Source organism: Ambystoma mexicanum, chromosome 6p (genome assembly GCF_040938575.1).
Source record: "Ambystoma mexicanum isolate Mex_15411 chromosome 6p, UKY_AmexF1_1, whole genome shotgun sequence".
Taxonomy (NCBI): domain Eukaryota; kingdom Metazoa; phylum Chordata; class Amphibia; order Caudata; family Ambystomatidae; genus Ambystoma; species Ambystoma mexicanum.
Window position 1 is genome coordinate 2,147,704 of NC_090935.1, and position 72,089 is coordinate 2,219,792.

At 48.0% G+C, this 72,089-nt stretch overlaps 1 protein-coding gene across 2 annotated transcripts; it reads right to left on the bottom strand.

The window, feature by feature from the left end:
* Nucleotides 1–11,959: 11,959 nt before the first annotated feature.
* LOC138511110 (zinc finger protein 84-like) lies at nucleotides 11,960–41,823 on the bottom strand. 2 transcript variants are annotated; one of them, XM_069626594.1, is made up of 3 exons: nucleotides 41,730–41,823; nucleotides 13,559–15,880; nucleotides 11,960–13,474 (listed from the first exon to the last, which is right to left on the bottom strand). In XM_069626594.1, the coding sequence occupies exon 2, from the start codon at nucleotides 15,204–15,206 to the stop codon at nucleotides 13,569–13,571; it is 1,638 nt and encodes a 545-aa protein (XP_069482695.1). In that variant the 5' UTR covers nucleotides 15,207–15,880; nucleotides 41,730–41,823; the 3' UTR covers nucleotides 11,960–13,474; nucleotides 13,559–13,568. The 2 variants fall into 2 exon arrangements, with proteins under 2 accessions (XP_069482695.1, XP_069482694.1); XM_069626593.1 differs by having other exon boundaries at nucleotides 11,960–15,880.
* Nucleotides 41,824–72,089: the final 30,266 nt, after the last annotated feature.

Sequence of the window (72,089 nt, forward strand, 5' to 3'; positions counted from 1 at the left end):
CCCATTGCCCTTCCCCATTCCCATTTTTGCCCCATATTGCGGTACCGTAATTAGCACCCTGGTCCCTTTGCGGGTTGGTTTTTAACGCCTGCTAAATAGCAGGCGTTAAAGTACCAACCCGCAAAGGGACCTCGTAGTAAGGCGGTAAGGGTTAACGGTCACCGGTACCATTACCGGTGACCATTAACCCTTACCGCCTTCCGTGAAATGAGGCCCTATGTGTGTTATGTTTTGTTGTTGCAATGTAGTGAAGTGCGTGCGGTTTGTAGTGCTTTGGAGGTCTGGTTTTGTGTGGACTGAAAGTTGTATGCAGAGAGGAGAGATTGTTTAGTGAGTGTTAGGGAGAATTCTCTGTTTAGGCTGAATTTCCTAACCTAGTGAGTCCCCCAGCAGCTTTGCTGGATTTCTGGAGTTTGTTTTTTTCTCCTGCCAAGAGTGAGACTCTTTTTCTCCCACTCTTGGACATGATTTGTGGTGTTCCTTTGAATGTTAAAGTGTTTTATGGGCTATGGGGTCTTTTACTCCATAGGGTCTCATATGTTTTTACTAGGTGTGATACACAGCACCCTCAGTGCAGTAACACAGGGGTGTCCTAAGTGACCCCCACCATAGACTCCATACCCTGGGACTGACTACTGTCTCCCAGGGCATGTAAAGTCACCATTGGCTTTACTAGTCCCAAATTACTAACAGAACCAGTACAAACCATCATATTGTGGATGTACTGGTAGGGGCAATTCGATTGCCCCTGGGTCTGTTGTTCGAGGGGGCACTGTCCCATCCTCCCTAGTCAGGTTTTGGCTGGTGGCAGTGGATACTACTCTTTATATTCAACCGCAAATATATCTCTATGGGATTTTCCCATTGTTCGAGGCTAATCCTTTTTAACATAGCCTCTAACATACAGCCGGTTTATTTATTTAATATTAATTCACCGGTTGGTATTTTTTGCCAGAACTCGGTTTTAAAATGGCGTTTGTGTTCACCTCTGTAACTCCAAACCAAAGGTCGAGCCCTTTGTTCCACTTTTGGTGGGCTTCTACACAGAAGCCCTCCAAAGTGGTGCCACTCTGTCTGGGTACCACAGGGGGTGTGGGAGTGGTTTAGGCACCTTGGACTAAGTTGCCTTGCCAACTCAGGTCACACTCTTGCGTGATTGCCCAAGTGGTGAGATGGCCCGCTCACCACTTAGCATGTTTGATTCACAGCTAGGCTGAATGAATGGGGATTTCTTGCATAAAAGCAGGGCTTTGGGGACTGGAACTTCAGAAGTCGCCACAGGACCTGAAAATCCGAAGAGGGAGAAGCTGAGCCGACCTGCTATGACGACACCACCGTGGAGCCTTGCTGAACCGACTCACCACTTCCCAACGACAGAGGAGATCTCCCTGCTGGAGAGTCTTCTTCCATTGACTGGTGGGCACAACCAGTTTACCTTCTTTCTCGCATCCCAGGATGTCTAGTGGTCGAATTGCCCGTGCCAAGCACCCCGGCAACTGGATAGCCACTTACCACTGGACCGCAAATAAAAGGACCGCTCCTTTTAATTGAGAACTCTGTGGCTGGTTTCTTCCCTGGCAGTGCAACGGACTCCTGTTTTCCTCCACGACGAGATCCTCTCTTCCTCCGGACGAAGCACCGACTTGCACCCGTTGCCAGGAACAACTGCCCCCGCTGGAGCGTTCTCACCATTTTAAGGTACCGTGTCCGCCAGGCCTCCATTTCTATAGATTGCTACAAGGTAACAATAACTCCTTAACCTTCTGGAATGGGCTGGCCGCCTTGACCATCTAATTGGTCGCTTTCCTTTGGTCCAACTCTTTCTGAACCTTTTGCGAGACTTTTGTGCACTTTCAACCGTGTGACCTAGGACACATTTTGACCGGAGTCTCTTAAAGTGGGTCCGGCCGTTTGAACTTTGACTTTACGGTTTTATCCTGCCTTCTTCTCTTATTGTGTTCTTCTGAAAGTGTTGGGATCTGTTGCTATCTTTGCTCCGCCTTTTTCTCCTTTTTTAACCAAGTTATTAGAGTGCCATCTTCGTTAAGTGCTCACCGCTGTCTGAAAATAAGTGTTGCTTTACTTAAGGCTTGTCTAATAACCGTTGGAGGGAGTGTATATACTTTAGTAACCGTGTTTTTGAACTGCTTGATATTAGTGCCAGTGGCCCTCATTACGACCCTGGCGGAGTGGGAGTACGCCAGCGGTATTCGCGGCGGACCCGTCCGCCCTACTACGAGTTCCCGTAGCGCCATGGAGCCGTTTTCCGCCTGGTTTTACCAGGCGGAGAAATCCATGGCGCTACGGGACCTTGTTGTTAATTACGCCACCGTATTTTACGGTGGCGTAATTAACTCCTTCCCCACTCCCATTATACCCTATGGGGCAGGAATGGGAATGGGGAAGGGTAAAATGGGGATTGGGGATTTACCGCTCCGCCAAGGTCGGCATGGGGTGGTAAATCCGCCAACCCCCATGGCGGTATCGGCAGCTTTCCGCCGTGCTCCATGGTGCATATTGCACCACGAACTCCGCCAGGGTCGTAATGAGGGCCAGTGTGTTTAACTAGATGTGTTTTTAAATAAATAATTATATCTCTTTGACACCAAGCTCTGGTCAGTGTTTGCTTGTTCTACTGTGTTCTTTTGACCTATTGTGAATACTCTGTATACTGCCTAACTCTTCTTGAGAGAAGTCTGACTGCTCAGCCACAGCTATCAGGTAAATCTGGGTGGTACAGACTGCTACCAATTGGGTTGACTGCCAACCACCTGTAGTCTTAAATCTGTTGCAGTGGTCCCAGAGGGAACTGCACAGGTTTCTGCCTAACAGTGAGGTTGGTTAGTGGCATCGCTATTTAGAGGCGACGCATGCTCTTCTTCAGAATTCTGTCTAGATGTGGCGCAATGCTAATCTTTGCAATTCTTTCTAGATGTGACGCGAGCTAATATTACAAACCTGTCTAGATGTGATGCTATGCTAATCTTTAAAATTCTGTCTAGATGTGATTCAGACTAATCTTCACAATTCTGTCTCGATATGATGCAAACAAGTATTACAATTCTGTCTAGATGTGATGTAGGGCTAATCTTGACAATTCTCTCTTGATGTGTGAAGCAGTGCTAATCTTGACAGTTCTATCTAGAGGTGACGCACTGCTAATCTTCACAATTGTGTCCAGCTGTGACGCAATGCTGTTCTTCACAATTCTTTCTAGAAGTGACGCAATGCTGATCTTCACAATTCTGTCTAGATGTGATGTGAGCTATTATTACAATTTTCTTTCGATGTGACGGAGGCTAATCATTCTGTCTGGGTTTGAATAAGGCTACTATTACAGTTCTGTCTAGATATGACGCAATGCTAATCTTTGTAATTCTGTCTAGATGCGGTGCAAGCTGAGATTCCCCAGTCTGTCTAGCTGCAGCGCCAGCTAGTATTTACAATCCTATCTAGTTGTGGTGCAAGCTGACATTCACAAATCTGTCTAGGTTTGATGCAAGCTGGTATTTTAGTTTGTCTAGATATGATGCTAGTTAATCTTCACAATTCTATCTAGAATTGACGCCCGCTAGTATTGCGGTTTTTTCTACATATGACGCAAGCTAAGCATCACAATTCAGACTAGATACAAGATAATGCTAATCTTCAAAATTTGTTCGAATTGTGACGCTGGCACATATCTGCAATTTTATGTGGACTAGCTAGCACAGAGTAAAGTCTGCCTAGTTGTGAGATATTGCTCGCTGATATCTTGATGTGAGTGATCTGGCATAATTAGTCTATCTGGCACAAACAGGGTAAATGTGAAATGCTGCTGTCTGGCGCAATCAGGCTAAATGTGTAGTGCTGCCTTATGGCACAATACAGCTAGATGTGAAATCCCGCTATCTGGTACAATCAGGCTAAATCAGGCTGACTCTGAAATGCTATCTGGCACAATCAGGCTAGCTGGCACAATCTGGCTAAATGTGAAATGGTGCTAACTTGCACAATCAGGCTATCTGGTACAGTAAGCCTATCTGGCATAATCAGGCTCAATTTTATGTTATGTTTTAGGATATTTATACTGTGCACTATCAAAATCGGAGTGGTTGCCTGGTCCTCTGGTGGATCTGAAAGTTAAGAGGGTAGGATCAGTTGGTGGGTGTAGCAGGATAAAGGTAGAGCGAGATTAGTGGTGTACTGTTGACAGCTTCAGTTCGGTTAGCGCCATTCGCAGAGCATAGGTGCGGTTTTCGGATCAGTGGGCTCCTATGTGCCGTTCTGCGGTATGTGTGGTTTGTTTTTTTGCAGTTCTGTGAAGTGCTTGCGGTTTGGGGTGCAGGAGAGTGGTTGTGTTTGTTTAGCGTTTGAGAGCTGTGTGCCAAGAGTTGAGGTTTTAGCAGTCGGGTTAGTGGGTTATCTCATCCTTCCGGGCATCTGTCTTGTGTTTCTTTCTATGGTTTTGCTGTCAGTTGGAGCATTCCCCTGTGTTTCATTAGCCCGGCTCTGTGCAAGGCAGCAGCCTATTTCTTAGACTTTCTAGTACTCCATGGGTGGTACAGGAGGTGGGGGTCTCCCCCACCCAGGTTTGAGATTGCTACGGTTATCAGTTATTTCTTGGTCATGAGAGTGCTCTGTACAGCATTGTCTCCCTTTGTTCCTAGGGGGTTGTCCCCTCCCTATGAGTTCTAAGTGCTCCCTTTCCTGTTGGGTGTTAGTATTTAATCCTTCTTCATCTCTAGCAGCAGTCCCATCCCGTGGATTTAGCCTGGCGAGGCGGTTTGGAGGTACCAGATTCATTTTGGTTCTGTGGCGAAGAGCCACGTTTTGAGTAGTTTCCTGAATTTTAGGTGGTTCTTTGTATTTTGGATGTTTTTTGGGAGGGTGTACCAGGTTTTTGCTGCCAGGTGAGAAAAGGAGGATTCCCCTAGCTTTTTCTTTGTGTAAGGTTTTGGTTCAAGGCAGATATCGTTGCATGATATGAGTGTTCTGGTTGGTTGGTAAATTGTTATTTTCTTTTGTAGGAATTCTGCTCCTTGGCCACGGATTGCTCTGTGCACATGGTGTTGAATGTGATTGGTTGTTTGATTGAAAGCCAATGTAACATTTTTAGTGCTGGGGTGATGTGTTCTCTTCGTGATAGTTTGAGGAGTTTGGCCGCTGCCTTTTGGATACGTTGCAGGTCCAAGGTAGAGGCTGTTGGTGTAGTCAATTCTTGACATGATGAAGGCAATGATTGTCAGTGGCCCTCATTACGACCCTGGCGGAGTTCGTGGTGCAATATGCACCATGGAGCACGGCGGAAAGCTGCCGATACCGCCATGGGGGTTGGCGGATTTACCGCCCCATGCCGACCTTGGCGGGGCGGTAAATCCCCAATCCCCATTTTGCCCTTCCCCATTCCCATTTTTGCCCCATAGGGTATAATGGGAGTGGGGAAGGCGTTAATTACGCCACCGTAAAATACGGTGGCGTAATTAACAACAAGGTCCCGTAGCGCCATGGATTTCTCCGCCTGGTAAAACCAGGCGGAAAACGGCTCCATGGCGCTACGGGAACTCGTAGTAGGGCGGACGGGTCCGCCGCGAATACCGCTGGCGTAGACCCACTCCGCCAGGGTCGTAATGAGGGCCAGTGTCTTATGGGTGAAAGACAGGGATGGTAGGATTCTTTTTACCGAGTGTAGGAGGAAAAAAACATTTCTTGGTTATTGCATTTACTTGTGGTTCTAATGTTCGCGCGTTGTCCATTAGGATTCCCAGGTTGTTGACTATTTTCGATGGTGTGGGTGCTATTCCTAGTTTTGTGGGCCATGGGACATAGGTGTTATTTTCAGGTTTTTGAATACAATCATGATTTCTTGCCTGGGTTGAGTGTTAGGCTGTTTGTGTACATCCATTCGTACAGTTCTTTGAGATATTCTCCCAGCGTTGTGTTCTCTTCTTGTGTATCTTCTATTTTATAGATGGTTTGTGTGTCGTCGGCGTAGTTCTTGCACGTACGGTTGTGTTTTTTAATTATCTTAATTAGCGGAGCCAGGTAGATGTTGAAGAACCGTGGGCACAGGGATGATCCTTGTGGTACTCCACAGTCAGTGGGCCTCATTACGACCCTGGCATTATGGGGTTAACGGCGCCAGTAGAGTTGCCTGTGCCGTTAACCCCATAACACCTCATTACGGCGAGCAGCCCAGCATGCTAATAACGGGCCCGTTGTTAGCATGCTTCCCTTTCCCAGTGAGCCCTATGGGGGTTCGAATGGGGATGGACGGGGTCCGGGTTACCTGAATGGGGAAATACTGGGCCCCTCAAGGTCGGAATGGCCCAGTATTTCCCCAGGGAACACGGACCCGAGTTTGGAGGCAGCCATTCCCTTACTAAGGGCATGGCTGCCTCCAAACTCGTAATGAGGCCCAGTGTCTTTTCGCAATTTGTTTTGACCACTGATCTCTTATCAGTGTGGTATAACTTGTAGGTAGCACCCGCTTTTTTTCTAAACTGGGCATTCATAATAATGTCTAATGAACTCATGGACAAACATGCGTCAACATTAGCATTTGAGGCAGAATAAGACAAACAGATCTTGTGACTGATCAAAAATACTGAGAAATCCTTACAGAGTAAGGAAAGCCCAGACCGTCTGATATTCCAACTAGGAAAGTTAATCAGGAAAGAAAAATCGCACAGAAACTGCATGCAAGTACTCTAGTGGAATACTTCAAATCCAAAAAGATTCTGTGGGGATTAAGAGTCTGGGCCTCATCACGAGTTGGGCGGTAACGCCAGCGCTATTAGTGCCGGCGCTAATAGCCCTACCGCCAAACCCCTGGCGCTATTAGCGCCGGATCACGGGTTTGGTGGGAAGGGTTATTTCCCATTCCCCATTGGGCCCATTCGTGAATTCCTCATTCCCCATTGGGCCCAATGGGGAAAATTTGCGCTATTACCGACGTTGGATTTCCCGCCGGCGGTAATAGCGCCGAAAATCAGCAATTTTGCTGCAGATTTCCCCCCAGCTCAGAGCTGGAGAGAAATCCGCCAAAGCCATGATCTAGTGGACCCTTAAATGCGGCGATAATAGCGCTACCGCCACATTTAAAGGTTATTGCCAGACTCGTGATGAGGCCCAAGACCAACACTATGCAGTGAGAGCAAGTCTTTTGTGGAAAGATGGGATCGTATACTGAATAAGTGTTCTTTAGATTTTATTCTTTTGACAATAGAAGAATTATCTAAATCCCTAACCTTAATAGACACACAGATCATTACCCACAAAACACAACTGAGTAAATTCAAATCATCTGAAGAATAAACACAATTACTGTCAGACATCAATGAAAAACTTGTAACATACAAGTCAGACATTGAACAAAGGAAACTCAGAAAATTCAAAAGAGACACTTTTGATTATCAGAATGATATTGTATATAGCTGCCAAGAATATTGTTACCATTGTAACTTAAATAAAACAAAACTGAGAAATCCAGATTCTTCAAACTCAGGCAACGACAGCAGCGCAAGCAGTGTAGGAGACACAATACAACCAGGACCCTTAGGCCCGACCACTGACACAGATAGAAGAGCACCGGTAAAAGAAGAACTGCGACCAACAAATCTCACAGAAACCAGATCACCCTCTACATCACCTAGACCAAATAGTACCAGTGCTTTTTAGGACTCAGAGACAAACAAAGAGAAAACCGAGGCGAGGGAAAGGCAGCACAAAAAAGAAAGAACAAATTAGTGAGAACTTGGTCGTCAATATTTCTAAAAAGATCCTCACGAGTGGCCAACTAGAAATGCTGAAGCGTGGATTGTCCTTTGTCCCCAGCAACAACACAACACTGTTTGATGAGAAAATCTGCCTGCATAGACTACTAAGAAAACTCAGGTTAAAAATCTTATTTGAATCTGCAGATCTTGAAACCTTACACTCCAATGGTGAAATGCTAGAAATTCGACCAAGAAGTAACTTTGATCCAAATGTACGGTACCCTAACCTCAATCTCTTTGAGAGAAATGCATTGGCGGATTTAAAGAGAATTAATTACCAGATTACTACACCATTCAATGTGAAGAAATGGCAACTGGACCAGATCGAGGCACTAGTGAAAGATGAAGACCTTACCATCAAACCAGCGGACAAAGCAGAGGCCATCGTCGTTATGGATACAGAGAACTACACAAGAAAATGTCTGGAATTACTCAATGAAATAGACACATATATCAAACTGGATGGGGATCCAATCATGAGGAGAAGAGCACTCATTGAAAAGACAGTAGATGAAGCATTTGAAAACAAATGGATCAGCAGTAAAACGTGTGAATTCCTAATTAATCAACATCCCATTACGCCAGTATTTTATGGCTTGCATAAAATACAGAAGAACCAAATGGACCCACCACTAAGACCCATAGTGGCCGGCACTGACAGTGTATTTGATCCCTTGTCAATATACATTGACCGCCTACTACAACCAGTGGTTCAGAACATCCCGACGTACCTCAAAGACACTACTGATTTCCTCAATTGTATTCAGGAAATTACAGCATTAAGCTCAGAATGTATATTATTCAGCATGGATGTCTATAGCTTGTACACATCCATTCCACATGAGGAAGGAATTCAAGCAGTAGAATGGCTTTTACTTCACCAGCAACCAGAGGAGATCCACAGTCCATTATGAAACTCTTGATTTTATACTGAACAACACTTACCTAAAATTCCAGGAAAATTTCTACCTCCAGGCGACAGGAACTTCAATGGATTCATCAATGGCTGTGTTGTACGCGAACAACTTTATGTACAGGTTTGAGCACATATATGTACTAGAGAATCCAGAATGGTCAAACAAGATACTCCTATGGAAGTGATTCATATATGACATTTTCGGTATCTGGTGTGGAACAATGGAAGAATTGACCACCTTTTTTAATTATCTGAACTCAGTGCATCAGAGCATTAAATTCACTATGGAAATTGGAACACCATCCCTGAACCTCCTCAATGTCTCCCTAGATATCAAAAATAACCAGATCAGGACCAACGTCTACCACAAACCCACAGATGTGAACAATCTCCTGCATTTCACAAGCTTCCACCCTAAATGCATGCTGGGGAGCCTACCATACAGTCACATCTTGAGACTCTAGAGGATCATTTCAGATCCAGCTGGACTTGATGTTGAATGCACAAAATTATTGGACAAATTTGGTAGGAGAGGTTATCCACTTTCGGTCCTAGAGGAGGCCAAAGATAGCTCAACAAGTGTTAGTCAAGAACATCTGCTCACTTCTAGAGTAAAGGACAAAGAGACTCCACTGCTCTACATATCCAAATATTCAAGACAGAGTTTCCAAGTGGGGAAAACTATCAAGAAACATTGGGGTATTCTACAGAGTCATCTACTCCTCCATAAACTTTTTCCAAAGTCACCAATGATGGCTCTCAAGAGAGGCTGCAATTTAAGGGAAAAATTATTCAGAGTGGAGAAACCTCCAAAGGAGAAACAATTTCTGCTAAAGACACGAAAGAAGGGCACTTATCCCTGTCTAGGGTGTAAGCATTGCAATAATGTAGTGAAAGGAGAAACCATTGCACATCCCCAAACAGGGAAGACATTCAAATTGAGAGACTTTGATACATGCATCTCAACAGGCGTCATCTATGTGATAAAATGCCCGTGTGGTAAACTATATGTGGGCCAGACTACAGGATCAGTAAAGGACAGGATCACTGAACACAAATCGAACATCAGATGCAAAAACATAAAATCTCCATTAACTAGACACTTCACTGAAAATCATCATACAGTAGCCCAGGTTAAATTCCAAGTTTTGGAAGTTGTCAAGAGACCCTACAGAGGTGGAGACTACCAATCCATCCTTTCACGTAGGAAGACGTTCTGGATACACCTCCTAGACACCTTAAACCCAAAGGGACTCAATGAAGAGTTTTCCCTCAAATGCTTCATTTGATGATGACTTCAACCATGACATATAGACAGCAAAAAGGGGCACAGTCTAGGGGATAATTCCGAATAAGAAGATCGATGAACTAGGAGCACTGTACATGATATATAACTATATACAAGGGTGGAACACCTGTTAAATTAGCGCCAGTCCGGATAATGTTCACCCGCCCACCTGAAATGTTAAACTGAATGTATTGTCCATCACAAGAGCATAGATGAAAAACATTGATTTAGAATTCTGATTATTGTTTACATTGGAATGCCCTAGAGGTAATAGCACACTTAGGATTGAATAACACCGATGTAATATTAGCCAGTGTTCATTGCTCATCACTATCATTTTCTTATCATCTTCTTTTTTTAGCATATTTTATTATGATCAGTATTTCAAATGTGTAAAATATTTTCTTTTCTCTGCTCATCACTTGGATCAGATGTCCAGTATGTGGGTTATAGTCATGGTTGTTGTAGCATCAAGAATGAGCTGCACTTAAGCTCTGGAATAAAATATACGGGGACTAAGTTATAATATAAATACACCCATTAGGACACATAGATGACGCCCAGGAAATACTCAGCATGACCGTGTCACAAGCCGTAGACATCATGACGTAGATTCAGTTGAGTCCCTCTTCACTTTCCGTGACTGAGACTCAGCATATGGGGGACAGAAACACACACCGTTTACTAGCGTCCAGAGGGGTTTCCGTGACTACATAGTAAACCCACCAGGGAGCGTGCGAGGTTCACGGCTCCCTATCATTAGAGCATGCGCATCACTGCCACAGCGCGATAGTAGGAAACAGTGAACTCCGGACGCTGCATCATCCAGGAAAGGCATCCAGCTGCATAGGTAAGAACAGAGGAGACGTGGACATAGACTCCGAAAATGAGATTGTTCATTAAACAGTATGAGATTTAGTGACCATGTACTGGTAAAACATTTCTTTTTAGACTGCACCTGTACACATGGGCTGTGCCAGCACCCAAGACGGGAAAACAACATAAAGACTAGTAATAAGAAGGGCGTTTTAGCGCAGTGGAATTTATTTCAACTCTCCCAATTGAAACAGAGGTGAGCCCATGTTTTATACATTATCGCTAAATTGCCTGAAGGTCTTGACGCACCTCATAGTGCATCTCGATGAATTATGTGCGTAAGGAGACATGGTAAGATACATCATTATTATTTCCAACAGATCAAGGAGGCACTGCATCTGTTGCCAGTAGGGAGACCTAGGAACTGGGATGAAGGCCATAGCCATAAGCAGCCTTGAATAAAGGCATTCCTGGAAATAGAACATTGCACATTTTTGGAACCGGTGAGACCTTTTTCGTTAATCCCAGATGCAGGAAGGATCACTATATACAATAGCTTCCTTTTTTACATACTCAATGTTGTTTCACCCATAGGGTGTTCCGTCTTCCAAGACAGGATAGTTGTCCAGTCTGACGAAGCTTAGCACCTAGAATACAAGATTTGAACACTCCCACAAGAAGATTCACAGGCACTCACATTAAGGTATGCCTTAATCATAGTGAAATATTTTACCATGGATGTTTAGATATAGGGTAACAGCATAACACTGAGACAAGTGAAATTAGAATCTGAGTACTGAGATACTAGTACCTCCAAGGGGAGTACACTTACCCACATTAGATGTAAATAGACTAGACAGATGGTACCCTGCATAATCAAGCATTCTTGATACTATAATAATCACGATGCTACATAATACTTAAAACCATTGCACCCCTCCCATCGATCCTATGTAATATTTGTGTCAAATATGCTACACTTCCTTGAATGTGTTTCACCTGTATCACCAGAGACTTGATTGTGCCTTCTGAAGGAAATTGTTGATTATTTACTGATGGTCAGGCAAAACGCGTATAGACTTTTTCTCTATATTGTCACCTTACAGTTCAACTTTAGCTCAAGAAGAAGAATTGATAAACTCGAAACGCGTTAGCCGTATAACTTGAACTTTACACATGCAATGTGGGAATGGCTCACACAAGCCGTTTATTTGGGACTTTGTATATGCACTACAAAGGAGAACAACTTTTGTTTAAATTAACTATCACGCTTTATGAAATAAATCTTCAGTGTAGTGTTTGACATTGACAATTGTTGAAATTTGAAATAGATACCATTGTTTGAAGTATAAAAGTATTGATAACCGTCTGATGGTGGTATAACGATAGCGTGCAGGGGACGGGAGGGTTCCCGTTTTGGATCCTCTTTTCTTGTTTGCTTATATGTACTAGTGGGCTTGTGCCAGGTCCACTTTTCCTCCCCTGCACCTTAAACTGGTAATCAAAGATAGAAGCTAAGACTGAAAACGTTTACACATAAACCTTGGAGTGCTCGAGCAATCTCTTTTCACATCTCCACAGTCAGTGTCCCATGGAGCGGATTTGAAGGGTTTCATCCAGACCGTTTCCCTTCTATTTGCTAGGAATGATTTAATCCAGAGTAGGGCTAAGTCTGTTATTCTTATTTCTTCTATTCTCTTGAGGAGGATGTCATGGTAGACTGAGTCAAAAGCTGCAAAGAGGTCTTGTAGAATAAGGGCAGAGTGTGTGCCAGTGTCTGCATTTGTCTTTAGGTCATCCCAGATGCTGGTCTTGCTCCCCTCGTGGGTCTAAAGCCAACTTGCGGCTGGTCCAGCAGCAGGTGTTTTTCTGTGTTCTTGTGTTACTTTGTAGACGTAGGTGTCTACTAGTTTTGCTGGGTAGGAAATGTTTGAAATCGGTCTGTAGTTGGAGAGGTCTTACACGCCTCCTCCCGTGTCCTTGAGTAGTGGTTTGATGGGCACCAATTTGAATGATCGCGGTACTTTCCCTGTTGCGAGTGACAGGTTAAAAAGTATTTAATAGTATTTTGCACAATGTAATATACCCCCCCCCCCCGAGTATATACGTGAAGTGTGAAACCTACGCACATGTAGGCTTGCTTCTGTTTTAGTCTTTCATGAATTGTGTGTAATAACTGGAAGTTTGATCTTACAGTGAGATAATATGATCTGCTTAAAACACTATCTCTTAATTGTATACATAAATAATACTTCACAAAGTGCCTGTTTGATAATATGGTTTAGTAACTTTTTTCTCCAAAAACAGCAGGGCCCAAGAGACTGTGTAAGTAGTGGATGTTTTCGGCATCCGAGTAGTCCATTTCAACACCTTTTATGAATTTCCGATGTCGCCACAGGACACGGATTTCCTTGAGCGTCTTCATTTAGAACATGTATGTGCCCCCCGTGTGATTTCTTGTGATGTAGGAATAGGTCAGGCTTCGCTACAAACCCATAGTGTAATTTCTCTGATGTATCACAGGTTTCTCATTACGCTTGTAAGCTTCATCACAGTGAGAACATGTAAGTGTGATTTCTCTGGTGCAGCCCTAGTTTCCCTTATTGCTTGAAAGACATTGCATTCAGAACATGTTTACGGTTTGTCATCAGTGTGATTTCTTTGATACATCACAAAGTGATTATTTCGCTTCAAAGCCTTATCACATTCAGAACATGTGTATGGTTTCCCCCCAGTGTGAATTCTCTGCTGACTCAATAGTTCACTCTTTCACTTGAAAGCCTTATCACATTCAGAACATGTATATAGTTTCTCCCCCAGTGTGAATTTTCTGATGACTCAACAGATGACCCCTTTGCTTGAAAGCCTTATCACATTCAGAACATGCATATGGTTTCTCCCCAGTGTGATTTCTCTGATGAATCAATAGATGATCCCTTTGCTTGAAAGCCTTATCACATTCAGAACATGCATATGGTTTCACCCCAGTGTGATTTCTCTGATGAATCAATAGTTCACTCTTTAGCTTGAAAGCCATACCACATTCAGAGCACACATATGGTTTCACCCATGTGTGATTTATCTGGTGTGTCAATAGATGACCCCTTTGCCTGAAAGACTTATCACATTCAGAACATGTATATGGTTTCTCCCCAGTGTAATTTCTCTGGTGTCTCAATAGATTACTCTTGTCTGTGAAGGCCTTATCACATTCAGGACATGCATATGGTTTCTCCCCAGTGTGATTTCTCTGGTGTCTCACTAGTTCACTCTTTTGCTTGAAAGACTTATCACATTCAGAACATGCATATGGTTTCACCCCTGTGTGATTTCTCTGATGACTCAATAAATGAACACTTTGCTTGAAAGCCTTATCACATTCAGAGCATGTGTATGGTTTCACACCAGTGTGATTTCTCTGGTGTCTCACTAGTTCACTCTTTTGCTTGAAAGACTTATCACATTCAGAACATGCATATGGTTTCACCCCTGTGTGATTTCTCTGATGAATCAATAGATGAACACTTTGCTTGAAAGCCTTATCACATTCAGAGCATGTGTATGGTTTCTCCCCAGTGTGATTTCTCTGGTGAATCAATAGTTTACTCTTGTTCGTGAAAGCCTTATCACATTCAGGACATGCATATGGTTTCACACCAGTGTGATTTCTCTGGTGTCTCACTAGTTCACTCTTTTGCTTGAAAGACTTATCACATTCAGAACATGCATATGGTTTTAATCCTGTGTGATATCTCTGATGATTCAATAGATGACCACTTTGCTTGAAAGCCTTATCACATTCAGAGCATGTGTATGGTTTCACCCCAGTGTGATTTCTCTGATGAATCAATAGATGACCACTTTGCTTGAAAGCCTTATCACATTCAGAACATGCATATGGTTTCAACCCTGTGTGATTTCTCTGGTGTCTCAATAGGTCACTCTTGTTCGTGAAAGCCTTATCACATTCAGGACATGCATATGGTTTCACCCCAGTGTGATTTCTCTGGTGTCTCAATAAATGAACACTTTGCTTGAAAGCCTTATCACATTCAGAGCATGTGTATGGTTTCACACCAGTGTGATTTCTCTGGTGTCTCACTAGTTCACTCTTTTGCTTGAAAGCCTTATCACATTCAGAACATGCATATGGTTTCATCCCTGTGTGATTTCTCTGGTGTCTCAATAGGTCACTCTTGTTCGTGAAAGCCTTATCACATTCAGGACACGCATATGGTTTCGCCTCAGTGTGAATTCTCTGATTTATCAATAGATTATTTGTTTCTGTAAAAGCCTTGCAGCTTTCAAAATATGTATGTTCTTTCGCTTCAGTGAGAAATCTCTGAGGTTGCCATAAATAACCAGTTTCATTGAAAGTTGTTTCACATTCAGAAAATTCAAAGGGGATCTCCATTGTGATGGTGTTCATTTTTAAATAGCGATTTCTGTGTAAGGAGTTCCTTGTCCAATTCAAAATAGTTTCACAATGATCTTAATCTCTCGGGTGGTCTCACCAAGTCAGGGGCATTTTTGTACGCATGAATGTCAAGAAAGAACCTCAATCTTCGCCCAGAAGAAATAAAAAGCTTGTGCTTGCAACCTTTCTATGTCCAGAGCAGTTTCTAGACTTGTAGTTTTCGTGCTTTTGGGTTTTAATCCCTAGCAGCTTCCACTGGAACAGCAGCACCACAGCAGGGGCGCCATTGATTCTGAAGCATCAAGTCCAAAGCTGGTGTTGAGCACCTTTCTCTTACTCAATGTGGTGCATTGCATGAAAATGCCCGGCCTCTACTTTAAAGTGGCAGCCATTCCTATTAGCCTCTCATCAGTGTAGTCGACACAGGTGACCTCTCTATTGATTGGTACTGACTGGACATAGGAACCAGATGTTTTCTCCAAGATCATTAATATTGCACCTTTAGTTGCTGCGAAATCTCCTCAGTCTGTAAAATATTTTCCCACAGTAAGAGACTCGAGGCTGGTAGTGACTGTCGTGAGCAAGAAAATGTTTCCAAGACCCAGCTATCAGAGGAAACCTTTTTTTTAACAAACAAACACTTTTAAAATCATTTCACTGTTTTCCATGCTTCCTGCTTTGTTTCCCTGTTTGAAAGAAAAGGAAAATCAGGATTAGCGTTGCGTAAGAGATAGATACATATTTCTTGTTTTAAATAGAAAATGTGAACAAGCAAAAAGGCACTTTTCAGCTCATGAAATCCTGAACTTCTACTGAATGTCTTATGGACACTGAGTTAAATGAATAGAGTAAGGAGCCCTCAACATCATGGAAAGGGTTAACACAGAAATCAAGAACCAAGAGTCACATTGACCATTCCTACATCACATGGCACATAAATTAATAACCGTGTGAAACCCTAGCCCACAGCCAGGATTAATACAATGTGGTGACGTGTGGTCACTGAAGGGACAACCTGTCAGTCGGTGATGGCTGGTTTTGTCAAGTGTAAAGTAGATAGGAACACTGCACTACCCAGTTTATTGATTAAATCGTCGATCCATGGCATGGGGTAGGCGTCAAAAGCAGACATTGTGTTAACCTGTCAGAAGTCGATACAAAACCACCAGGAGTGGTTGGGTTTTGGTACCAAAACTATCAGGGAGGGGCAGGGACTAGAAGAAGGCTCTATAATGTTGGCTCTTTACATAGTTTCCATTTCAATTACTATCTTTTTCCTAGATTCTGGGAGTCAATAGGGTTTTAGATGGTCTACCTTTCCCTTTGGGGTGGCACGAGCCCTGAACTCTACCTGGCTTTCGGCAAAATACATCTGGGAAAGAACTAACAAGATCGTCCATATCTCTCTGTTTCCCGTTTGGGAGATTCTGTGGAATAAGGTCTGTGTTACTTCCTCCGGTACCAAACAGGCTAGTGTGGAGGATGTTGGATTTTCCTTCCATTCCTTTAGCAGGATAATATGATAGTGATGGGTCTTTGGTCTGGTTGGGCTGCTCTATAAGTACATGCACCTGTGCGTGCTATTATCTCATAGGGTCCGTGCCACTGAGACTAGTTTATTCTCAGAGGTGGGTAAGAGGACCAACACTTTCTGACCCATAGAGAAAGCGCAGAGATTCACCTTTTTATCATAGTCTTGTTCGGTCGGGGCTTTCTCCATATGTGCTTGTGCCAAGGTTCTAACTAGGGCCATATGATCTCTTAGTCAGGCGGCAGCCTGGGACAGAGGTACTAGTGCTTCTTCTCTTTCTTCCCAGGATTCTATGAGCATATCTAATACATCTCGGGGCTCCCTACAGTAGTGTAATTTAATCTGAGAGAATCCGGTAGATGCTTGAGCACTTTCTTACTGTGTTTTATTAAATCTCTCCACTTATCAGTCTGTCTGGGGGTGGTAAATTGAGGTTCTCAGAGTGGCGATAAGTAATATTTATTTTATCTCTGTGATCAGTTTGCTCATAAAGTTCTTTCCCTGGTCTGTTTGAATCTCCCTGGGAAAGCCTACTCGAGAAAAGAAGTGCACAGATGTTTTAAAATCTGTTGGGTAGTGCCGTTTCTCATGGGGACGGCTTCAGGGTATCTGGCGGATTAATGTATTCCGCAATTTCGAGGTTTCTAAGGGACCTATGATGTCCATGACTATTTGGGAAAAGGGGACTTCGTTTATGGGTAGTGGGTTCAAGGGTGCCATTTAAGTAATATGTGAGCCGGTTTCTGATGTATTACACTTTTGGATAATGTTCTTTATATTCACAGGTGAACAGGGCCAACAGAACTTGCCACTAATGTAGGCTTGCGTCTTAGACTGCCCCAAGTGTCCCCCCTCTCCCCCTCCAGTCAAATGGGAGTGTGCAATTTCCAGCACTATCTTCCTGTGTGTCTTGGGTATCACCAGCTGAGTTTCAGTCAAACCTTCCTGTTTCTCTCCCATTAAGGAGACCTTGTTTCAAAAAGAAAAAGAGGGGCTGTCTTTTCTTAGGCCTTCACCCTCAGTTGTTACCTGTAAGAAGGCCTCAGCCAGTATGGGATTTATTTTTCGCTGGGAAAATGCTAAATCAGGGAGGATAGTTGCCTCATCATTCAGGGGGGACTGATGTCTGTTAGCTTTTCGGCCTCTCCAACACACTGATCACCTCTCTCTGTTTCCTTAACTTCCCTCTCCTCTTCAAAGTGGGGAAACAAAGCCATTTCAAGAATTCCCTGGGATATTGCATCTCCAGGTCTTATTTTTCCCCATGGTTTTAAAAAAAAACTTTTATATCTCCTCCAAAGTCCGGGTCTATGACTCCTGCAAAAATGTCTAAGGAACAAGTTACTTACCTGTAACGGTTGTTCTCCAGCATGGGTCTGGCATGAATTCACATGCTCATGAATATTCACCGTCATTAGACTGGGAATCCTCAGTAAAGAAATACATAGGTTTCAGTTTCATTTCTGAACTGTCTTTCTCCTAACAACCAATCACTAAGATCTGGGTCATACTGCCCCAGCCAATGACTGCCCTCTCCCTAAGCCCCTCCCCTGGCAGCCATCTTCAGATATGGTAGCACATAAAGTGGCAGTAGGACCAAGAGAAGAGCCGCAGAGGGGTAGGCGGGAGGGTTCGCATGTGAATCCATGCCAGACCCATGCTGGAGAACAACAATTACAGATAAGTAACTTGTTCCTCCTCCAGCATGGGGTCTGGCATGAATTCACATGCTAATGAATAAAGGATACATAGCAGTACAAACATACACAACCATGGGAGGTGGCAAGGCTCAACAGAAGCAACCTCTTTCCTCCTCACCAGGCTCACCTTCAAGGGAACAGGTTGCGCAGGCACTGCTTAGCTGACTTCGACCTCCACATAGAATCCTTGCAGATGTCCAGTAGGAATAAATATTGGACGGGGTCCTGGTTGCTGCCTTGCTCAGCCCAGGTAGGTACACTTATAAACCACGCGCAATGTTGGTACACGGATTTCTGAACACCGGTCACGGATTAGGTGCAAAAATCTCACATCACCTTTGGTACAACACTACATGGACAAAAAACACACCACCCAAGACATCAAATTGTGGGTTCTTGAAAGAGTGCGCAATGGCCCCAACATCCAAGGCAGACTTTTAGACCTTGAATGTAGGTGGATCCATCGATTGGATTCGGTACAACATGGCCTCAATGAACAACAAATTTTCCCATATTAAAGAGAGAGAATGGTCTACCTTGCACTCTTCACACGTACATTTCTCGGAGAAACACTCACCTGAGACATAGATGAAGAGACTTGATCTACGAATTCACTAACTACGGCATGTTGGTAACTCACCAGTGCATAGTTAGCAGACACTGGCGTGTCTTTATTACCATTATTTCCTTTATAAACACAACACCATTTCATACCTAGCTCCACCACGAGCTCTCCCCGCAGGCAGACACTTTTTGACCACACCATTCACCTTTTCAGCGCCCCCCGATCATTCAATGTGGTACGGGCATGGTCAGCCAACCAGGCGGACTCAGGCCTGCCTCGATTGGACTACCGGCCTACTCTGACTCACCCGAGTTATTTCTGCGTGAATGGACGCCGATGCGCCCCCCCTCTCTGGACCCTCCTCCGCGCAGTACAGTGACCTCACAGGTCATTCCCATCAGGTCCCAATTCGGACTCCACGCCATTCTCGGCCTTTCTTCTCTCGAACTCCCAGCACCGGCCCGACCAGGTAACTCCGCCCGTTCATACAGCGGACCTTCTAAAGTCGGTTCCGCATTCCCGGTGCATCCACCAATCAGGACACGACACGTTCTGCGAGCTGATTGGCCAGCTCCCACACACCTCCAGGACATTATAAATACACCAACAAGACGAATGCTTCCAGTCTGCAGCAGCTCGCCAGACCACAAGCATCGCACGCTCGAACGCACACTCCAGTACCGTCTGGGATATCTGGAGATTTCCGTCCAGACAGCACCGAGTTGGAAGCGCCTCCGGCATCACTCAACAGGTACTTATTAAAAAGATCTTTTTGGCCCTACTTACTAACTCACCATATGTCCAACAAATTCATATCGGGCGCCAAAGACTCGTTTCGCCCACACCCATAGGAGCCACCAACAACTGGCCTGAAGCGGCTACAGTCTGCTCCAGACCGTACGCTGGCACAAATGAAGTCCCGCCTCGCCCATTCATATGAGCGACATCCACACACCTAGGGATTCAGCCACCTCCAGCCCAGGTACCGCCCATGTCCATATACGTGACGTCCCTGCACGGGACGTACAGACACCACTCCACCAGAACAAACAAACCCCCGTCTATTTTTTGGTTCCATTCTTGGTGGCTTCTCACAACTTAGCACACCTTACAGAACCCATTGAGCTTCCCAGCACATGCAATTGATAGTGCTATGACACTGTTTTGTCTCTTGCTTTCCCTGCACAGAATGATGTTCCCTGCAGTATCCATTTTTGTGGACTGAATTCAGCCACTTTCTCCTCAATCAAGCAACCTCCAGTGCGGTTTGACTGGTCCGGCCTACAAGGAGTGCCTGCCCTACAGTGAGATTCACTTCAAGGTTTCTGTGGTGAGTTAGGCATGTCTTCCAACCACTACAGATAGATTACACTTGCAATTCCTTGCACTCACATAGTTTACTTCCAGGCTTGTCCACCCACTAAATTTAGGTTTCTTAAGAATTCGAACACTCGGTTCGTTGCACAATTCATTTTGTTTGTTACTAATTTAACCCAGTTATGTCCAGAAAGAATTAGGGTCTCGACACACAAGGACTTAACATTGATTTTCTCCTTTTTTTGTTTCTTTATTTTTATCTTCTTGCTACAGGGGCCACCCATTTGCCCTGATGAAGGCGGTTCATGTAGAACAAAATGTGTCCCTCAGAAGCATTTCCTAATGGGACAATTCTTCCGCCGAAACGTGTACTATGTGCAAGGGGGCTGTATTGATCCATATGTTCGATTAGTACCTACTTAATAAACATCCTCAGGCCAGCAATTGTATTCCACAAGCTGACCCAGTTCCCCCTGTCACGTTGGCACCTGCAAGATGAGATGCTTCCGTGGATAGAAGCAACTCCAGGACCTAGATGCCTACAGGTCCAATAAACCTTCTCGACTCCTACATGTACCATACATGGAGCATGTTCTAAACCCAGAACCATTTGTGAATATTTTCCCCCCTGGGGTCACGCTTAATTACTCTCCATTCAGTAAGCTCTAAAAGGCCTGAATGGGCATCTTTTTCATGTACCTCATTAAGTTATTGTTGTCTAGATTATTGAAATTTGTTTTATACATATTGCTTTCAAATGTTTCTTTGATATTCTTATGTATCCAACTAAGTTATTCGTTGTCTAGATTATTGAAATTTGTCTCATACAAATTGTTTCCACACGTGTTTCTTTGATGTTTTTTTGTTTCAATACAAACCTTTTATGTTCACAACCTTTGACACGTGTGAGTTTCCTTATTCGACCTTTCTTCTTTCTGGACAAACTTTTGGGTTACTAACTTAGGGATTTATTCCATTAGTACAACCAAACCAGGCTCCCCGATTTCCATTTGTTCCATTTACTGACAAAAATTGGGTAGGAACCTGGAAGGTAGCAGTTCTACTTCTTTTTGTTTTTGTATCTTTGGTGCCTGAGTCTGCTACTTGTCACCCTGGGCACACCGAAGTCCTTAGAATATAAGGTACACTTATATAAACAACACAATTGAGCAAGGTCATGGAGGTCTAACTGCTGAGATAGAAATACTGAATCCTGAGTTTTTCAGACAAGGACTTGGTGGACACAGGTTTGTTGAACAAGTCTGTATACTGCAGTTCTTATTTAATTTGTGTGCAGTAAGTGTAAAGATACACTTGAATCTATGAGGCATAGGATATTCAACATTAAAACATACATGGAGTAGTGCCTGAATTATACAAAACAAATGACGAATATTTGAAATATCAAATTTTCTTGCTTTTACATTCTCTACAGGTCCCTTGGGGAGGAAACTTGAGAACTCAGTGAGGTAATAGTCAGGTCATCAGCTCAGTTGTGTGAAAACAATCAAAAGCTGAACAACAACATAAATAACAAGTTAACATGACAGTGTTTCGGCCAATTAAAGCTAAACTTGGGAAGCAGTGGTGTAGTAGGCCTTCATCAGGACGGAATATTCTTGTGACTGAAGTATCCAATGTAGTCAAATCCGAAAAACGCACAATGGTTTAAGGCGTCTTAGTGTCTATGTACACTGAGGTTGGCAGGAGAATTCTACTTCTGCTGGACGGCCATTCCTATTTGGAGCCTGCCAATTCGATGGAGTACTAGCAGCAGGCAGTGCAATAAATGCAGTTTGGAATCTGGGAGAAACAAATGTGGATTGTGCACTGTGAGCCACGCAGGAGACGAGAGACTGACCGCCAACACACTCTAAGCAGCTGTCCTGAAATGAATTCACCTCCTCCTACCTCATGTCCAAGGTAGACCACTTTCCTCTGACTAATTTGACGTTTACTTGCCTTTATGGTCAGATGGGCCTGATCAGGAGCCTGCAAAACATATCCTAAGTGGTCAACATGTTCTTTCCAAGTAGGGCTGAACACTGCAATGTCATCCAAGTATGCCATGCAGAGGTCCTCCATCCCATTCATAACTTGATTAACCAGCCTTTGGAATGTTGCAGGTGCATTCTTTAGTCCAAAAGCCATTACCTTAAACTGGTTGAGGCCTGCTGGGGTTGAGAATGCAGTTTCCTTGGCATGGTCTGTCAGAGCTATTTGCCTATAGCCTGAAGTGAGATCAAATGTACTGAGGTACTTGGCTGAACCAAGCTTGTCCACCAGTTCATCTGTCCTTTGTAAAGGGTGCGCATCACTCTTATTGACTGCATTAAGAGCTCTATCGTCCACACAGAATCTCAACTCCTTGGATCCTGCCTTTGACACTAGTACAACTGGACTAGACCATGGACTTGTAGATGGCTCAATTACCTCGCAATCAAGCATCTTGTTGACCTCCTCCTTTATGTGGGTTCTTATATGGTTTGACACCCTGTAACCTCTGCTTTTAACAGGTAAACAGTCACCAGTGAGAATATCATGGTGGCCCCTAGGGGTCAAGCCTGGTGATAGTGAAAACAGGTAGGCAAACTGATTTAACAGAAACTTGCACTCCTCCTGTTTTTCAGATGTTAAATTAGAAGAGAGATTGAGTCCTTCTATTTTCTCTTCTAAAGGCTGGCCTCTGAGTAAGTCAGGTTGAGGTTCACTCTCCTCCTCCTCTTGGGCTGAAGCTAGAAGCAAAGCTCCCACTTCTGGTCTTGAGACATAAGCTTTTAAACGGTTGGTGTGAAAGACTCTGGGAGCCTCCTTAGGATTGCCTAGGTCCACCAGATAGTTGAGCTCTCCACGTTTTTCCACAACCTTGAGGGGTCCTATCCACTTGTCCTGTAAGGCCCTCTGCCTTGTAGGTACCATAACTAGAACTAGCTGGTCTTGAGTAAACACAACCATGTTGGCCTTCTGGTCATGCCAATGCTTCACCAGAGCCTAACTTGCTTTCAAGTTATCAGATGCTTCTGTCATCATGTGTGACATTCTCATCCAGAGACCTATCACATAGTCAGTGACTCTCACTGACTTGGGGGAAGGAACACTCTCCAAGGGGCCTCTAACTGGATGGCCATAAAGAGGTTCAAAGGGACTAAATCCAACTCCCTCCTGGGGGACTTCTTTATATGCAAAGAGAAGGCATGGCAGTAGAAGGTCCCACTTTCTCCTAAGGGGTACCTCTAAAGCACCTATCATGCTCTTCCTGGTACGGTTGAACCTCTCCACCAATATATTTCTCAGTGGATGGTAGGCAGTTGAGAACTTGTAAGTTAGACCACAGTTTTCCCACATGGCCTGCATGTGGTGGGACATAAAATTGGATCCCCTGTCAGAGATGACTTCCTTAAGAAAACCTACTTTGGTAAAAATACCAAGTAGGGCCTTAGCCACAGCCCGAGTTGTAACAGTTCTCATAGGTAGTGCTTCAGGAGACCTAGTAGCATGGTCTACTACAACCAGGATAAACCTATTTCCTGAAGAGTTTGGTGGGTCTAAGGGACCAACAATGTCGATTCCTACCCTCTCAAAAGGGACTCACCACTGGGAGAGGGACCAAGGGTGCCACATTCTTGGCTCCACTCTTGTCGGAGGTTTGGCAAGTGTGACAGCTCCTACAGAACATAGCTACATCAGAGCACAACTTAGGCCAGTAGAAATACAGAGATAGCCTTTCTTTGGTTTTCTTGAAACTCAAGTGACCATCCAAAGGTATCTCATGGGCTAACTGTAGGAACAGGAGTCTGCTTTCTAGGGGCACTACAAGTCTCCTGTAGTCCCCTGGGATTGACACAGTCGGTTCACTGTAGAAGAGGCCATCTTCCCAGTACAACCTATGCTTCCCTGGCTCTTGCCCATCCAACTGGGAAGCTGCCTCTTGGCGAAGACCTTTGAGATTAGGACACACTCTTTGACCTCTGCTGAAGTCTGCCCTACAGGGTCCACCTTCTGCCAGTAAAGACTGCAGCTCAGAATGTTCTGCAGGATCCAGATATCCAACAGGAGCAAAGTCCTCTTTCAGCTCCGATTTCTCAGCAGCTGATTCAACCACACAAGGTTGCTCCACACACTCAGCTTCAGCTGGTGGAGGAGTCACAGGTGTGATCTTGGACAGTCCTCTCGGGGATGTCCTTGTTGGTAGCAGAGGAGTGCTGCCTGATCTCTTCCTGGAGGTTTTAGATTTCCCCTTTTACTTCATTTGTGTTAGAGATTGCAGTCAGTAAGTCCTGTGGACTGGTGTTATAGTTTCTTCTATAAGTTACCCTGGAGAGCCCCTTAAGATACCCTCTCTGGCCTTCCTAGTCTGCTCCTGTTTCCTTTTGCTGGGAGTCCTGGGGGTGCTTGATACAACTCCAAAAGTTTTTAAGTCATTCCCCAACAGGAATATCCCAGGTACTTCACTCTGCACATTTATAGGTATCTTGACAGTCATGTCATTGCACTGGATGAGAGCTGATAACTGTGGAAACATTTGGAAAGGGGCTCCAGCAAGCTTAGTGAGGTATTTGGGTGCCTTAGCAACATCCTCTACCTTGAAAAATGATTCATCAACTACAGTAATGCTGGCCCAAGTGTCTGTGATGGCAAGGGTCTCCTGACCATTCACAAGTACACTGGGCCTCATTACGAGGTTGGAGGTAGCCATGGTGCTATTAGCACCATGGCTACACCCTTACTGCATTCCGGGTCCAGGTCCTCCAAATAGGGACGTACCGGGTCATTCCAACCTTGGAGGACCCGGTAAGTCCCCATTCCGAGAACCATTCCCCATTCCCATTCGAGCCCCCATAGGGCTCAACGGGAATGGGGATGGAGCTAATAACGTTCCCGCTAATAGCGGGCCCTTTATTAGCTCCCTGATCCCTTAGCGGCTCCCGCTAAGGGACCTTGGAATATGGAGGTAAGGGATTACCGGCACCAGCACCTTTACCGGTGCCGGTAATCCCTTACCTCCAACCTCGTAATGAGGCCCACTGTCTTTGTAATACTCTTTAGTATTGTCTGGAATGGAATTGTAGACATCTAAGTTCTGCTGTTCCCACAGACCCAGCGACACTAAAGAAACACTGGCTGAGATGTTCATGGGTTCCTCGACCAGTAAGTGAAAGTTTCCACTTGCCATTGGTACTTCTTCCTCTGGGGAGAAGGCTAAGGAGACAGTGTGGATCCCTGAAGGTTTACCCTTCCATCTGGGATCCCCTTTCACATGGTCAGTTGACCCACAAGCATAACATTTTCTAAATGTCTTTATGATTGGGGGTTTGGTCTGACCTTTTTCTGGTTTAGCACCAGGAGGTACACTAGCCTGATTCAGTTTCCCTTGTGGATTACCCTTGTTATGTTAGGGGCCCTCTTTTGGATTGGAGGTATTGGAATTCCCTTTGTTATCTTTCTTGTACTGCTTTCCCTCATCCTTCTTCTGAGTTACGCCAGAATCCTTGTGAGTAGCCCTGTTGGCAACTCACAAGTCAGCAGCCCTGGCTAACTTGTTTGGATCAATTTCCTTAGAGTCAGCCAAGTGCTGTCTCAGCTCAGGAGAGCAGGCATCATACATAGGGCCTCATTACACGGATGGCGGTAAGGATTTACCGGTACCGGTAAAATACCGGTACCGGTAAATCCTTACCGCCTTACTACGAGGTCCCTTTGCGGGTTGGGGGATTTAACGCCTGCTTTTTGCAGGCGTTAAAAACCAACCCGCAAAGGGACCCAGGGAGCTAATTACGGTACCGCAATTAGCGCCTTCCTCATTCCCATTATGCCCTATGGGGCAAAAATGGGAATGGGGAAGGGCAATGGTGGAAGGGGGAATTACCACCCCGCCAACCTTGGAAATGGGCAGTAATTCCCCTTTCCACCAAGGCGGTGCCGGTATTTTACCGGTATGAACCATGGCGCTAATAGCGCCATGGTTCTCGCCATCCGTGTAATGAGGCCCATAGACTCTAACAAACCGAGTTCTCATACCTTCTTAAGTGTTTACTCTGTAACCCTTAACCCAACCACCTAAGTTTATCAAACATTCACACACCCAGGTAGCCCAAGGGGTACCAACATGCTTTTTGAGGGTTGTAAACCTCTTAAAATACTGGGAAGGGGTCTGCCCAAACCTAGCTTATCAAAGCTAGTTTCACACTTCATACTCCATTCTGTCTACTTCTCCCATCTCCATTACAACATCAGATGCGACAGGGGGTAGCCTAGAAAAGAGCCAAGGAATCAACTGATTCCCTGTAATGTTCTGAAGCCCATGGTTATATTCAAAAGTTGCCAGCAAATCCAAAATACCAAGCTTAACCTCATACATACTTACTGCATCTTTGGGCATGTGAGGCCTCTTAGGACTGGAAGACCTAGAAGACTCTGGGTGAGAACCATTCCCAAGAGACAACCTTTTCATTTCAAGGGCAAAATTCAACTCCATTTCTCTGAGTTTAAGTTCTTGATGTTTACTTTCAGTTTGGGCTTGGATTCTTTTGAATTGCAACTAAAGTCTCATCCTTTCAAGAGAGACAAATTCAGGACTTAGTGTTGGACCTGATGGGGTCCCTGTGGCCAAAGTTTGAGGCCTATGAGCAGGTAGAGGTAAAACAGGGCCTACATTTTGAGACTCTTCTGTCTCATCTAACTCATCAATAACATTTGAGTTGGACTCTGAAACATTATCATCCTCCTCATCATTTTCCACATTTGCTGCAGGAGTAGGTATTTCAGACCCACTCCTCAGACTTTGATATTTTAACAATTTGTCTATCACTTCAACCTTTTTGCCTTTTACAGTGAGGTTCCTAGCTTTACACATTTCTCTCAACTGATCAACTGTTAAAGTGACTAGGATCTCCTGTCTGTAGCTATCCATATCAGGAATGATAAAACAATTGCTTCTCTACTGGTGCTTAGCCTTGTGAGGATTATTTGAACAAAGGTAAGAGCAACACTCTCAATGTAACAACTTATACCTGATCCTCACCACTGTACACCAGTGTTAAGCAGAATCACATGTGGTACCCATTGGGAACACTACACACAAGTAAGACTACAGGTGTAAGCACAATCACACCTTTGGTATAAGTCTCTACTACACAGTTTTGTGGTAGCAGGGCTGAGCAGCCAGGCTTATCTCAAGAGTAAAGTGAGCAGTACAAGAGGTTACACAAAGGGCTAGCAATCACAGTGGTTAAAAAAAAAAACACTCAAGGTTTCTTGGTAAAAGAATATACATTTATTTACACGGTCAGGTGGAAAACATTCCACTAGCAAGAGCAGCTCAATATCACAATAATACACAACAAATCAGTTCCTGATCAAGTTCAGCTCCCCTGAAGTGGGAGAAAAATGGCACTTCAGTTACTTTAAAAAGGGGTAAAAAGACAAGGTTAAAAGAATTAAAGCACCAATACTTTGCAGAGGTAGGGCAAATAGTTTCAGTTCACTACAACCAGCAATTCAATTCAATAGGCCTGGGCCAAAGTCAATGGTTCAGAGTCTTGGATGAGTGAACACAGTTCTGTTAGTAAATGGGTAAGTCTTTGCCACGGTTTTTAGAAGTAGTAGGTCAGACGTAAAGTTATATGTCGGTTTAGGGAAGGTCAAGCCTTCAAAGTTGGGAAAGTTGCACAAACTTTCACAGCGGCAGAAAGGATTTCCTGACCGCACTTGCACAGTACCTTTAAAGTGAAGAAGGGCTGTAGCTGAGGCAGTTGTTCCTGGCAGTTCCTGCAGATCTCGCTGTTCCTGAGCTACAGTCGTGGGGGCAAGAAGGGGGACATCGGGAGGTTCCTGCACTGCCCACGGAGGAGGCCACGAACTTGGCAAAACGTCGATTTAAGGTGTGAGTGCGTTAAAGACCACAAACTGGTATAAATCTCACTGGCTATCCAGTTTTCAACAGCACTCTGAAGAAAATTCGACCAGAGCAGAGACTGTGTCCAGGTGGCTTGCGAGTTGGTTGTTCCCACCAGACTCTCAAGGGAAGAAGTTAACCTTGAAGGGCTTCTCTGTCGATGGAGTTTCAGGCAAATTGGACCTGCTTCACCGGTCGTCCAGGAGTTGCAGCAGTCGTCTTCCTTCAGCTCGTCTTTGGTTCTTTCATTCCGGTGGTCGACTCTGCGTTCCAAGTCCAGAGGCCTGCTTTTAAACAGCTTTCCCCCATTCATTTTAGCCTGGCTGTCACTGACACAGCAGGGTGGCTCTCCTTGACGGACAGCCAGCGGGCAAATCACGCCAGAGTGCATTCAGGTCTCCTAGGAGACTAAGCACAGGGAGTTTCGGGCACCTCCCTCACATCCTGTCCACCCCAGATAGTCGGGTGCCAGAGTAGGGCTTCAGCACTGAAGCCCACCAAAGGCCATCGAACAAAGGGACCAAACCTGGTTTGATGCGCAGAGACAAACACTAGAAGGACCTTTCCTAAAAGAAACGGTAAAAAAAAAGATGATTGGAGTCTGTTTTTACAGAGGGGACTTGGGCGCCATATTGAAAAACATGGCTGACCCGATTTTTAGCTACCGGTGTTCGTGGTCGGGAAAAATGATGGTAGTTTGTTCTAAAACCACTGCCACCAGCCATTTCAAGAGGAAAGGGTAACATTTGACTGTTACATGAGTCTTTAGACACAGGGGATGCTAGGCAATCCCTTCGGCACTCTATAGGAAGACAGTGTGTGCTGGGTCTACGAATTTAAAAAGACTAGCAAAGTCAATTTAACTTTACATGTTCTGGGAGACAGTAGTCCGTCCCAGAGAAGGTATTTAAACCTTGGGAAGTCTGAAAGACATCCCTGTGCCAATGCACTGAAGGTGCTGTGTGACACACAGAAAAAGAATATGCCTATGGAGTTGTCTAAAACTCCATATAAAAAGAACACAAAAGTAAAACACACATCAAAATACATGATAGAGTGGGAAAAAAGGCTCACACTTTCCAGGTTAAAATTAAAATTCTAGAAATCCAGCAAAGTTGCTGGGGGTCTCAAAAGGTAAGGGAAATTAGCACATTTATGAGAATTCTCCCTAACAGTAATACAATGCTATGTGAATGGAAGTGGGTAGGGGTGCCAAACACTGTGGATTATGGTAACTGGAATATGTTTGCATGCATCGCTGTATTATGGTGCGGCGGTTGGGTAGAAGTTCTGCAGCCTATGTTGCGTTAGTGGATACTGGTACCCGGCTACATGTTCGCCTGCATGGCTCTGTTATGTTGTGCTGGGTGTGAGCAAGACCTAGACTGTTGGGTGCATGGCCAAAGGCCATAGGCCGTAGGCCATGCACCCAACAGTCTAGGCCTTCACCACAGCCACCCCAACATAATGCAGCCATGGGGTTTTAACTCTGCATGTCTTCCAAGGTGGTGACCTTCACACATTGGTTGTGGAGGACATTTTAGACTTTGTAGAACAGCAGAAGTGAGCTGCTATGCGTACATTAGCCTATGGGGTAGGTCATTGCATGTGTTGCACATGTACCATCAGACAGCGAGAGAGTACCAGTCCCTATACAAGAAAAGGGAGCCATGCAATGTACCATCTGAGAGTATACACGTCTCTTTAAAAGAAAAAAGAAAAGGGATCGGCTGAACCCTTAGAACTACCATCGGATAGCGAGAGAGTATACAAGTCCCTATACAATAAAAGGGAGAGCAGCTGAACCATGCAATGTACAATCTGATAGCGAGAGAGTATACAAGCCCTTGTACAAGAAAAGGGAGAGTGGCTGAACCATGCAACGCAGCATCTGATAGCGAGATAGTATACAAGTCCCTATACAAGAAAAGGGAGAGCGGCTGAACCATGCAATGCACCATCTGATAGCAAGAGAGCATACAAGCCCCTATACAAGACAAGGGAGAGTGGCTGAACCATGCAATGTACCATCTGAGAGTATACACGTCTCTTTAAAAGAAAAAAGAAAAGGGATCGGCTGAACCCTTAGAACTACCATCGGATAGCGAGAGAGTATACAAGTCCCTATACAATAAAAGGGAGAGCAGCTGAACCATGCAATGTACAATCTGATAGCGAGAGAGTATACAAGCCCTTGTACAAGAAAAGGGAGAGTGGCTGAACCATGCAACGCAGCATCGGATAGCGAGAGAGTATACAAGCCCCTATACAAGAAAAGGGAGAGCGGCTGAACCATGCAATGCACCATCTGATAGCGAGAGAGTATACAAGCCCCTATACAAGAAAAGGGAGAGCGGCTGAACTATGCAATGTACCATCTGATAACCAGAGAGTATACAAATCCTTATACAAGAAAAGGGAGAGCGGCTGAAACATGCAATACACCATCTGATAGCAAGAGAGCATACAAGCCCCTATACAAGAAAAGGGAGAGTGGCTGAACCATGCAATGTACCATCTGATAGCGAGAGAGTATACAAGCCCCTATACAAGAAAAGGGAGAGCGGCTGAACTATGCAATGTACCATCTGATAACCAGAGAGTATACAAATCCTTATACAAGAAAAGGGAGAGCGGCTGAAACATTCCATACACCATCTGATAGCAAGAGAGCATACAAGCCCCTATACAAGAAAAGGGAGAGTGGCAGAAGCATGCAATGTACCATCTGATAGCCAGAGAGTATACAAGTCCCTATACAAGAAAAGGGAGAGCGGCTGAACCATGCAATGTACCATCTGATAGCCAGAGAGTATACAAGCCCCTATACAAGAAAAGGGAGCCATGCAATGTACCATCTGAGAGTATACACGTCTCTTTAAAAGAAAAAAGAAAAGGGATCGGCTGAACCCTTAGAACTACCATCGGATAGCGAGAGAGTATACAAGTCCCTATACAAGAAAAAGGGAGAGTGGCTGAACCATGCAACGCAGCATCTGATAGCGAGATAGTATACAAGTCCCTATACAAGAAAAGGGAGAGCGGCTGAACCATGCAATGCACCATCTGATAGCAAGAGAGCATACAAGCCCCTATACAAGACAAGGGAGAGTGGCTGAACCATGCAATGTACCATCTGATAGCGAGAGAGTATACAAGCCCCTATACAAGAAAAGGGAGAGCAGCTGAACCATGCAATGTACAATCTGATAGCGAGAGAGTATACAAGCCCCTATACAAGAGAAGGGAGAGCGGCTGAACAAAGCAAACTACCATCTGATGTCGAGAGAGTATACAAGTCCCTATACAAGAAAGGGTAGAGCGGTTCAACCATGCAATGTACCATCAGATAGCAAGTGAGAATACAAGCCCCTATACATGAAAAGGGAGAGCGGCTGAACCCTGCAATGTACCATCAGATAGCAAGAGAGCATACAAGCTCCTATGAAAGAAAAGGGAGAGAGGCTGAACCATGCAAACTACCCTCTAATAGCGAGAAAGAGTACAAGTCCCTATTTATTTATTTATTACATTTGTTTTATGCCCAGACCCGGAGGTATCACAGCGTAGTTACAGACAGTGGTTGAATACATCTTTAAAATAAAACATAGGCATAAAAAACAGTGGTATAAGTAATCGCAGAGTGTACACAGGTGGATTCCATGTCTTATGTTGGTCTAGTCGATGCAGGTGGGGGTCTAGGATGGCCTAATATTGGTTGAATAAACAAGTTTTCATTGATTTTTTGAATTGTGGAAAGGAGGATTCAGTCATTACGAGGTTGGAGGTAGCCACCTCCATGACGCTATTAGCGCCATGGCTACCCCATTACCGCTTACAGAGTCCGGGTTCCCTGAATGGGGAATTACCAGGCCATAACAACCTTGGAGGACCTGTTATTTCCCCATTCAGGGAACTCATCCCCATTCCCATTCGAGCCCCCATAGGGCTCAATGGGAATGGGGACCATGCTAACAATGGGCCCGTTGTTAGCATGTTGGTCCTTTAGCGGCTCCCACTCAGGGCGCCTGGTAAAACCAGCCACCCTTAGCGGGACCCGTAAAGGACCTCGTAATGCGGCGGTAAGGGGTTAACGGCACCGGCACCTTTACCGGCACCATTAACCCCTTACCTCCAACCTCATAATGACCTCCTTGATGTTGGTGGGTAGTGAGTTCCAGTGTCTAGGCACAAGGATTTTGAAGCTGCTGCCTCCCGCTTTCTATCTTTTGTACTGTGGACTATCGAGGTAAGTGTTATTTTTGGATCTGAGGAGTATGGTTTGGGCTTTCTTGTTGACTCTGTTAATGAGGTATTTGGGTGCTTTGTTGGCAATGCATTTATGCGTAATGCTTAAGGTTTTGAATAGTATCCTAGCTTGTATTGGGAGCCAGTGATTATCTCTCCTGATATATGAAATGTGTTCGGATTTTTTTATGCCTAGGGCAGCTCGGAGGGTTTTGTTCTGCAATAGCTGAAGTTTGGCTATGTTAGTTTTGGAAGTGCCAAGGAAGAGGATGTTACAGTAGTCGAGCTTAGATAGTATAAGTGCTCTGCCTAATGTAACACATTTGTTAGGTGAGAGAAATGTGTGGCTTAGGGAGATGAGTTTGGATGTATAGGCGGTGGAGGAAGATTGGGGGGGGTCATTCCGAGTTGGGCGGTAAGGGTTTACCGGCACTGTTAAGGATGGCGGTGCCGGTAAACCCTTACCGCCCTATTCCGAGGTTCCCTAGCGGGACCCACTGAAAACGTCTCGTCAGACCAGACGTCCTTAGCAGGTCCCGTTAGGGGACCTGGGCGCAAATAACAGGGCCGCTATTTGCGGGCCCGTTATTAGCGCCTTCCCCATTCCCATTGAGCCCTATGGGGGCTCAAATGGGAATGGTATTCGGAATGGGGACTTACTGGGTCCTCCAAAGTCGGAATGATCAGGTAAGTCCCCATTCCGCCTACCCGGACCCGGGTTTGGAGGCAGCCTACCTCCAAACTCGGAATGCCCCCCAGTGTGTTTTTTCTTGATTTGACATAGAGCCTCATTCTGAGTCGGGCGGTAGGGGATACCGGGCACCGGTAAGGAGACCAGTGCCGGTAATTACCGGTGCCGTAATTAGCACCTTCCCCATTCCCATTATGCCCTATGGGGCAAAAATGGGAATGGGGAAGGGCAATGGGGGAAGGGGGAATTACCGCCCCACCAACCTTGGAATAGGGCGGTAATTCCCCTTTCCTCCAAGGCGGTGCCGGTATTTTACCAGCATGGACCAAGGTGCTAATAGTACCTTGGTCCACCGCCGTCCGTGTAATGAGGCCCCCTTTGTCTTTACTTGTTTGAGAACTGGGATTGGGGTGCCATCGATGCTGAATGATTTGTAGCTAGGTTGTAGTGAGTCAATTCTAGAGGGTGAGCCTAATATGAGTAGCTCTGTTTTGTCATCATCGAGGCAAAGGTTATTATTCGCCATCCAGATTTGTATGAGTGAATAGATTTGATTGATGAGAAGAGAATCTTGCTCGTGATTGCCTGTTAGTGGAATAAGGATCTGGGTGTCATCTGCGAAGTTGGTGTAGATGACACCCATGGAGTCCAGAGCCGCAAAAAGAATACAAGAAAGGGTAGAGCGGTGGAACAATGCAAACTACTGTCTGATAGCGAGAGAGTATACAAGTCCCTATACAAGAAAAGGGAGAGCGGCTCAACCCTGCAATCTACCATCTGATAGCGAGAGAGTATACAAGTCCCTATACAAGAAAAGGTGGAGTGGCTGACCCATGAAATGTAACATCCGATAGTGAGAGAGTATACAAGCCCCTACACAAGAAAGGGGAGAGTGGCTCAACCCTGCAAACTACCACCTGATAGCTAGAGAGTATACAAGCCCTTACACAAGAAAGGGGAGAGCGGCTCAACCCTGAAAACTACCACCTGATAGCGAGAGAGTATACAAGTCCCTATACAAGAAAAGGGAGAGCGGCTCAACCCTGCAAACTACCATCTGATAGCGAGAGAGTATACAAGTCCCTATACAAGAAAAGGGAGAGCGGCTCAACCCTGCAAACTACCATTTGATAGCAAGAGAGCATACAAGTCCCTATACAAGAAAAGGGAGAGTGGCTGACCCATGCAATGCACCATCTGATAGCGAGAGAGTATACAAGTCCCTATACAAGAAAAGGGAGAGCAGCTGAACCATGCAATGTACCATCTGATAGCGAGAGAATATACAAGACCCTATACAAGAAAAGGGAGAGCGGCTGAACCCTGCAAACTACCATCTCATAGCGAGAGAGCATAAAAGTCCCCATACAAGAAAAGGCAGAGCAGCTCAAACCTGCAAACTACCATCTGATAGTGAGAGAGTATGCAAGTCCCTATACAAGAAAAGGGAGAGCGGCTCAACCCTGTAAACTACCATCTCATAGCGAGAGAGTATACAAGTCCCTATACAAGAAAAGGGCGAGCAGCTCAACCCTGCAAACTACCATCTGACAGCGAGAGAGTATACAAGTCCCTATACAAGAAAAGGGCGAGCAGCTCAACCCTGCGTACTACCATCTGATAGCGAGAGAGTATACATGTCCCTATACAAGAAAACGGGGAGTGGCCCAACCCTGCAAACTACCATCTGATAGCAAGAGAGTATACAAGTCCCTATACAAGAAAAGGGAGAGTGGCTCAACCCTGCATACTACCATCTGATAGTGAGAGAGTATACAAGCCCCTATACAAGAAAAGGGAGAGTGGCTCAACCCTGCAAACTTCCATCTGATAGCGAGAGAGTATACAAGTCCCCATACAAGAAAAGTGGGAGTGGCTGACCCATGAAATGTAACGTCCGATAGCGAGAGAGTATACAAGTCCCTATACAAGAAAAAGGAGAGTGGCTGACCCATGCAATGTAACATCTGATAGCGAGAGTCTATACAAGCCCCTATACAAGGAAAGGGAGAGTGGCTGACCCGGGCAATATACCACCTGGAAGCACTTTTTGACATTACCAGCAAGATTATTGCATATATTTTAATTACTAAATTAAATCAGGAGGAAAGAGAATAAGTATTGCTTCAGTGTCAGATTGGAGTAAAAAAAAAAAACAAAAAAGAAAAAAAATCAGTGGGGCCTATTGACAGCCTTAAAAATAGACTCTCCCGGTAAGCTATCGACATGGAACTCTTCCTGTGCTGGATTACAGTTGCTAAAATATGGCTGGACACAATGTTTAAATTCGATGGCTATCATCAATGTCTATTGGAATTCAAAAGACATAATAGACAGATTTTATGACTAAAATTAGGGATCTTTTTGAAGAAACAGCCTCAGGTCCTTCAATTACCCAAATATTGCTTGTTGGGGATCTTAATATGCAGTGCATAGAGGTGGGCTCAAAGAAAGCTATCTCCTTGAGCGAGGGGCATGACTAAAATACATGAAACATTGTAACATGACGATGTTAAATGGTTGCATCAAAGGTGATGTCCCACCTCATTACACCTGGAAGAGAGAATCAATGCAAAGCATTATTGATTACGCCTTCATATCTAGCAAATCTCTTGACATAACAAATGTTACGGTTGTCCCTACTAACCTGAGTGACCATAACATATTAGTTATAACAGTAAAAATATGTAAGCAACCTTCTAGTGCTTACAATACATACGCTACAGACAGTAGTCCAGGTCAAAATCGCATTAAATGGAAGGAGAATAAACGTAATAAGTAGTTAACTGAGTTGCAACATAACCCTAATAAACATTACGTTGAAGTATTGCACTGTTTTAAATCAACAAACAAAAATAATGGACGATTAAGAGAGAAAATGACTTATAGCTATGATAAAATTATCATAGATGAAAAAAGGAAAATGCCTAAAGCCACAAATAATATTCAAGTTTGCCAAACCTGTTGATTATACAGCTCCTGTACGATGGATAAAAATCAAATACACACATTTTGTTACACAACATATACGGCACAAAAACAAGAACAAAATGAAAATATGGTACGAGCCTTAGCGACCAAATCCAGTGCTCGTATTTGGGATTTGTTGCACGAATGTGAAGGGATGACGACATTGTCTCATTCGATTAACCCTATTGACGAGCAGACATGGACAAAATACTTTTCTGATTTGCTCTATAATAAGCTGGAATCATATGACCAATCAATTGTGCCTATAAAAGATCAATCTTATTTTGTAATAAAGATGAATTCGAAGACATCATTAAGAAATTGAGCAATTCCAGAGCCCCAGGCCCTGATGGCATTGCTAATGTCACCATCAAAAGGAATGTGGGCAAGTGGTCTGGAATACTACAACAGATATACTACAGAATAGGGAAGACTGGCATGATACCCGACTCTTGGAAAGAGTCAATTATTCTGCCAGTTTTCAAAAAATATGATCGTCTCAATCCTCAAAACTATCGTCCACTGACCTTGATGGACTCAGCGGCGAAGATCTATGCTAGAATATTACTATCAAAATGTAATAAATGGCACAGAATGAACAAGGTATTAGATACTAAAGAAGCAGGTTTTACAGCAGGTATAGGCACCCTACTTAACCTTCACATCCTACAAGACTTAAAGCATCAAGCGCAAGCTCATAAAACACCGTTATATATGCTATTTGTGGTCTATAAGCAAGCATTTGATTGGTTTGCCTTGTGGGATAAGTTAACAGCGATGTCCAGCTTTATTACTAAACAGAATTCCACAGTTTTATACAGGTACATCTTTAAGAGTCAAATTGAACAGGGAGGGCCTGCTAACAGCTCCAATAAAAACGAATGTAGGCCTTAAACAGGGATGTTTGCTGGCTTCAACACTTTTTAATTTTTATATTCGTGACATACCAGACTATTGCAAAGGTCAGGGATTTCCCACCGCGATTAAATCAAATAGTGGTTCAATATTTACTCTATGCTAATGACTTACTAATAATAGACCAGACGCCCATAGGTCTGGCGAGATTATTAGATGGTCTAAAATGTCATGCTAAGTATAACAACATGGGGGGAAGAAGATCAGGTGCGGCCAGAGGGCGGGGACAGCAGGAGCAGCCAGAGGGGGGGAGAGAGCAGGAGCGGCCAGAGTGGGGGGAGAGAGCAGGAGTGGTCTGCAGGAGGGGGGAAGCAGGAGCAGCCAAAGGGGGAGAAGAGAGCAGGAGTAGCCAGAGGGCAGGGGAAAGAAGAGCAGGTGCGGCCAGAGGGCGGACGGGCATGGGGGGGATAGAAAGAGCAGGTGTCCGTCCAGAGGGCGGGCGGGCAGGGGGTGAGAGAAAGAGCTGATGTCCGGCCAGATGGCAGGTGGGGAGAAGAGCAGGAGTGGTCAGATGGCGGGGGAGAGCAGGAGCGGTCAGAGGGGGGGAGAGAGCAGGAGCGGTCTGCAGGGGGGGGGGGGAAGCAGGAGCAGCCAAAGGAGGAGAAGAGAGCAGGAGTAGCCAGAGGGAGGGGAAAGAAGAGCAGGTGCGGCCAGAGGGCGGGCGAAAAGCAGGAGCAGCCAGAGGGCGGGCGGGCAGGGGGTGAGAGAAAGAGCTGGTGTCCGGCCAGATGGCAGGTGGGCAGGGGGGGAGAAGAGCAGGAGTGGCCAGATGGTGGGGAGAGAGCAGGAGCGCTCTGCAGGAAGGGGGAGCAGCCAAAGGGGGGGGGAGAGAGCAGGAATAGCCAGAGTGCGGGGGAAAGAAGAGCAGGTGCAGCCAGAGGGCGGGTGAAAAGCAAGTGCGGCCAGAGGGAGTGGGGTGGGGGGAGAAGAGCAGATGCAGCCAGAGCACGGGAGTGCAGGGTGGGGGAGAGCAGGAGCAGCCATGGGGGGGGGGAAAGCAGGAGCGGCCAGGGTGGGGGGGGAGAGAGCAGACGCGGTCTGCAGGAGGGGGGGAGCAGGAGCAGCCAAAGGGGGGGAAGAGAGCAGGAGTAGCCAGAGAGCGGGGGAAATAAGAGCAGGTGCGGCCAGAGGGTGGGCAAAACGGAGGAGCGGCCAGAGTGTGGGCGGGCAAGAAGAACAGGAGCGGCCAGAGGGCGGGCGGCCAGAGGGCGGGCGAAAAGGAGGAGTGGCCAGATGTTGTGGGGAGGGGGGAGAAGAGCAGGTGTGTCCAGGTGGTAGGCGGGCTGGGGGGAGAGCAGGAGCGGTCTGCAAGAAGGGGGCAGGAGCAGCTAGATGGGGGGGAAGAGAGCAGGAGTAGCCAGATGTTGTGGGGAGGGGGGAGAAGAGCAGGTGTCGCCAGGTGGTAGGAGGGCGGGGGGAGAGCAGGAGGGGGGTAGAGAGCAGGAGCGGTCTGCAAGAGGGGGGGCAGGAGCAGCCAGAGGAAAGAAGAGCAGGTCCGGCCAGAGGGCGGGTGGGCAGGGGGGGGAGAGAAAGAGCAGGTGTCTGGCCAGAGGGTGAGCGGGCAGATGGGAGGGGAGAGAAAGAGCAGGTGTCCGGCCAGAGGGTGGGCGGGCAGAGGGGAGGGGAGAGAAAGAGCAGGTGTCCGGCCAGAGGGTGGGCAGGCAGGGGGGGAGAGAAAGAGCAGGTGTCCGGCCATAGGGTGGGCAGGGCAGGGGGAGAAGAGAAAGAGCAGGTGTCCGGCCAGAGGGTGGGCGGGCAGGGAGGGTAGAGAAAGAGCAGGTGACCGGCCAGAGGGTGGGCGGGCAGGGGGGGAGAGAAAGAGCAGGTGTCCGGCCAGAGGGCGGGCGGGTGGGGGGGGGGGGGGGGGGGGGGAAAGAGCAGGTGTCCAGCCAGAGGGTGGGCGGGCAGATGGGAGGGGAGAGAAAGAGCAGGTGTCCGGCCAGAGGGTGGGCGGGCAGAGGGGAGGGGAGAGAAAGAGCAGGTGTCCGGCCAGAGGGTGGGCAGGCAGGGGGGGAGAGAAAGAGCAGGTGTCCGGCCATAGGGTGGGCAGGGCAGGGGGAGAAGAGAAAGAGCAGGTGTCCGGCCAGAGGGTGGGCGGGCAGGGAGGGTAGAGAAAGAGCAGGTGACCGGCCAGAGGGTGGGCGGGCAGGGGGGGAGAGAAAGAGCAGGTGTCCAGCCAGAGGGCGGGCGGGCAGGGGGGGAGAGAAAGAGCAGGTGTCCGGCCAGAGGGCGGGCGGGTGGGGGGGGGGGAGAGAAAGAGCAGGTGTCCGGCCATAGGGTGGGCAGGGCAGGGGGAGAAGAGAAAGAGCAGGTGTCCGGCCAGAGGGTGGGCGGGCAGGGAGGGTAGAGAAAGAGCAGGTGACCGGCCAGAGGGTGGGCGGGCAGGGGGGGAGAGAAAGAGCAGGTGTCCAGCCAGAGGGCGGGCGGGCAGGGGGGGAGAGAAAGAGCAGGTGTGCGGCCAGAGGGCGGGCGGGTGGGGGGGGGGAGAGAAAGAGCAGGTGTCCAGCCAGAGGGTGGGCGGGCAGATGGGGGGGGAAGAGAAAGAGCAGGTGTCCGGCCACAGGGTGGGCGGGCAGGGAGGGTAGAGAAAGAGCAGGTGACCGGCCAGAGGGTGGGCGGGCAGGGGGGGAGAGAAAGAGCAGGTGTCCAGCCAGAGGGTGGGCGGGCAGGGGGGGAGAGAAAGAGCAGGTGTCCGGCCAGAGGGCTTGCGGGTGGGGGGGGGGGAGAGAAAGAGCAGGTGTCCAGCCAGAGGGTGGGCGGGCAGATGGGGGGGAAGAGAAAGAGCAGGTGTCCGGCCAGAGAGTGGGCGGGCAGGGGGGGATAGAAAGAGCAGGTGTCCGGCCAGAGGGCGTGGACGGGCAGACAGGGGGGGAGAGAAAGAGCAGGTGTCCGGCCAGAGGGCGCGGACGGGCGGGGGGGAGAGAAAGAGCAGGTGCCCGGCCAGAGGGCGCGGACAGGCGGGCGGGGGAGGAGAGAAAAAGCTGGTGTCCGGCCAGAGGGCGCGGACAGGCAGGCGGGGGGGAGAGAAAAAGCTGGTGTCTGGCCAGAGGGCGCGGACGGGCGGGCAGCGGGGGAGAGAAAGAGCAGGTGTCCGGCCAGAGGGTGGGCGGGCGGATGGGGGGGAAGAGAAAGAGCAGGTGTCCGGCCAGAGGGTGGGCGGGCAAGGGGGGCGAGAAAGAGCAGGTGTCCGGCCAGAGGGCGCAGACGGGCAGGCGGGCAAGGGGGGGGGAGAGAAAAAGCTGGTGTCCGGCCAGAGAGCACGGACGGGCGGGTAGGGGGGGAGAGAAAAAGCTGGTGTCCGGTCAGAGGGCGCGGACGGGCGAGCAGCGGGGGAGAGAAAGAGCAAGTGTCCGGCCAGAGGGTGCAGACAGGCGGGCAGCGGGGGAGAGAAAGAGCAGGTGTCCGGCCAGAGGGTGGGCGGGCAAGGGGGGTGAGAAAGAGCAGGTGTCCGGCCAGAGGGCGGGCGGGCAGGGGGGAGAGAAATAGCAGGTGTCCGGCCAGAGGGCAGGCGGGTGGGGGGGGGGAGAAAGAGCAGGTGTCCGGCCACAGGGCGGGCGGGCAGAGGGGGAGAGAAAGAGCAGGTGTCTGGCCAGAGGGCAGGCAGGCAGGGGGGAGAGAAAGAGCAGGAGCAGTAAGAGGGTGAGGGGGAAGAGAGCAGGAGTGGCCTGCAGTGGTGGGGGAGAGAACAGGAGCGGCCTGCAAGTGGGGGTGGGGCAAGAGAGCATGAGCGGCCAGAGGGGGGAAAGAGAGCAGGAGCGGTCAGGGGATGGGGAGAGACCAGGAGTAGCCAGAAGGCGGGGGGAGAAGAGCAGGAGTAGACAGATGGTGAGGGGGAAAGAGAGCAGGAGCGGTCAGAGTGGGGGAGCAGGAGTGGTTAGAGGGGTGAGCAGGAGCAACCAGAGGAAAGGGGGAGCGGCCAGGGGAAGCTGGAGCGGCCAGTAGGGGGACAGGAGTGGGTGGGGGAGGGTCAGGAGTGGCCAGGGAGAGCAGGAGTGGCTGGGGGGGTCAGGAGTGGCTGGGGGGGCAGGAGTGGCTAGGGGGGCAGGAGTGGCTAGGGGGGGCAGGAGTGGCTAGGGCAGAGCAGGAGTGGCTGGGGGGGTCGGGAGTGGCTAGGGAAGGTCAGGAGTAGCTAGGGGGACGGGAGTGGCTAGGGAAGGTCAGGAGTAGCTAGGGGGACAGGAGCGGCTAGGGAAGGTCAGGAGCGGCTAGGCGGGGTCAGGGGCGGTTAGGGCGGGTCAGGAGCAGCTAGGGAAGGTCAGGAGTGGCTAGGGAAGGTCAGGAGCGGCTAGGGGAGGTCAGAAGTGGCTAGGGAAGGTCAGGAGTGGCTAGGGAGAGCAGGAGTGGTAAGGGAGAGCAGGAGTGGTAAGGGGGGACAGGAGTGGCTAGGGGGGACAGGAGTGGCTAGGGGGGACAGGAGTGGGTAGGGCAGAGCAGGAGTGGCTGGGGAAGGTCAGGAGTGGCCAGGGGGTCAGGAGTGGCTGGGGGCAGGAGTGGCTGGGGGGGCAGGAGTGGCTAGGGGGGCAGGAGTGGCTAGGGGGTGCAGTAGTGGCGGGGGGTAGCAGGAGTGTGAACATATGTGGAAGAGGATTGCGGGGCAGACACCCTCTGTCCTAAACGTGGGGGACCGGGAAGGGGATATATTAGCCCAGAACTCAGAATAAAGGCTAGAATGGGGGGGGGTGGCGGGAATAATAAACCTCTCACCTCCCACTCCTGGAGAAGGTGACCAGGGCCTCTGACCCACCCGCAGTCCATGGACGTGTCTCTACAATGCGCATGCTCAGAAGGTGCACACCTGTTCCTGCGCATGCTCTCAGACTATGAAATGGCACGACTGTACCCTGCGCATGCTCTTATCCTATCATAGGCCTGACTCAACTTCACGCATACTCCTAGCCTATCAGGAACTTATCTCTTCTCTGCGCATGCTCGTAGCCCAATAGTTTACCTATCTCTATTCTGCGCATGCTCCTAGCTTATCAGGAAAGGCATCTCTACTCTGCGCATGCTCCTAGACTAATAGTTAAGCTATCTCCACTCTGCGCATGCTCCTAGCTTAATAGTTAAAGGTATCTCTACTCTGCGCATGCTCCTAGCCTACTAGTTAAACCTATCTCTATTCTGCGCGTGCTCCTAGCCTACCAGTTAATGTATATCTACTCTGCGCATGCTCCTAGCCTATCAGTCGTCGCGTGCTTTATTCTGCGCATGCTCTTCGCCCGTGAGCCGAGTCTATCCACTCTGCGCATGCGTCTGCTTTCTTGCGCGAGCCCGTCCCTCAGTAATGACCAATCAGGACGTGTCATACACCGGGGTGCACTCAATCGCACATTCAATGACGTCACGTTTATTAACATTTTACTCCTCTCCTCCCCCCCCCCCCGCATTTCAGGTGGTGGGAGCGCATGGTGCGAGGTTCCCTGCAATCAATAAAGCAATGGATGATTTATGGGGGGCCAACAACACACATTAGTTTACAGGAAGTGGATCCCGAGCATTTAGCACTTTGCCTGGTTCCACGCAGCGTACTTTGCGCACGTGGGTTCCCCCCCATTTCCACCTTTATGATAACATTAGTGCTGAAGGCATTGTGCACACACACACGTGCATGCTTGCCACACGTAACTAAACTCCCCAGCCTGCAGGACTGTTCTGCACACACACACGTGCATGCGTGCCACACATAACCAAACTTCCCAGCCTGCTCTGCATACATGCCAACATTCTGTGACCAAAAATCTGTAGGAATCTTAAAGTTTCAAAAATAGTCAGGCGAGGAGGTAATGATAGGAATAGGGCGCGTCAGCAGCCCATTTTCATTGAATGAGCCCGCCGCCACGGGTGCATTCAATGACAATGAGGCACCTGCCACGCCTTCTGCCACCACGCCAGCTCGGGGGAGCCCTTGAAAGACTCCCCCAAGCTAGCGTGGTGGGGGGCTAATGGCGCCTTTTGTCAAAGACACCCGCGGCGAAGGGGCGCCCTTAGCCCACCGCTGTGGGCGCCTTTTACATCAAAAGCCTGCATGCCGTGCCTTCTCCCACTACGCCAGCTCGGGGGAGCCCTTGAAAGACTCCCCTGAGCTGGCGTGGACAAAAAAAAATATTTAAAAAAAAAGATCTTTTTTTTTTTTTTAACTAAAAAAATCGGTAGGTGGTAGGACTGCTTAAAAAGCGGTATCCTACTGCCTAAATCGGTAGGGTTGGCAAGTATGCTGCAGGACTGTTCTGCATATACACGCACACACACGTGCATGTTTGCCACACGTAACTAAACTTCCCAGCCTGCAGGACTGTTCTGCACTCAGGGAACTGACCTGTTAGATTAGAAGCATCAAGGCTCTGTGCAGCAAGAGCCCTGCACCCCCATATTCTGCATCTGTATTTACATCATCACATGACTTAAGAGCCTAACCATAGGTTGTCATAAAAACATGCAAGAGCAAAAGAGTGTGATTATAGCTGTGATTGTCTTCCTGCTAAATGGCAAATTCCAGTAGCAGCCTGGACACAAACGTGAATCTAAACAACCTCATTGGGATTTTAAACCTGTATCCAGAGTGAAATAAAAGGCACTGCAGTGTGAGGGCGTCATCGGGGGGGGCCGGGGGGGCATTATTCCACACAGCGTGCAGTCTTATGTGGCCCTCCTATCATCAGCCAGCATTTGCACATCCTAGGGGGCAACAGTCCTTCCCCAGGCACTGGGGGCCTGGCCCAGCAACCTTTACCTGCTCTTTCTGTCATGCTTTGATAACACAAAGCAAACCTCAGGGGGAGCGGCTGTGCCTCCCACAGGGGTGAACTATCACAAGATCAAGTGTGAAGTTCAGCTGGGAAGGAATAAGAGAACGCATCCTTCTGCAGAGGAGGTAAGTGGGGACCTTTAACAGTCCCAGGCAGGCTCTGTGCGAAACGCAGGACCCATCTCACTAAATTGGTACAGTCCCGCAAAATACGGGATGGTTGGCCACCCTAAATGAAAATCGCTGAAAACAGACCCTTTATCTGCAATGTCATGTAATACTTGTATTTATCCATCGTAAACGTAACGAAATATCACCATTGGAAAGAATTCACCCTTTATCCAGTGTGGATAACAGTGCAGAATGAGACAGCTCTGGTGTGACCATCTCTTGTGCGCCCTCTCCTAAAAAAGTAATCTGCTGACGCTTCTTGCCCGGCTAACTATCGCCCTATCGCACCCCTTTTTTGGGCAAACTCATGGAGAATCTGGTTATCCCCCAACAAACCCCCACACAAAAAGGGCTGACTGCCTCCGTGACCGCCAATCCAGTTTCAGGTCATCCAGAGGTACGGAAACTGCTCTCCTGAACACCTGTGACGACTTACTTTCTAACTTGGACTCCAGCACTCACTCTGTTCTTATCCTGCTCGATCTTTCTTCTGCCTTTGACACAGTCAACAGCTACATCCTCATAAATCATCTCCCTGATACCTTAGGCATCACGGACAGGACACTGGCATGGCTGACCTCCTTCCTTTCAGACAGACCATCCCAAGTGCAAATGGCTCTTTTTCTCTTTTCCACCTCACTCTCTACCTGTTGCGTCCCTCAGGGCTCTCTCCTATCGCCATGGCTCTTCAACCTCTACCTAGCCCCTCTGGGCCACTTGATCCCGACCTTCTCCCCTCATTTCCAGTGGTATGTAGACGGCACATAGCGCTCCTTTAATCTGCCACCCTCTGCCTCCTCTCCTTTCTCATACCTGACTTCCTGCCTGCTATTCAGGCATGGTTCTCTGTCAATGATCTCTGCCTTAATGCCAGTAAGACAGCGATCCTTCTAATTGGGAGGTCCTGCTCCTTGCCCCACCCTCCCCCACTCTTGGCCAACCCTCCTTTGGGCCCTCTCCCCTCACCCACCTGTGAGGCAAAAACTCTTTCCACACGTCACGGACCTTGCCAAGAAGTCCAACTTTTAGCTTCACCATCTCAGAGGCATTCTACCTTTCCTCACCTTCCCCCAGAAGCTCAACATCTCCAGAGCCCTGATTCTCTCTAGGCTGCACTACTGCAACAGCCTCTTCCTCAATCTGCCCCTTTTCTCGCTTCGTCCCCTTCAACTAATCCATAATAGGACTGCAAGATTTATCCTTGGCCTCAAGCCCAGGGACCGCATCTCTCCAGCCCTAAAATCTCCCCACTGGCTCCTGGTGACGATATGGATCCAATTCAAGACCCTTTGCATCATCCACAAAGCTGTCTGGGGCCTGGGACCTCTCTACATCGAGCCTTTTTCCCTAAATACCTCCCAGCTAGAGTACTTCGGTCCTCTAGCTCCAACTCTCTGCAGGTCAAACGTTTCACCAAGCAGAGATTGAAAGGTAGATCCCTTTCCTCAGCTGGTACTTCCCTCTGTAACAACCTCCCTGCCCATCTCAGAGTTGAGCCGGATATACTTAAGTTCTGGAAACATTTCAAGACTTTCCTTTTTTCTGCTTCCTTCCCTCTCCCCTTCCTGTGCAAATGTCCCTCTGCCGCTGCTACTGTGGCCTGGTCCCTTCAAAGTCATACAGGGGCCAGACCACCCACCTACCATTCCTCCCAGCAATCTTTGCCAGCACTTGCCTTCGGGCACCCTTCCCCAGACTAGCCCTAACCTGGTCCACCTTGTCCACTGCACTCATACTCCATTCCCCACTATCTCCCCTTGAACTTGTGGTCTTGGCCCCCCCAGCACTTGCTCACCCCCTCCCTTTGAGCACCCCACTCCTGCACTTCTTCCTCTCCACCTCCTGCACATATTTATTTATTTATTTGATTTATTTATAGTTTTTGTAGCACGCAAAATTGGCTGTGGGCCTCAAAGCGCACATAGTTATGTACAAGACTTAAGACATAAAGAGCAGGATCGGCATGGAGGAAAGGCCAACCTAAGCTTTAATAAAGAGCCAAATTGAAGACAAAGGTCTTAACACCCTTTTTAAAGGAGGTGAGTGAATTTTCCTGCCCGCGATGAAGGGTCAACTTGTTTCAGGCTGCTTGTGCTTGAACATCAACAGGGTAATTCATAGAATTTCGTAGAAAAGTGTCGCAAGCGGCTGGCGCAGAGTGTCCGCGTGCGATTGTCTGCGCCAGGCGCGTGCGCCAAAACCGATTTCCGCGCACAGCGTATTCATGGATTTTAGGCTCCCAAACCAGCCGTGGCGCAGAGTATCGCAGCGACCCTGCAGCAGCGCCAGTAACGCCCCCAAGAACGCCCTCGCGCAAGGAAAAGCCATCAAAATCGCTAAATCATCGCAAAGGGCTGTGCTAACCCTGGACCAGTTTACAGGGCTGCCAAACAAGGAACGCAAAGCGGGTAACGTTCATATCAGGGGTACGCAGGAAGTTTTACATGCGATTAGCCAGGGTACGTGTATGACAGGGGTACGCGTGAAGTTAAACACGCGATTAGCCAGGGTACGTGTATTACAGGGGTACGCGGGAATTTTCACACGCGATTTGGCTGGGTACGTGTATGACAGGGGTACGCGTGAAGTTTTACACGCGATTAGCCAGGGTACGTGTATTACAGGGGTGCGCGGGAATAATCACATGCGATTTGGCTGGGTACGTGTATTACAGGGGTGCGCGGGAATTATCACATGCGATTTGGCTGGGTATGTGTATTACAGGGGTGCGTGGGAATAATAACACGCGATTAGGCTGGGTGGGTCCTCACATGTGTTCCCTGTACACCCTCCACGGCCCCTGCAGGCAGCCCACAAAACAGGGGACTACCCTGCACACCTGCTCATGTCTTCCACCCCCCACCCCCCAGCAGTGTGGGGCACCCTCCACCAGGCCCCCACTCATGTCTCCCACCCACCCCCCTCAGCCACCATGGGCAGCCCCCACCAGGCTCCCACCCATGTCTACCACCCCCCACCCCCCAGCCACCATGGCCAGCCCCCACCAGGCCCCCACTCATGTCCCCCACCCACCCCCACCCCCCAGCCACCATGGGTAGCCCCCACCAGGCCCCCACTCATGTCTCCCACCCACCCCCACCCCCACCCCCCAGCCACCATGGGCATCCCCCACCAGGCCCCCACTCATGTCCCCTATCACCCCCACCCCCAGCAGTGCAGGGGCAGCCTCCACCAGGCCCCCACTCATGTCCCCTATCACCCCCAGCCACCATGGGCAGCCCCCACCAGGCCCCCACTCATGTCTCCCACCCACCCCACCCCCAGCCACCATGGGCAGCCTCCACCAGGCCCCCACTCATGTCTCCCACCACCCCCACCCCCCTAGCAGTGTGGGGCACCCTCCACCAGGCCCCCACCCATGTCTACCACCCCCCACCCTCCAGCCACCATGGGCAGCCTCCACCAGGCCCCCACTCATGTCCCCTATCACCCCCACCCCCCAGCCACCATGGGCAGCCCCCACCAGGCCCCCACCCATGTCTCACAAACAACCCCCACCCCCCAGCCACCATGGGCAGCCTCCACCAGGCCCCCACTCATGTCCCCTATCACCCCCACCCCCAGCAGTGCAGGGGCAGCCCCCACCAGGCCCCCACCCATGTCTACCACCCACCCCCACCCCCCAGCCACCATGGGCAGCCTCCACCAGGCCCCCACTCATGTCTCCCAACACCCCCTCCCACCAGCCACCATGGGCAGCCCCCACCAGGCTCCCACCCATGTCTACCACCCCACCACCCCCCAGCCACCATGGGCAGCCCCCACCAGGCCCCCACTCATGTCTCCCACCCACCCCCCAGCCACCATGGGCAGCCTCCACCAGGCCCCACTCATGTCTCCCACCACCCCCACCCACCAGCCACCATGGGCAGCCCCCACCAGGCCCCCACTCATGTCCCCTATCACCCCCACCCCCCAGCCACCATGGGCAGCCCCCACCAGGCCCCCACTCATGTCTCCCACCACCCCCACCCCCCCAGCAGTGTGGGGCACCCTCCACCAGGCCCCCACCCATGTCTCCCACCACCCCCACCCCCCAGCCACCATGGGCATCCCCCACCAGGCCCCCACTCATGTCCCCTATCACCCCCACCCCCCGGCAGTGCAGGGGCAGCCTCCACCAGGCCCCCACTCATGTCTCCCACCACCCCCACCCCCCAGCCACCATGGGCAGCCTCCACCAGGCCCCCACTCATGTCCCCTATCACCCCACCCCCCAGCCACCATGGGCAGCCTCCGCCAGGCCCCCACTCATGTCTCCCACCACCCCCACCCCCCAGCCACCATGGACAGCCTCCACCAGGCCCCCACTCATGTCTCCCACCATCCCCACCCCCCCTGCAGTGTGGGGCACCCTCCACCAGGCCCCCACCCATGTCTACCACCCCCGCACCCCCCAGCCACCATGGGCAGCCTCCACCAGGCCCCCACTCATGTCCCCTATCACCCCCACCCCCCAGCCACCATGGGCAGCCCCCACCAGGCCCCCACCCATGTCTCCCACCCACCCCACCCCCCAGCCACCATGGGCAGCCTCCACCAGGCCCCCACTCATGTCCCCTATCACCCCCACCCCCCAGCAGTGCAGGGGCAGCCCCCACCAGGCCCCCACCCATGTCTCCCACCCACCCCCACCCCCCAGCCACCATGGGCAGCCTCCACCAGGCCACCACTCATGTCTCCCACCACCCCCACCCACCAGCCACCATGGGCAGCCCCCACCAGGCTCCCACCCATGTCTACTACCCCCCGACCCCCCAGCCAACATGGGCAGCCCCCACCAGGCCCCCACTCATGTCTCCCACCCACCCCCACCCCCCAGCCACCATGGGCAGCCTCCACCAGGCCCCCACTCATGTCTCCCACCACCCCCACCCACCAGCCACCATGGGCAGCCCCCACCAGGCCCCCACTCATGTCCCCTATCACCCCCACCCCCCAGCCACCATGGGCAGCCCCCACCAGGCTCCCACCCATGTCTACCACCCCCCCACCCCCCAGCCACCATGGGCAGCCCCCACCAGGCCCCCACTCATGTCTCCCACCACCCCCACCCCCAGCAGTGTGGGGCACCCTCCACCAGGCTCCCACCCATGTCTCCCACCACCCCCACCCCCCAGCCACCATGGGCATCCCCCACCAGGCCCCCACTCATGTCCCCTATCACCCCCACCCCCCAGCAGTGCAGGGGCACCCTCCACCAGGCCCCCACTCATGTCTCCCACCACCCCCGCCCCCCAGCCACCATGGCCAGCCTCCACCAGGCCACCACTCATTTCCCCTATCACCCCACCCCCCAGCCACCATGGGCAGCCCCCACCAGGCCCCCACTCATGTCTCCCACCCACCCCCAGCCACCATGGGCAGCCTCCACCAGGCCCCCACTCATGTCTCCCACCACCCCATCCCCCCAGCAGTGTGGGGCACCCTCCACCAGGCCCCCACCTATGTCTCCAACCACCCCCACCACCTAGCCACCATGGGCAGCCCCCACCAGGCCCCCACTCATGTCTCCCACCCACCCCCCAGCCACCATGGGCAGCCCCCACCAGGCCCCCACTCATGTCCCCTATCACCCCCACACCCCAGCAGTGCAGGGGCAGCCTTCACCAGTCCCCCACTCATGTCTCCCACCACCCCCACCCCCCAGCCACCATGGGCAGCCTCCACCAGGCCCCCACTCATGTCTCCCACCACCCCCACCCCCCCAGCAGTGTGGGGCACCCTCCACCAGGCCCCCACCCATGTCTCCCACCACCCCCACCCCCCAGCCACCATGGGCAGCCTCCACCAGGCCCCCACTCATGTCCCCTATCACTCCCACCCCCCAGCCACCATGGGCAGCCCCCACCAGGCCCCACTCATGTCTCCCACCCACCCCAACCCCCCAGCCACCATGGGCAGCCTCCACCAGGCCCCCACTCATGTCTCCCACCACCCCCACCCCCCCAGCAGTGTGGGGCACCCTCCACCAGGCCCCACCCATGTCTACCAACCCCCCAGCCCCCAGCCACCATGGGCAGCCTCCACCAGGCCCCCACTCATGTCCCCTATCACCCCCACCCACCAGCCAGCATGGGCAGCCCCCACCAGGCCCCCACCCATGTCTCCCACCCACCCCCACCCCCCAGCCACCATGGGCAGCCTCCACCAGGCCCCCACTCATGTCCCCTATCACCCCCACCCCCAGCAGTGCAGGGGCAGCCCCCACCAGGCCCCCACCCATGTCTCCCACCCACCCCCACCCCCCAACCACCATGGGCAGGCCCCACCAGGCCCCCACTCATGTCTCCCACCACCCCCACCCACCAGCCACCATGGGCAGCCCCCACCAGGCTCCCACCCATGTCTACCACCCCCCACCCCCAAGCCACCATGGCCAGCCCCCACCAGGCTCCCACTCATGTCTCCCACCCACCCCCACCCCCAGCCACCATGGGCAGCCTCCACCAGGCCCCCACTCATGTCTCACACCACCCCCACCCACCAGCCACCATGGGCAGCCCCCACCAGGCCCCCACTCATGTCCCCTATCACCCCCACCCCCCAGCCACCATGGGCAGCCCCCACCAGGCCCCCACTCATGTCTCCCACCCCCCCACCCCCCCAGCAGTGTGGGGCACCCTCCACCAGGCCCCCACCCATGTCTCCCACCACCCCCACCCCCCAGCCACCATGGGCATCCCCCACCAGGCCCCCACTCATGTCCCCTATAACCCCCAACCCCCAGCATTGCAGGGGCAGCCTCCACCAGGCCCCCACTCATGTCTCCCACCACCCCCACCCCCCAGCCACCATGGCCAGCCTCCACCAGGCCCCCACTCATGTCCCCTATCACCGCCACCCCCCAGCCACCATGGGCAGCCCCCACCAGGCCCCCACTCATGTCTCCCACCCACCCCCACCCCCCAGCCACCATGGGCAGCCTCCACCAGGCCACCACTCATGTCTCCCACCACCCCCACCCCCCCAGCAGTGTGGGGAACCCTCCACCAGGCCCCCACCCATGTAACCCAGCACCCCGACCCCCCAGCCACTGTTAGGCGGAAACCTGTGCAGTTCCCTCTGGGACCACTGCAAAAGATTTAGGACTACAGGCGTTGGCGGTGAACCCACTTGGTAGCAGTCTGTACCACACAGATTCACTTGGTAGCTGTGGCTGAGCAGTCAGACTTCCCTCAAGAAGAGTTGAGCAGTATGTGGAGTATACAACATAGGGCAATTCTTCACAGCAAGACAAGCAAACACGCAACGAGGCTTAGTGTAAAGATAGTAAGGTATTTATTTAGAACACAACATCTATGGAAAACACTAAAGCAAATCACGGCAAACAAATCAAACACAATTAATCTACGAAGTAGAAAACGATCAATCCCCCTAGCAAAATATCGACAACTCTAGGTTCTACCTGTACCACTTATTTTCAGACAGAGGTGTATACCTCAACCTAGATGACACTCGAACATTAGTTAGGAAGGGAGAGAAAAAGATCGGCAGGTTATGAAGTCAACACAGTTCAATCCTACGCGGATAAAATGCAAGGCAGGAAGGTAAGAATCACAATAGATCATAAAGTTCAGAGGCCAGGCCCACTCGGAGAGAGGCAAGGCGCGATGTCCCAAAAAGTCTCTAGTGGAGATGCATTCAAGTCTTTATAGCAAATTGTTATCGGCAGATTGAACCAGTTCAGAACAAAGAATTAGCAAAGCTTGGAGGCGACCCAGCGGAACGGAGAGGATTAAGACACCTCACTCGAACCGAACGAAAGGGAAGCCAGGCGGACACGGTACCTTGTTGTGGAGGGCAGCTCCGGCGGGGGCAGTTGTTCCTGGTGGTGGATGCACGTCGGGTCTTGGCAAAGAGTAGAGATGATCTCGTCGTCGAAGGAAAGAGAAGTCCGGTGCACCACCAGGCAAGAGACCAGCCGCGGAGTGCTCCGTCACAAGGCACCACCTTTTGGTCGCGGTACAGGGGTAGTGGCTATCCGGTTGCCGAGGTGCTCTGCACGGGCAATTCGACCACTGCGTCCTGAGGCGAATAAAAAGCAAAGGGGAATTGTTGTTTCCACCAGTCAGGGGAAGAAGACTCTCCGGCGGGGAGATCTCCTCTGTCGTTGGGAAGTGGTGAGTCGGTTCAGCAGGGCTCCACCGGAGGTGTCGTCGTTGCAGGTCGGCTCAGCTTTACCCTCGTCGGATTCTTAGGTCCTGTGTCGACTTCTGAAGATCCAGTCCCAAAAGCCCTGCTTTTATGCAGAAAACCCCCATTCATTCAGCCTAGCTGTCAATCAAAACACGCTAAGTGGTGAGCGGGGTGGCTCACCACTTGGGCCAATCACACCAGAGTGCGACATGAGTTGGCAAGGCAACTCGGTCCAGGGTGCCTAAACCCCCTCCCTCACCCCCTGTGGTACCCAGACAGAATGGCACCACTTTGGAGGGCTTCTGTGTAGAAGCCTGCCAAAAGTGGAACAAAGGGCTCATCCTTTGGTTCAGAGTTACAGAGACGAACACAGACGCCATTTTAAAAACCAAGTTCTGGCAGAAAATACCAACCGGTAGATTTATTTAAGACAAATAAACCGGCGGTAGGTTAGAGACTAACGATTAAAAGTATTAACCTCCAACAATGGGAAGAATCCCATAGACTTATATTCGGAGTCGAATATAACAAGTAGTTTCCACTGCCACCAGCCAAAACTCGACGAGGGGGGGCAGGACAGTGCCCCCTTGAATAACAGACCCGGGGCAATCGAATTACCCCTACTAGTACGTCCACAATAGGTTGGTTTGTACTAGTTCTGTTAGTAAATTTAGGTCTAGTAAAGCCAATGGTGACTTTACATGCCCTGGGAGACAGTAGTCAGTCCCAGGGTATGGAGTCTATGGATGAGGTCCTCTAGGACGCCCCAGTGTTACAGCAAAGAGGGTGCGGTGTAACACACATAGCAAAACATATGAGACCCTATGGAGTAAAAGACCCCATAGCCCATAGAACACATTGACATTACAAGGAATTAACCACATTCATGTCCAAGAGTGGGGGAAAAAGAGTCTCACTCTTGGCAGGATGGAAAAAAACAAACTCCAGAAATCCAGCAAAGCTGCTGGGGGACTCACTAGGTTAGGAAATTCAGCCTAAACAGAGAATTCTCCCTAACACTCGCCCCCCCCCCCCCAGACTAAGGGACAGGAGGATTGAATCCACTCCTGGATGAATCTCATACCTCTAGTCAGTGACATACATCCTAGAGAGACCATCAGCATTTTGGTGGTGACACCCTGACCTGTGCTCAATGGTGAAATCAAACCCTTGCAGGCAGATCGACCATCTCAGTAGTTTTGGGTTTTCCCCTTTCATTTGCATTAACCATCTCAAGGGTTGGTGGTCAGTCTGAATGACAAAAGTAGAACCAAACAAGTATGGCCTAAACTTCTTCAGAGCCCACACAATAGCAAAGCATTCTCTTTCGATTGTTGCCCACCTTGTTTCAGGATCCTTCAGCTTGTGGCTGATGAAGCAAACGGGGTGCTCCCTACCTTTCTGTTAGGCAGAAACCTGTGCAGTTCCCTTAGGGACCACTGCAAAAGATTTAGGACTACAGGTGTTGGCAGTAAACCCACTTGGTAGCAGTCTGCACCACCCAGATTTGCCTGGTAGCTGTGGCTGAGCAGTCAGACTTCCCTCAAGAAGAGTTATGCAGTATGCAAAGTATACACAATAGGCACTCAGAAACAATAATACAAGCAAACACTGACCAGAGCTTTGGTATCAAAGTATATATTTATTTAGTTAACAACACACAGCTTTTTTTTTTTTTTTTATTTAAAATAATTTTTATATATAGTTTTACAAAAGAAAACTTTTACAAACAGATATTGTGTAAATTTACAAAAGAGAACTTTTACAAACAAAAAATATGTAGTTTTACAAAAGAAGACTTTTACAAACAAAAATTATGTAAAACATGAACCTTATAAATTGTAAACATGATCATTAAAATTTCAATCAACGAGAGAGTTAAAAAAATTAGGTTCCTCAACCATTTCTTTAAACAAACTTTTCGTTACATTACAATCAACAAAACATAGGTTATAGATTGTATTCATCACCCATTTCTTTGATCAAGCTTTTCATTACCAGCATCATAATTTGATCTACCCAAAAATCGTACCTGAAAATTTGTTTATACATCATTTTGGAAGAAAGATGTTCAACTAGAGTTGTTTAGGTTGTCATTTATGCTTTCCAATACAGTTTCGATTTTACTCAGCAGACGCACTAATGAAATTATAAGTGCCATGCTCCCACCATACATACAGCTATCCCAAAACGAAGATTTCGAAGTATCTGTATCCTTTGGTGCAAATATCCCCAGATAGTTCTTTCTATCGTGTTCAAAGAAGGTGCAGTCAACTACTAGATGTTTTAAGGTTTCAGTAAACCCACTATCGCAAAGGCGACAAAGCTGATTAGTGAATACACCAATACATTTTCGCCAATGATGAATTCTCTCAAGTGTGTGGTATTGATTCAATTTGAACCTTAAATAAGCTCGACGTGTCTTACTTGATGGGCATAACTCCAGATAAGGTGATCTTAACTCTCTTTTTCGTGGCCATCTAGCATATTCCAAATACGATTTGTATGAATTATTACAATCCAAGGTTGCTGACCAGTCACGATCGTAGAGATTCCTTTTGACTTTAGGAAGCTGCATAACTAGATCTTGAATCGTGCAGTCACAGTCGTCTAAGATAAAATTCATTTCATTAGCAAATATGCTCATAGATTTTAGTTTTGGCAAAGCAAATAACCCATTTAGATCCATGTATAGGGAGTTTTTGTGAGGCGCCATAATATCTGCATATCGTGATAGTTTTCTCCAAGACCATCTGGCAGTTAGAGAGGATATACCAAGTTCATGTCTGATAATAGAGTTAGGGATTGATTTAGATAGCCCCAACACACTTTTCCATAAATTTCCCTGTATTTGATTTAATATGCCACCCACATCAAGAAGACACATATACAAGCCATATAGAAGGATTGGTTCAACTTTCAACATATAGAAATTGATCAACGGTAGCAGCGAAAACTCACAGATAGTTCTTAGCAAAACCTTCATCATGGATATTAACGGACGCACCTTCGTCTTTAAATATGATTGCCAAAATTTAAGAGAATACTGGACTTTTAAGGGATACCCAAGATAACGAATTGCGTTTTCACATACAATGATGTCACCATTTAGTTGCCAGTTATATGATTTGATTTTTCTGAAATTGCGAAAAACAACAATTTGTGATTTCAGAGAGTTTGGTGTTAAGTTATGAGATGCAGCATAATTAGAGAATCTGTCCAGTCAGTTTTTGTTGTAATCCACTTGGAGTTTGATCAAACAATAAAATATCGTCTGCAAAACATAACCACGATATTTTCAAATCCCCTAGTTTCACGGGAAACATGCCACTTCCATTCCACATCATATCCATGTCACAGATGTATAAATTAAATAATGTAGCGGCCATGTTACAGCCTTGTTTGACTCCTATCATGGTCGTAATAGGAACTGTGAGAACACCATCTCTATTTATCCTTATTTGATACGTTGTGTGATTATGCAACATTGCAACTAGTTGAACCATTCTTTTTGGGAAACCAAGTTGTATGAGTTTTGTCCATAATATTTCTCTTATTACTGAGTCAAAAGCACTACTCATGTCCAAAGCTGCCATATAGACAGCCCCGTACTCTGGAATTTTGGTTTGTGCATAAATGTGTGATATAATGAGAGCATTTAACAAAGTCCCCATATACTTTCGAAACCCCGTTTGAAACTTTGAGAATATGCTCTTTGTTTCTATAAAATTTTGTAAACGCTGTAGTAAAATTATAGAAAAAACCTTTTCTGATGCGTCCATCAGTGCAATTGGCCTGAAATTCATAGGCAATTTGGGATTCCCCTTTTTGTACAAGGGAATGATTATGGCATTAAGCCATGACTTGGGGATAGAATTAGTCGAAAGAATATAAGCAAACTTTGTATAAAGAATGGCGCCCCAAAAGTATGGGTCATCTTTTAAAATACATGCAGGCAGACCATCCGGCCCAGCTGCCTTAGAATAGTTAAGATGGTTGATTGCATCAACAATTTCATTCAGGGAAAAGAATAAGTGTTCCTTACAATCGAATTCAAGAATTCCTGAGTTATATGTTGAGAATTTCAGAGGCAGACTATATTTACATTCAAAATATTCAATCCAAGTGGACGAGGCAATTGGTGAGGCCATATCATGCAACGACACCCCCTTTTTGTTATTTAATACTGCCCAGATGTGCCTGGTGTCATGTGTGATGAGATATTTCATCATTTGTTGATTCATGACAAGCTTCATTTGAAATTTTATGGATTTTAGTTTGTGCCTGTAGTGGTTCATAATCTTGTTTTTGGCAACATAATAGTATATGTGTTGCTCGTGACTCTTCTTCAAAGCATGCAGACAGCGATTTTTTTCCCTCTTAGCCATTGCTATTACAGAATTGTAGCCACTTTCAACGGATAAGTTTAGGGCTGTCGCTTTTTGGGCAAGATGTTCAATATGATCTCTAATTGTAATCGAATTCCATTCTTCTCTTCTGCGTGCATTAATGAAGAGATCTGCGGTACTAGACACACTAATTACATCTCTTTGGACCAGAAACGATAGCTCTCTACACATTTTCGGATGCCATCCCACAGAAGTCTGTACTCTATGAAGGGTCACCAATCCCAGAGCAACATCTTTATTCAAGGATGCCAAATCGCATTTTACACTTGTACTTATCGGGTAGTGATCGCTCTGGGTCTGTGTGTGGATTGAGACATTGTTTACCAAGGGCATACAATTGGAGGAGACAAAAAAATAGTCAATGTAGGAGGATTGAGACCCCCTCTTCCAAGTCCCCTTATGATCACCAGTCTCATATTCCAACAATTGAATGTTCCATTGTTTGAAATAGGAGACCCAACCCTTTCCCAGAGTCACTGAGGTACTTGATAAGGACTTGCACCTATCAACTGACTTAGATATTGAGGGTACACAAACCGCATTAAAATCACCCCCAATGACAATCATGTAATTCGAATTTCTGATCATTGCCTCCTCAAGTAATTCATCCATATTATCAAATGCGGCCTTTATCGAGACATTTGTCGGATTGTAGTACAGGCATACAATTAAAAATGCACAGGTCGATACACCAATGAGGATGCACTCAATTGCCAACATTCCATGTTTAGCAAAAATAACCTTCGAATTGTGGTTTATGGCATTATTTATAAGTATAGCAATACCCCCATACGGCCGACCTGTTGCACCTCTTATAGCCGGTACACAGTAATTGGAAAATCCCTCCATATTCAATTCATTAACACACATAGTTTCCTGTAAAAGTGTTATCATGGGAGATCCCATATTTACAAAGTTGGAGGCCCAATTTTCTAAGTTCCTTTTCCCGCAACAATTCCAAGACAATATTTTAAGACACTGAGCATTTAATGCTGAAATGTTTATTGACTATGGTTTGCTTTGCTTATTAGAGAATTCAAGGATAGATGTCATCAGAGGCGCAAGCCAAGGAATGTTAGAAGTGGCACCCACCAGTTCTGATATTTTAGAAAATAATTCAACAGTTTGTGCAGAACCGGCTGATAAGGTGGCGTGAGTGGCCCCCATTACTGCCTCAGGTTTTAAGACTTCGTTTAGGAATTCCTCAGCCTCTTCAATAGTCCTAAACAAGTGTAGTGTCAACCCACGGGCGTTGAAGTCATCTCTATGATCCCACAATAGCCTGAGTACCATTGCTGAGTGTGGAGCACAGATCATTCTCAGATTATTATGGTTTGCCAGTCTCAGCCACTCAATGTCATCCATGTGGAGGGTTCTCAATTGAGGACTATCCTTAAAAATGTTAAACAAAAAGGATCTGTTTAGCCTTTGTTTGCCATTGATTGCCTGATCACTGGACCAACCCAGAAAATACCTTATATCTCTGTTGAAAACATATTTAGTTTCCTCTTTTTCATGACTACCTCGGGAAGGAGATTTACTCTCAACAGATACTCTGACTTCTATGGCTTCCCTTGTCTCAGTAGTGGAATCCCCCTCACAATCAATTGAAGCTACCAGATTTTCTGGATGTGGAATGTGACTTTCAAAGTCCTCAATGGATTGAATATTATCCATATTCCTAGAGGAGTTGGTTTTTATCTTTACGGCACATGCCTTTTTTTGTTTAGGAACTGCATCTGGATTAGTTTCAGGATTTTGATCCTTTATCTGTCCTAACACAGTGTTTTTTTTTTCGATGAGAGGATAAAATGTCGATAGGCGTCCTTGAGACAACTGTCCCGAGTCGCCCCTCCCCATATTATCCGTCGGTTTCCTCATGAAGGCTCCCTTTTTTTTTGTTTGTGGGAGGGAACCAACTGATGGAACCACACTTAAGACCACCTTTGATTCTTCATTCAGTTGTGTTAGGTCAATCTTTGATTCATTTGCAGAACCTGAAAGAGAGTTGGATGGTAGCGTCTCAACCTCATCATCAGCAATTTTCATTCTTTGCTTATTTTTATTGGAGTTTTTACTGTTATCCTGTTTCATTTTTTTTATGAACACAGATATTTGATCATTAGTTAACTTTTTTTTCTGTTTATTTTCTCTTTTGATTGCCCTAACGTGAGCACGCTTCATTTTACGTGACATAAAAATCTGATTTCCCTCAGATTCGTTGTCCTCACGATCACTGCTCGCAGCACCTCCTTCTTCTCTTAATTTGTCCAGATTCTCAGCGATAATAAAATCGCTTCTAATTTGTTCTGCTTCTGCTTCGTTAATGACATTCACTAAAGGTGAAGGGCTATTGAGTGCAGTCTCTTGTGGCAGAGGCATTGAACTAATTGCATCGACGAACTCCTCAAGTCTCCCCCCCCCAAATTTTAAATCCAAGTGCTGTCTTGTTAGTAAACGAGATAACTCTTCCAATCTACATGAGTTTTGCTTGACTTCATCCAATATAATAGATGACACAGGACATTCCATAGGAGTGTTTTCCTCCTTGGGGCCATCCACGACAGCTCTCGCATAAGTACGTTGCTCTGATATCACAATGTGGGGAGATGCAGTAGTTTGGGTGGATTGATTTCTACACGTCTGAACATTAGCTGACAGAGCTTTCAGTAAGCATGCGTCAACAAGTGCTTGTTTTTCTGAGTGAGCAACAGATTGGGAAAACAACATACCCTCAATTTTAGATACTTTGTTGGTTAAGTCCAACACCACTTCTTTTAATGAATTGATGTGCATGTGCGTTAGATCATGACCTTTATCTAATAAATTTAAAAGGGAAGAAATCACAGGAAAGTTGCTTAGATCATCTTCATTGTTCAGGCCTTGGGATTTAGGTTGTGTGTTTTTGTCTGGAGTGGGACACGCCCCTACCTCGTAACACATTTCTTCATCGAATGTTTCATTCACCATTTGTGTCGGTGCAGGGAGAGACCCTTGGTCATTAGATATTTTGCAGAATATGGGAGAACTACAGGAGGGTCTCTGCTTTCGTTCATGATGGTAGGGTTCAGTACCAGCAAAGGAGTGCATAGAGTGACCCTCCTGAATGTTATGCAAGCAGATCCGTTCAACTTCCGATGGTAAGAATACTAGTGAAATTCTGCAGCGTTTCTCCCATTCGCCAATCAGTGCAGGAGCCAGGAAGGAAACATCAGAAATGATTTTCGGTACCACACAGGTTTTATCATCTTGATTTGCAAGTGCCACAATCCCAAGTGACTCTATTTCTTTGTTTTTTTGAGTTGCTACAGCCGAAGCTTTTACCTTAGTGGAAATTTTAGTAGAATCTTCATCAGCAGTTATTACATTAGGTGTGCAAAAGGGAAGATGTTTATTTGTGTCATCATTAGGTTCTATTGCCATTGATTGCAGGCTATATGGAATGTTGTTATTGTCATTTAAACCAGCATCTAATGCCGGTGAGTGAGGAGCAATTGTGTTGGATTCTAAGTCAGAGTCATGTAATAGTACCGGATTTGTGGCATTCATCCCTATATGAGAATTCCCTTCAGCTAGGCTCTTGCTGCTACGTAGACTGACCACCATTTTGCTATTTAAGACCTAGCAGATGCCTGCAGTGGTATTTATTGGATTAACCACCTCAAATTAGCTACTATGAGCTTATGAGTAGTAGACTTGAAAGAATAATATGGTATTATAAATATAATAATATCAGATTGAAATACAAGCACAAGGTTGGTTATACGGCAGAACGTACAGTTAATTCAAGCAAGAACAGAAAGTTCAGTCTGGAATAGAAGATTCACTGAGTTTAGTACTCAAGAGGACCTCAAGAGCAGTTCGAAGGTACTTCCTTCAAGAGTTTACTTCCTTCTAGGGTTTTTACCTGACGCCCTTCCGACCCGCCGAACAGCCAAACAGCCCAGCACACTTAGACACACTTCGGTGCACGCGCGGTGCGCGTGCCAGTGTGTTTTGAAGCGGGTGTGCTCCAATCGTACGGGGCGTGGGCGGGGCCATCGGCGGGATCAGACAGAGGCTGTAACAGAAAGAAGGGGAAATCAGGAACTAAAAGTCAATGCGGAGACAGTCACTGTTGTGCACGAAGTGCACGCCACAGTATCTTCTTTCACCAGTAAGTTCGCTATTGGCAACGAGTACCTGAAAACAAGTCCGGTTTAAAAGTGGAAGTAATTCCTCAGGTCCACACAGTCCAAACGTGATGCGACAAAACGCAATCTTCTCCTTGCCGACTACTTGTCGGAGAGCAGCGAGTACAGCCAAACAGCCCAGCACACTTAGACACACTTCGGTGCACACAGTTCAAACACTCCAGCACTCTTATTGTAAAATATTCTAAACACGGTTACTATTGTAATATATACACCCCTTTTTCCTTATCAGATAAGTCACAGTAAAACACCACTTATTTTCATTCAGAGGTGAGCACTTAACTAGATTGCACTCCAATAAGTTTGTGAGAAAGGGGGTGGGAAGACAGAATATGGAAAGGTACACCACTCTAAGATTCAGGAACACTGTTAGCAAGGCAGAAGAGCAAAAGTCACTGGTGAGCCAAAGTCCAAAGGCTGGGCCCACTCTTAGAGAGAGCAGAGCACAAATGCGCCCAAGATCACACAGTTACACTAGGCTTAGAAAGTCTTGCAGAGGGTTCAAAAAGAGTTTAGAGAGGCTTTAGGAAAGTTTAGCCAGGGTGTCCCAGACTAACCCAGGTTCGAAAGCCGGGGGCTAAATCTACCCCGTACAGTTGGTAGCAAGGGAAGCCGGGAGGGACACGGTACCTTAAGTGGGAAGGATCCTCCAGCGGTTGCAGTTGTTCCTGGTAGTGGGTACAAGTTGTGTCGTCGTCCAGGGGAAGAGAAGATCTCGACTTGGAGGAAAGATGAAGGTCGTTGCACTACCAGGGAAGAAACCAGCCGCGGAGTTTTCCGGTTAAAGGTGGTACCTTTGTCTCGCGGTCGTGGTAAAACGTGGTATCCCGGTTGCCGGGGTGCTTAGCACGGGCAAGGCGGCCACGAGATACGTCGGGAAAGCGAAAAGACTGTGAAACTGGTATCCCCACCAGTCAAAGAAAGAAGACTCTCCGGCGGGAGATCTCCTCTGTCGTTGGGAAAAGTGGTGAGGAAGTCCAGCAGGGCTCCACCGGTGGTGGTGTTGTGGCAGGTTGGCTCAGCTTCTCCCTCATCGAATTCTTAGGTCCTGTGGCAACTTCTGAAGTTCCAGTCCCCAAAGCCCTGCTTTTATGCAGCAAACCCCCATTCACTCAGCCTAGCTGTCGCTCAAACATGCTAAGTGGTGAGCCGGCCGGCTCACCACTTGGGCCAATCAGGATGGAGTGCGACTTGAGTTGCCTAGGCAACTCAGTTCAGGGTGCCTAAATTTCCCTCCACCCCTCCTAAGTACCCCAGACAGAGTGGCACCACTTTGGAGGGCTTCTGTTGAGAAGCCCGCCAAAAAGTGGAACAAAGGGCTCAACTTGGGTTGGAGTCACAGAAGAGAACACAAAGGCCATTTTAGAATCAAGTTTTGGCAAAAAATACCAACCGGAAAATTAATATTAATTAAATAAACCGGTGGTATGTTCGAGGCTACCGTAAATAATTAAATAAAGATAGTAGCCTAAAACAATGGGAAATCCCATAGGAAAATATTAGCGGTTGAATATAAAAAGTAGTATCCACTGCCACCAGCCAAAACTCGATCGGGGGACGGAGACATGCCCCCTCGACTAACAGACCCCGGGGCAATTGAATTGCCCCAGCCAGTACGTCCACAATATGATGGTTTGTACTGGTTCTGTTCAGAATTTGAGACTAGTAAAGTCAATGGTGACTTTACATGCCCTGGGAGACAGTAGTCATTCCCAAGGTATGGAGTCTATACTGGGGGGTCACTATGACACCCCTGTGTTACTGCACGGAGGGTGCTGTGTAACACACATCAAAAAAACACATGAAGCCCTATGGAGTAAAAGACCCCATAGTCCATTAAACACATCTAGATTCAAAGAAACACACTGTAATCATGCCCAAGAGTGAGGGTAAAAGAGCCTCACTCTTGGCAGGAGAAAAAAAATGAACCCCAAAAATCCAGCAAAGCTGCTGGGGGACTCACTAGGTTAGGAAATTCAGCCTAAACAGAGAATTCTCCCTAACACTCGCCCCCCCCCAGACTAAGGAACAGGAGGATTTAATCCACTCCTGGATGAACCTCATACCTCTATTCGATGACATACATCCTAGAGAGTCCATCAGCATTTTGATGGTGACACCTTGACCTATGTTCTTGGGCCCAAGCAAAGGTTTTCCTTTGTAGGCTATATGACCTACAAACCCTTTGAGGAACATCAGTCTTTTTAAAGTTATAAGGGATCTGGTTGACCAGTCCCTCAGAAGTTGGTACAACTTCTGAACCTGTGTTAGGCTTTTTCAAGGGGTCCTTATAAAGGATTCCTTCAGATCTAGAGGGGCCTCCAAGGTTCCTTACCACCTCTCTTGTGGGAGCAGGTTGGGTCTTAGGCCTCTTGGTTGGAGGGGTTGGGGTTAGGCAATGTACCTGCTTCCCCTTCCTCTTAGATCTAACCTTACCTACTTTAGGAGTTTCCCCCCTAATATTAGGATTTGAGTTGGAGTCTTCAGTAGAAGGTCCAACAGTCTGAAGGTTTTTGGCCTTAGACTTTTCTTTCCGGGTTTTCCACCAGCATTGAGAATTACCAGTTCTCTCAGGCCTAGGTAAGGGTCCAGTAGGTCTATCCTCCTCTTCCTTAGAAGCAGGGGGGGTCACAGACTCTGAAACTGGGGGAACAATGATGGAGCTTGGTTGGGGCTCCCATTTCCCTAATGTACTAGCCTGAAATGTGCCTGGGTTAGAGGTCAATTTACTAACACCAGGGCTTGTAGTGGGGGTCTCAGTAGAGGTTCCCACAGGCTTAGAGGGGTCCCTTAAGGTGGCCTCTCTAGCCAATTTGGTTAGGTTCTGGTTCTCCATACTGGGAGGCCTGGGGGTATGTGACACTACTGCTAGAGTTCTCAGGTCATTCCCCAACAGGACCTTCCCAGGCACCTCAGTCTGCACACTGACAGGGATTCTCACTGTCATGTTGTTACACTGAATGAGGGCTGGTAGAATAGGAACCATCTGGACAGGGCCTCCAGACATTTTAGTGGGACCTTCGGGTGCTTTTGCCACATCCTCAGGTTGAAAGAAGCTTTCATCCACTACTGTTCTGCTGGCCCCAGTGTCTCTCCTGGCAGGAGTATCCTGGCCATTGACAAGAACACTGTCCACATAATACACCTTAGAGTTAACAGGTAGGGAGTTATACACAGCCCTATTCTGGGGACTAACCAGACCCATAGGCTCCAAGTTTGCAGTTGCTTGAAGACCCAAGGGTTCTTCAGCAAAGAGTTCAAAGTGAGCACTAGCCATCTGTCCTTCATCCTCAGGAGTGAAGGCTAAGGAGACTGTGCTGATCCCTGCAGGTTTACCCTTGCATCTGGGATCCCCTTTGATATGGTCAGTAGCCTTACAGATATAGCATTGTCCAAATGCTCTCTGAAAGGGTGGCTTGTTCTGACCTCCTTCTGGTTGTTGACCAGAAGGTACACTAGCCTGATTCGGTTTACCCTGGAGCTTACCCTGGTTATTTTGTTGTTTGTGGCCCTCTTTGGTATGGGAGGTATTCGAATTCTCTGGATTCACTTTAGGTGGCTGTTTTCCCTCATCCTTTTTCTGAGTGACCCCCGAATCCTTGTGAGTGGCCCTGTTGGCAACCCACAAGTCAGCAGCCTTAGCTAGTTTTCTGGAATCTAATTCCTTTGAATCAGCCAAGTGCTGTCTGAGCACAGGAGAGCAGGCATCATAAATTGACTCCAACATAAAAAGATTTTTCATACCTTCATAAGTGTTCACCTTGTAACCCTTAATCCCTCTGCAAGACTTTCTAAGCCTAGTGTAACTGTGTGATGTTGGGCGCATGTAGTGGGACATAAAGTTTGACCCCCTGTCAGAGATTACTTCCTTAGGAAACCCGACCCTGGTAAAAATACCAAGGAGGGCCTTAGCCACAGCCGGAGCTGTAACAGTCCTCCTAGGAATTGCCTCAGGATACCTAGTAGCATGGTATCCTACAACAAGTATAAACCTGTTGCCTGAGGAGGCTGGAGGATCAAGGGGACCAACAATGTCAATCCCTACTCTCTCAAATGGGACTCCCACAACTGGGAGAGGCACTAAAGGTGCCACATTCTTGGCGCCAACCTTACCAGAGGTCTGGCAGGTGTGGCAGCTCCTGCAGTGTTTTTCTACTTCGGCCCCCTTCTTCGGCCAATAAAAGTAGAGAGAAAGCCTTTCCTTAGTCTTCTTGAAACTCAAGTGACCAGCCAAAGGAATCTTGTGGGCTAACTGCAAGAACTGTGGTCTGTTCTCTTGGGGGACTACAAGTCGTTTGTAGTCTCTAGGTGCAGACTCGGTCGGTTCACTGTAGAAGAGGCCATCTTCCCAGTGCAACCTGTATTTCCCAGGCTCTTGCCCTTCAGCCTGAGCTTCTGCCTGGTGGCGAAGACCTTCCAGAGTTGGACATTCTCTCTGTCCCTTACTGAAGTCTGCCCTGCTGGGTCCACCTTATGCCAGTAAAGACTGCAGCTCAGGATGGTCAACAGGATCCAGATCTCCAATGAGTTCCTCTTCAGAGTCTAATTCTACCACACAGGGTTGTACCTCCCTCTCAGCTTCAGCTGGAGGGGGAGTCACGGGTGTAACTTTGGACAACCGCTGGGAAGTCCTTGTTGGCTGCACTGAAATGCTGGCTGCTGGTTTCGGTATAGAAGTCTTAGGTTTCCCTTTCGCTTCTGATTTCTTTGAGACAGCAGCTGACAATTCCAGTGGAGCAGGAGTGATATCTTTCTTCATAAACTCCTGGAGAGTACCTCTCATGGTTCTCTCCCTTGCAGGTCTGGTTAGCTCCTGTAAACGTCTACTAGGAGGTCTGGGGGTATGCGACACAACTCCGAGAGTTTTCAAATTGTTATCAAACAGAACGCTTCCTGGTACCTCACTCTGTATGCTGACAGGTATCTTCACAGTCATGTCGTTGCACTGGATGAGAACTGGTAATTGGGAAAGCATCTGCACAGGCCCTCCAGCTAACTTGGTGAGGCGTTTGGGTGCCTTAGCAACATCCTCAGCCTGAAAAAACGATGTATCCACCACAGTTATGCTGGCCCCAGTGTCCCTAATGGCAGGAGTCTCATGACCATTCACCTGGACACTGTCCTAATAATACTCTTTAGTATTATCGGGGATAGAATTATAGACATCTAAATTCTGTTGTTCCCACAACCCCAGAGATACTAAAGAAAAGCTGGCTGAGACTCCAATGGGTTCATCAGCCAGCAGTAGAAAGTTTCCACTTGCCATTTGGACTTCCTCCTCTGGAGCGAAGGCTAAGGAGACAAGCTGGACCCCTGAAGGTTTACCCTTACATCTGGGATCTCCTTTCACGTGGTCAGTCGAGCCACAAACAAAGCATTTACCAAATGCTTTCTGGAATGGTGGATTGCTCTGGCCTCCTTCCGGTTTGGCACCAGACGGTATACTATTCTGCTGCGGTTTTCCTTTTGGCTTACCCTTCTGGTTTTGTTTGGGGCCCTCTTTGGAATTTGAGTTATTAGAATTCTCTTTTGAGTCTTTTTTAGGCTGTTTTCCCTCATCCTTTTTCTGAGTTGCCCCAGAATCCTTATGAGTAGCCCTGTTGGCAACCCACAAGTCAGCAGCCTTAGCTAGCTTCCTGGAATCCAATTCCTTCGAATCAGCCAAGTGCTGTCTGAGCTCAGGAGAACAGGCATCATAAATCGACTCCAACATAAAAAGATTCTTCATACCCTCATAACGTTTCACTTTGTAACCCTTAATCCATCCCTCTAAGGTTTTCAACCCTTCACTCACCCAGGTACCCCAAGGGGCACCGTCATGCTTTTTGAGGGTTCTAAACCTCTTAAGATACTGGGAAGTTGTCTTCCCAAATCTAGCTATAAAAGCTAGTTTCACACTTTCGTACTCTTTCCTATCCTCCTCCCCCAACTCCATTACCACATCAGTTGCAACAGGGGGGAGCCTAGAGAACAACCAGGTAAGCAACTCATTACCTGTGATGTTCTGGAGCCCATGAACAAACTCAGCCAATCTAACACATCCAACTTTGGTTCATACATACCAATTAATTCCTTCGTCATCCGGGGTCTTTTGGGACTGGAACTTCTAGAGGAGCCAGAGACAGAAGCAGTTTCGACATACAACTTTTTCATTTCTAACTCATGCTTGAGCTCCATTTCTCTGAGCTTAAGAATTTGTTGCATTTCTTGGTGTTTCTGTTCAGTTTGAGCAGTAATCCTTCTGAATTCCAAGTCTATTTTAATTTTTTCTAGTTCAAGGACTTGAGGACTTAGTGTGGGACCTGTTATAGGTCCTGTAGGTACAGCTGGTAAGGCATACAGAGGAGCAGGGGAGACAGTTTTGTTAGCCTCTCTTTCCTCTTCAGCCTCTTCATCGCTATCATCAGAACTTTGATTTAGATCAACACCATCACTGTTAACTACATTTGCTGGAGAAGTTGGTTCCTCTGAACCAGTACCCAGACTTTGGTTTTCCAGCAATCTCGCTATCAGTTCTACTTTCTTGCCTCTTACAGAAAGATTCTCTTGTCTACAGAGAGCTCTCAAACTCTCAGTATTTTCACCTGACAAGGATTCTTGACTGTAAACTTTCATAGTAGACATGTTTTTGAAAGTTGCTTTTTAGTGCTAAGCTTTGTGGTTAGTTATCCTAAAGTGTTGAAAAGCACTCTAAACTGTATACTCGATGCAAATCCCACCGCTGTACACCAGTGTTAGGCGGAAACCTGTGCAGTTCCCTCTGGGACCACTGCAAAAGTATTTGGACTACAGGTGTTTGGCAGTAAACCCACTTGGTAGCAGTCTGTACCACACAGATTCACTTGGCAGCTGTGGCTGAGCAGTCAGACCCCTCTCAAGAAAAGTTAGGCAGTATGTGGAGTATACAAAATAGGGCAATTTACACAGTAAAGGTGGGTGGGCAAAACAAACCAAAAGTAGAACGATGCGCTTGCACCATAAATTAGGTAAACGGGGGGCTGCAGTGGACTGGATGTTGAGGATACCTTGCCCAGGTATACCTCTGTGAAATACGAGACAAAGAAAGGGGGTTTTTCCAGTCTTGCTGCTCCGACACCAAAATATACTACAAACTGCTACAATTGTAGGTTTATTGTGGTTTGAAAACAGCCTGACACGTGTTTCGAGCGATTCTTGCTCTTCATCTGAGGCTTAAAGTTGTTTAGACGAAGCCTTGGCTTGAAAGTGTTATTTCTTATTAATTCTATAGCTTCGCTGTTGCGGAAATCTCTTCAGTGAAGAGTTTGGACTTGGTGGTCTAAAATGACGGAACGGAACGAGCCCCTCTCGCGCGTTACACAGACGACCACTACGCCCTGGAAGCGAAGAAAAAGCAAAGGGGACTGGTTGTGCCCACCAGTCAGGGGAAGAAGACTCTCCGGTGTTAGGGAGAATTCTCTGTTTAGGCTGAATTTCCTAACCTAGTGAGTCCCCCAGCAGCTTTGCTGGATTTCTGGAGTTTGTTTTTTCCATCCTGCCAAGAGTGTGACCCTTTTCTCCCACTCTTGGACATGTATGTGTGTAATTCCTTTGATATGTCAATGTGTTCGATGGGCTATGGGGTCTTTTACTCCATAGAGTCTCATATATTTTTCTATGTGTGTCGCACTGCACCTTCCGTGTCGTGACACGGGGGCGCCCTAGCAGGTTCCCCCACCATAGACTCCATACCCGGGGACTGACTACTGTCTCCCCGGGCATGTAAAGTCACCATTGGCTTTACTAGACCTAAATTTGCTAACAGAACTAGTACCAACCATCTTATTGTGGACGTGCTAGTAGGGGTAATTCGATTACTCCTGGATCTGTTACTCGAGGGGGCACTGTCCCGTCCACCCTCGTCGAGTTTTGGCTGGTGGCAGTGGAAACTACTTGTTATGTTCGACCCCGAGCATAACTCTATGGGATTTATCCCATTGTTGAAGATTGATACTTTTTCTTGTTAATCTCCAACGTACCACCGATCTACTTATCTTAAATAGGTTTATCGAGTGGTATTTTCTGCCAGAACTCGGTTTGTAAAATGGCATCTGTGTTCGTCTCTGTGACTCCTAAACCAAAGGTTGAGCCCTTTGTTCCACTTTTGGCAGGCCTCTGGACAGAGACCCTCCAAAGTGGTGCCATTCTGTCTGGGTTACCTCAGGGGTGTGGGAGGGGGTTTAGGCACCCTGGACCGAGTTGCCTTGCCAACTCAGGTCGCACTCTGGAATGATTGGCCCAGGTGGTGAGCCTTCCCGCTCACCACTTAGCATGTGTTGATTGACAGCTAGGCTGAATGAATGGGGGGCGTCTGCATAAAAGCAGGGCTTTTGGGACTGGATCTTCAGAAGTCGCCACAGGACCTAAAGAATCCGACGAGGGTAACGCTGAGCCGACCTACACGACGACACCTCCGGTGGAGCCCTGCAGAATCGTCTCACAATCTCCCGACGACAGAGGAGATCTCCCTGCCGGAGAGTCTCTTCCCCTGGCTGGTGGGAACAACCAGTCTACTTCTTCTTTATACCTTTTTATTCGCCCAGGACGCAGTGGTCGAATTGCCCGTGCACAGCACCCGGCAACCGGATAGCCACTATCCCTGTTCCGCGACTGAATGGTGGTGCCTTGTGACGGAGCACTCCGCGGCTGGTCTCTTCCCTGGTGGTGCACCGGACTTCCTGATCTTCGACGTCGAGAGCATCTCTTCTCTTAGCCAAGACCCATCGTGCATCCACCACCAGGAACAACTGCCCCCGCCGGAGCTGCCCTCCACAACAAGGTACCGTACTCGCCTGGCTTCCCGTTGTCGATCGGTTCGTGTGAGGTATCTGATTCCTCCCCGTTCCGTTGGGTTGCCTCCAAGCTTTATTCACTCTTTTTCTGAACTGGTTCCACCTGTCGCTAACATTGTGCTAACAAAGACTTGAGCGTGTCTTCACTAGAGACTTTCCAGGACATCGTGCCTTGCCTCTCACCGAGTGGGCCTGGCCGCTGAACTTTTATGATCTATTGTGATTATTGCCTTCCTGCCTTGCATTTTTTCCGCTTCAGTACGAATCGTGTTGACTTCATTATCTGCCTATCTCTTTTCTCCCTTTCTCACGAAAATATTCGAGTGTCATCTAGGTTGGGGTATACACCTCTGTCTGCAAATAAGTGGTGCCGTAATAACCTAGAGTTGTCGATATTGTGTTTTAGGAGATCGAGCTTTATTCCATTCCACAGAGTAATTGCATTTTGATTTGTTTGCCGTGATCTGCCTTAGTATTTTTCATAGACGTTCTGTTATAAATAAATAACTTACTATCTTTATACTAAGCCTTGTTGCGTGCTTACTTGTTTTGCTGTGAAGAATTGCCCTATCTTGTATACTCCCTATACTGACCAACTTTTCTTGAGAGAAGTCTGACTGCTCAGCCACAGCTACCAATTGAATCTGTGTGGTACAGACTGCTACCAAGTGGGTTCATCGCAACACCTGTAGTCCTAAATCTTTTGCAGTGGTCCCAGAGGGAACTGCACAGGTTCCTGCCTAACACTGGTGTACAGCGGTGGGATTAGTATCGAGTATACAGTTTAGAGTGCTTTTCGACACTGTAGGACAACTAACCACAAAACTTTACGAAAGCAACTTTCAAAAAACATGTCTACGATGGAAATTTACAGCCAAGAGTCTTTGTCAGATAAAAATGCTGAGAGTCTGCGAGCTCTCTGTAGACAAGAGAATCTTCCTGTAAAAGGCAAGAAGTTAGAATTGATAGAGAGATTGCTGGCGAACCAAAGTCTGGGTACTAGTTCAGAGGAACCAAACTCTCCAGCAACTGTAGATAACAGTGATGGTAGTGATCTAAATCGTAATTCTGATGATAGCGATGAAGAGGCTGACGAGGACGGCGAGGCTAACGAAAATGTCTCCTCTGCTCCTCTATCTGCCTTACCAACTGTGCCTACGGGGCCCATACCAGGTCCCACAAGTAACCCTGCTTATTTTGAACTTGAAAAAATGAAGCTCGAATTAGAATATAAACGGTTTTTGGCTCAATCTGAACGAAACCAAGAGCTCGAGTTCAGACGAATGAATGCCCAGGCTGAGCAGAAACAGGCTGAGTTGAGACTCAGAGAAATAGAACTTAATCATGAGTTGGAAATGAAAAAGTTGTCTATGGAAAATGCTTCTCTCTCCTCTGGTTCCTCTAGGAGCTCCAGTCCCAAAAGACCCCGGATGCCGAAGGAATTAGTGGGTATGTACGAACCGAGATTGGATGTGTTGGATTGGTTGAAACTGTTTGAATACAATCATGGGCTCCAGGACATCACCGGGAATGCGTTGCTTCCTTGGTTATTCTCTAGGCTTCCTCCTGTTGCGACTGATGTGGTAATGGAGTTGGGGGAGGTGGATAAGACGGATTACGAAAGTGTGAAACTAGCTTTGATAGCTAGATTCGGGAAGACCCCTTCCCAGTATCTTAAGAGGTTTAGAACCCTCAAAAAGCATGATGGTACCCCTTGGGCTACCTGGGTGAGTGAAGGGTTGAAAAACTTAGAGGGATGGATTAAGGGTTACAAAGTTAACACTTACGAGGGTATGCGAAATCTTTTTATGTTGGAGTCGATTTATGATGCCTGTTCTCCTGAGCTCAGACAGCACTTGGCTGATTTGAAGGAATTAGATTCCAGGGCTCTAGCTAAGGCTGCTGACTTGTGGGTTGCCAACAGGGCTACGCACAAGGATTCTGGGGCAACTCAGAAGAAGGACGAGGGAAAACAGCCTAAAAAGGACTCGAAAGAGAATTCGAATAACTCACATTCCAAAGAGGGCCCCAAACCAAACCAGAAGGGTAAGCCACCGGGAAAACCACAGCAGAATAGTGTGACTTTTGGTGCCAAACCGGAAGGAGGTCAGAACAAGCCTCCATTCCAGAAAGCATTCGGGAAATGCTTTGTTTGTGGCTCGACTGATCATGTGAAAGGAGATCCCAGATGTAAGGGTAAACCTTCAGGGGTCCAGCTTGTCTCCTTAGCCTTCGCTCCAGAAGAGGAAGTCCAAATGGCAAGTGGAAACTTTCTACTGCTAGCTGACGAACCCATTGGAGTCTCAGCCAGCGTTTCTTTAGTATCTCTGGGGTTGTGGGAACAACAGAATTTAGATGTCTATAATTCTATCCCCGATAATACTAAAGAGTATTATAAGGACAGTGTCCAGGTGAATGGTCAGGAGACTCCTGCCATTAGGGACACTGGGGCCAGCATAACTGTGGTGGATAAATCGTTTTTTCAGGCTGAGGATGTTGCTAAGGCACCCAAACGAACGCCTCACCAAGTTAGCTGGAGGGCCTGTGCAGATGCTTCCCCAATTACCAGTTCTCAT

Bases quoted from the DNA above. Each gene is read 5' to 3' on its own strand.
- LOC138511110 (XM_069626594.1), bottom strand. From the start codon at position 15,206: ATGAACACCATCACAATGGAGATCCCCTTTGAATTTTCTGAATGTGAA.